We start from the raw sequence: 67,166 nt of genomic DNA on the forward strand, positions 1-67,166 counted from the left end.
CCGAAGCTCCGCGGCAGCCTCGGTCACCGCCGTGGCGGAGCAAGCGCGACCTGGCCTCGCGCGCACTGATCCTCCGACCCTGCGCACGCACCTTGCCGGGCCGCGCCGCCGCCGCCTAGCCTTGCTGCTCTGCTCCGTCGCCGCTGCCCGCTCCGCCCAGCAGCTACTGCCGCTACGCCGCTGAGCTCAGATCTAAGGGAGAAAAAGAAAAGTGGAAATGGAGGAGAGTAGAAGCTGAAAGGGTAGAGAAGCGGCGGACACTAGTCATTTGCGGCGGCTTGTGGGGTCCACCATGTGCGCTCGCATCGCCCGCACGGAGGGCAGCTAGCGGTCAACCGCAAAAGCAGCTTCGCGCAGCAGGTGCCAGTAACGGCCTGCCTATCTTTGTTGGTTGCTTTGCTTCTAACAGTGATGCAATTTGGGCTCCGTAGCGGCCCACCACTGCCCGATCCCAACAAAATGATGCTGCAGGCTTCTAGCAGCGATGCACGTTGGGCTCCGTAACGGGCTGCCAAGCCTGCCTGGTCGAGTGTTCCACGGCGCACGACCTGATGCAACGAAGCTGACGAACAAGCTATTTCAACGGACTTCCTCTCAAAAAAAAAAAAAACTATTTCAACGGACTAGGCGCTGTAGGCTGTAGCAAAGTACTAGCTCGATCGTGAAGTAAAAAGAAAAGAAAAGTAGCTCGATCGTGGCCAGCCAAGAAAGTCCATCGAAGCAACACGGATTCAACAAAAGCAGCTAATTCGCATCCTTGCACTCAATCCCGACGCGCTTTTAAAAATATCTTTGCAAGGACAGCAAAAGCACTAGAAAACACTAGGATGGGATTAGGAAGCAGCTATCGCCGGCGTTGCGTTACCAATTGACAAACCCAAACCAGAGGATACCGTGCCCGCGGGTTCAGTTGATACCGTGAGCTCGCCGGAGCAACTGGAGCAAGTGAAGCACTAGTACCCAAAACAGAGGCCAACCATACTGGACAAATTCACAGGCCATCGACCACGAAACTAGAGGGAAAACTGCAACTTCATTCAGATCCATTAACCCACGCTTCCACAGGCGCTCACTCAGTCACCTTATCCACTGCCACGCGATAGGGGCCCACGGGAATCTCGGCGACCAGTCACCGCGCGCCACGTCGGCCGTCCCGTCCCTGTACAAGAACCCATCATTGTAGGGGAAGCCCAACTTCCAGCAGGCGGCCCGTCCAAATTCCACGTCAACTCATCCATATCCGAAACGCGGCCCGATTCAGAGCGACGACAGACTGAATCCAACCAAGCCTCCTTCGCTGAATGCAGCAGCATATATGGTGTCGCCCTCAGAGTTGCGCACATATCCAGATCCAACACTTACTTGTCCCAGGGTAAATTAAATAAAAATGCACTATCATCACACAGACACCTCGAGTAATTCCTCGTCGATTTAGCTCACTGCAACCACAGCTGCTCAGACAACAGTCACCGTTGGTTACTCCAAGTATCAACCTGCGGTGAGCAGTCCAACTCCTAACCTTCTCAGCAGATGGTAATCCTACATGAGAATGAGATGCAGGGCCATCAAGTCAAAGTCCATCACTAGTACCTTGTCAGCAGTACCAGTCATTGGTGGACCAGGCCTTCCATGAAATCCTATCCACCTCGGCTCCCTGACAGTCCTTTTATAAACCCCACACTCCCCTGCAAGAATTTGCAGAAGAAAATACAGAAACCAGTGAGCCACCCACCAATAGTTTCCTTCCATCCATGGCATGCATCAACACCTTCCAGAGTTGCTCCATTGCCAGAGGGGCAAAGATCAACACAAGAGCTAGGGGCAGTGCTGGAAAAGGATCACCAACCTTTCAGTGCAGGGCGTCAACTTTCGTTGATGCCAGCCTCCGGCTTGAGCTCAACGAGAACCCTGAGGCAATCATCTCAGGTGAGTGGCCTGAGAACTTCTCCCTTCTCAGCTACGATGATCTCCGTGCCTACCTTCAGTCACAGGAGACTGTTCAAGAAGGAGATCAGGTACTTGAACTGGAATTCTTGATATTTTTATTGTTAGCTCTCCTGATCTCCTTCAGCTCTAGCTGAACTCTGATTTTTTTTTTTTTTTGTGTGTGTGAATACAGCACGTAGCTCTCTTGAGGGAGACCATGTCAACACCTGTGCTAGTGGCCACAGCAGAGCAGACGCTGGAGGAGGTTGAATGCCACTTTGAGGTCGTCTCAGGGCTTCCAGTAGTAGACAGCAGCCTAAGATGTGTTGGGGTGGTCGTCAAGAATGACCGGGCCAAAGCTTCTCATGGGGTCAGCTCTCCCTTCCCCTCATTCTCACTCTCTGCCTCTCTCTCTCTCTCTCTCACACACACACACAACTTGTGTGCAAGCGTGCACGTAACAAGTTGCTAGTTTCTTTCAAGGGTAAAGGAGAACATCAATCTTGTTTACTGATCTACTGCTGCTTGTAACAGCCAAAAACAAAGATTGAAGAAGTAATGACCTCTCCAGCCATCACACTATCATCAGATAAAACAGTGATGGGTAATCGTTGTTTCCATCTCACCTTTTTCATTTCATGTATGCTTCTAGTAAGTAAAATCTAAGAGTACATGTGTAATGTCTACAGATGCTGCGGTTCTTATGCTCAAGAAGAAGATTCACAGACTACCAATTGTAAATCAGGATAAGCAAGTGATAGGTAAGTATCAGAATGGCAAACAGTTAAGAGACAAAAAGGACATCATGTATATATACTTGATTTGTATTATTTAACATTGATGACTTTGCAAGCTTAATGGGGTTCTAAACACTATCAACAGGTATAGTTACCCGTGCTGATGTTCTTCGCGAGTTGGAAGGACTGCTGAAGATTTAGAAGGGCAGCATTCCATGCTCCGAAGTCATAACTTCTTGTAAATATGTCCATGGCGCATTTGAGTGGCAGCAAGCAGATCTATAATCTGCAGGTATGCGCTGTAGAATCGGCGGAAATAAGCCAGGAAGAGTTTGAGATCTTATCCTTGTAAAAGTAGCACGCCAGGAAACTTCTTCTCTGTGTTGTACTGCTTGCGCAACCAAATGTTGTAACAAGTCAAATATTTCCAGAGCAAATATAAATAGATATGCGTAAATAATATTTCAGAAGAAATATGCCAAAGAATGGAAGAAACATGAGAAAATGTGAACAAATGCACATGCTGAATCAAAATAATTTAGAGAAATAAGTAACCAAATTATAACTCTGCGGAGAACGCAAAGAACATACTCATTCTGTATGTCTGTGCAACTTGAAACTGCTAAATCAGGAGAGTTCCCTTTGATCTTCTCCCGAAGCAACAGTAGCAGCACTAACAACCATTGATGGAGTAGAACGTATGGATTCTTGCGAATCAGAAATGACTTTCATCCCCAGGTTTGGAATTACTGGTGGCTTTGTCCTCCGAGTAACAGTCATTTTCAACCCCGCAGTTGTGTGAATTGTTGCTCCAGTTGTCATGTCAACCTATCATATTGCTCATAAATAATGGGTATGGTTACTAATTATAACAAACCAGAAACTGGTAGAAGCATACCGGAGGTGCTCCTGGAGCCATCTGAAAGTCAAATCGCTTGACAAGCATTGCTGTTGCCACCACAGTCTGCATTGACCCAGTATGCCTATGTTTATTTTGAGTTCAAAATGTGCATGCTCTGCTGTGATCGTTTTGTTGCTAATGTAGTGAAATGAGATATTGGGCTTGTAAAAGCTTGAAATAAAAAAAAAGCAGGTATAAAATTCTAAAAAAGATACCTCAAAAGTGGCAAACATGTCACCAACACATTTCCTTGGTCCACCACCAAATGGTAAGTAACTGAAAATCCAAGAGATTGTGTGAATCCCACTGTGATTAAACAATTCTTCAGGCATTAATCAACATGGGGGTAGGCAACAAGTATAATAAGCCACGACCTTTTTGATGGAGAGAATAATTGCTCTATCCCTCCAACCCTAGAAGGGTGGGTATATATAATTACACATGGGCCTCTATACACATGGGCTCAATATACTCCAACACCCCCCCCCCCCCCCCGCAGTCTGAACTACCGGCGCAGCGGTGTTCAAGACTGGACAACAAGAAAACTAACACCCCCCGGCAGTCTGAACAACCGACGCAGCGGTGTTCAAGACTGGACAAGATGAGAGTACAAGAAGAGCACAAAAGGGCTAATACCCCCCCCCCCCCCCCCGCAGGCACAACTAGCCACCAGCTACGTTGAGGCTGGTTCGAAACTCCGAGAAGGTCGACGAGGGCAACCCCTTGGTGAAGATGTCAGCAAACTGGGAGGTAGTCGGGACATGGAGTACCCGAACATCGCCGATGGCGACTCTGTCGCGCACGAAGTGTAGGTCGATCTCCACGTGCTTCGTCCGCTGATGCTGGACGGGGTTGGTGGAGAGATACACGGCGCTGACGTTGTCGCAGTAGACGAGCGTGCTCTTGGCTAGCGGGCTGTGGAGCTCCGCCAAGAGCTGTCGTAGCCAGGACGCCTCCGCCACGCCGTTAGCGACAGCCCGGTACTCCGCCTCGGCACTGGAGCGGGAGACAACTAGCTGCCGCTTGGACGACCAGGAGACCAGGTTGCCGCCCAGGAAGACAGCGTAGCCGGAGGTAGAGCGACGAGTGTCCGGGCAGCCGGCCCAGTCAGCGTCGGTGTAGACCACCAGCTCAGCAGAGGACGAGCGGTGAAGTACCAAGCCGAGGTCAACAGTGCCACGGACGTACCGGAGGAGACGCTTCAGTGCAGCAAGGTGTGACTCCCGGGGATTTGGAGTGTAATGTTGTCAGGGTATGCGAGGGCTGGGGAAATTGACGTGGCTCAAAGGTTATTTGATGAGATGCCCAATAAGGATTTGGTTGCATGGACAGTTTTGATTGGTGTATATGTGCAGGCAGGTAGATATAATGAGGCACTTCGGTTGTTTGAGGAGATGGAAGCGACAGGACTTGAGGCTGATGAGGTGACAGTTGTCACAGTGCTTTCAGCTTGTCTCCAGCATGGTGCGATTGGTCTGGCAAAAAGGCTTCATCGTCATATGAACCAGAATGGACTGATTAGCAGAAATGCAAGAGTCGCCACCAGTTTCGTGCACATATATGCAAAGCATGGGTGCATACAGACAGCTATGGATGTGTTTCGTGGAGTTTGTGATGAATTCAAGACCGTCGAGTTGTTTAATGCTATGATACATGGACTTGCTCACCATGGTTATGGCGACAAAGCTATTTCACTTCTTGATGAAATGGAATCACTGGGGCTCCATCCTGATGAGACCACATTTGTGGGTGCCTTGTGTGCATGCAGTCGCAGTTGCTTGGTCATGCAAGGGCGTGAAATGTTCAATTCAATGTTGGACAAGTACGGTGTCAAACCAGATGCCAAGCATTATGCTTGCATGGTTGATCTCCTTGGAAGAGCTGGACAGCTTGACGATGCTTACAGATTTATCCAAAATATGCCTTGTGAAGCAAATCATGTGATATGGTCATCTCTTCTGACAGCTTGCAAGATCCATGGAAATAACAAGATTAGAAAGCTTGCGGAGAAGCAACTTCTCAAATTAGATACTACCTACAAGCCTGAAAAGCTAACTTTATCTGGTTTATTTTCTGATGAGAAGAGGAAAGAGGTAGCTGCAAGGGTGAGAAAGGTTATAAGGTGCAAATCTGAGCACAGGCAAACCCGCTAAAAATGGCATGGAATGGTAACGTTCATCTGATTACAATTATCGGTACTTCCCAGATCCAATCTCAGGCAAAGGTTATTCATTATTGTAATCCTTGCCATTACCAATCCCTTTGTATGTGTGGATATAGGTTAGGTTTGAAGACCCAAGACCCTAAGGTCGGTGTTCCCCAGGAAGAAGGCATAACTGTTCTCGAAGAGTAACTTGAGTAGGTACGAGATCAGAGGACACATTGAAATAATTGTTCTTCCTGTTGACCTTACCAAAGTTAGTTAATCAAAACCTGTAGCGTACTGTTGAGTGATACTGACGGAAAACCTAACTCCATTCAGAAACTCAGAGTAATATCTGAACAGTATGGAGTCAACGTTCTGTTAAACAACATGCAGAAAAATAAAAGCAGAAACAAGCTTAAAGTTGGTAATTGCATTGGTAAACTTCTTCCTTTTATCCCTTGATTGCATTTATAAATAGTACATCAGGAACAAATCCATACGATCAAATTAGCTAGTAGCTACAAAAATTCAAACCTAAATGGGTGCAATAGTTGTCATACTTCTTTGTTCCTATATGCATAAAGCTTTTTTTGGGTACTGTTGGCCATCCAAGTAAGATTACACATGAATATATGATTTGTGCTGATTTTTAATTGAAAGCTTTCCATCCATCCGTACAGGCTTTCAAAGAAGGTGATGGCCAACCACAAGGAAAGCTAACATTTTTGCTTATTTCTTCACCTCTTGCTCTCAGTATAACTTATGATCAGAGCCTTCCTGGATATGTGAACTATCAAGGCCAACTCAAGGTAGGGCATAAGTGATCATGGGAAAGGTATGCTCTCTTCAAGCATCTGATTATTTTGTGCAGTGCATTTATTTCTTCATATATTTGCTGAGTTGTTCTTATTCTGTAGCAGGAACAGTGCAAGGTTTATGGTTCGAAGACTTATGTTTTGAAGTTTGATATGCACTGCCAATGCAATGGTTGTATCAAGAAGATCAATGATGGGGTGAAGGAAATTAGCCTTTCAGAAGGTACACAAATTCTTCATTCTTTTTTTATGGTGACCTACTTGGCTGCCAAAAAAATGTTTTCCCTTTTGATTCCTTAATATGTAGTTCAGACTGAACGTAAAATCTGCTGTAGTTTCATCAAAATTGAAACCAACAGCAGCAACTGCAACAGCATGGTGCATGTCTTTCTTTTTTTTGACTGAATGTTAAGTTTACTTGAATTTATCCCTTCATTTAACCCTGTGCTGTAGAGGTGGAGAGGGCTGATCTTTTAATAGAGACAGGAGAGGTGACAGTTTCTGGGAGAATGGACCCGGAGAAACTCTGTTCTCTGTTGCATGGGGTGACAAAGAAGTATGTGGAAATAGTTACTCAAAGCACCCTATCTGAAGGACACACTGCATCATCTCAGGAAAACAAGAACGTATATGGTCAGGTACGAAGGTTTTCTGTTGGCGAAAATGGTAATATATCATACGATGCAACTAATTCGTAGTGCAGCAGATACTATAGATATATCTGATGTTAATAAAGTGCTGGTACTGTTGCATTGCACTTGTTCCTTCATTTTATATTTTATTTGATTGTTGTTCACAAGAAAATTGAATAGGCCATTCATGTTTCTAAATTGGACTGAAACACTGGATTATTTAGATAATAGATATAAGGTGCCAATGGTTCTGGTTTGTTTAATGAATGTTGTGGTTAAACGACATATCCAGGTTATTTTGATAACTTTGTCTCATTGCCTGCAAGAGAAGTGGTAGGTTGGTAGGCCACCTGCTACTGTATCCATATCAGACGAAGCATGAGCGGAATGAATTTGGCAACTGAACTGACGAATGAATCTTTCAGGCGCCTCCTGCCTTCCCCGTAACCCCGAGCGCCCCGCCGTTGCCGGAGGAGGCATGGAGCAGCGGGACGGTGCCTTCAGATCGATGCTGGTACCGGTGGTCGGCGCCCTCGAGCTCGTACGGCGTGTGGACTGCATCGGACATCGCCGCGACGCTGGCCATGTACGAGCTCTGAGCTGCATATCCGCACCTGCCCGCAGATGCCGTTGATGGACCAGTTGCTTGCTTGCTTGCTTCATAGACTGATGGGTTTGTGACTTTGAAAGATGTGGGATGGTTCTGTTTTGCTTCGTCGCAGCATCTGTAACTACTGTATAATCTAAATTTCTTTTAAGGGCTGTGTTTAGTTCCAAAACATCTCTCTCCAAACTTCACTATTCACCTATCACATCAAATCTCTTGTTTCATGCATGGAGTATTAAATGTAGATAAATAAAAAACTAATTGTATAGTTTTGATGTACACGACGAGACGAATCTTTTGAGCCTAGTTAGGTCATAGTAGGACAATAATTATCACAAATAAATAAAAAGTACTACAGTGTTCGATGTGATCCTTTTTACCACTATTTTACGGATCTAAACACAGCCAAGGATGAGTGAGCCTTAGTAGTAGTCTAATCGCTGACCAACAAGTCTTTTGCTTTGGATTGAGATGTACTGTCACGAGGTGACGCTAGGAAACAAGTGCTGTGAAATGACATGGAAGCTCGCTCTCCGGGTCTGGCGCGTCAAACACGCAATCTGTCTAGTTTCACCGTGTTCGGCTGGTGGATTGAGCCTCCAGTTCTATAGTGATTCTCTCTCACACTACTCTAGTTCCAGTCACCAGCTAAGTAACAGTGTTTTTCTCTCACACCACTCCAGCTCCAGCCTGCCGTGTAGTTCCAGTCACCAGCTAAGTAACAGTGTTTTTCTCTCACATCACTCCAGCTCCAGCCTGCCGAACACGGTGTTTGTAGTCTTCTCTTAGACAGTACACTGGCGATGATCTGATTGCAGCAGCTGGTGCTGGTCCAGTCCCGTCCTCCTGCCTGTCGTTGGCTGGGCACGCTGAATGAAGCTGTTTTAAAACAGTGGTGGTAGGTTGGAACTTGGAACATGCAGATGCAACTGGAATGGATCTCCACTCCACCTCGCGCCCCAACAATACTATACTGCACTGTATGTTTGCGACGATCGACCACGCGGTGCCATGGCCAATTGCAGTATGAAATGATTACTGTATTTAATATAACTAACATGTAAAATTTACTCTACATCTGATATGATTTGATAGCTTTCCGCAGCGATCGTATAAAATATATTTATATGCTAGCTGCTGCATGCTATATCAAATCAGATGTTCTGCAAGCTATAATCAGATGCACCGAAGATGTACTGAAGAGAGGAGAGAATCTTGCCCATGTTTGGTTAATTTCGCTAATTTTTTTTACGTGTATGCAGTACTAAATGAAGTTTATTTGCAAAATATTTTTACAGATAGATGCAACTTTGCGAGCTGAATCTAATGAACTTAATTAATACATAATTAGATACAGCAATGCTACAGTAATTATGCTTTAATTATTCTCCAATAATACGGTCAAAGATCTTATTAGCTACAGTGTTGTTATGATTGTTGTAATTATATTTTATTTATTATTTTTAGTGGTCAAAGTTGAAAAAAAAAATCGTCAAAACTTTCTCACCCCTAGCTGCGTTGAGGCGTCGGGAGGGAGGGGGAGGGTACCAGCAGCGTACGGAGCACAGAGGGTATCGGTGATTAAGGATTGATTCGGATGTCTATTCGAATGTCAGATTTTTTGTCATTTTTCTTTGATTATGGATAAATAAGATATAGAATTTACTATGTAAATTCATAGCTTTGTATTTAACATTGATCTTGTAAAAATTCATAAAAAATAAACCTCAAATTTATCATATATATTCTCAAATAATAGATATAAAAATTCGAATACGGATCGGATACGGATACGAATCTTTTTTCACCTTTTTAATTGTAGGGAGCAAATAATATATAAAAAAATTTATACAAAATTTTATTCTTATGTGTAATAATATGCTTGATAATATAAAAAAAAATTAGCATAAAATTTTAAGTATATCTATTTTAAAATATCAAATTTGTTCTAAGAATTCGGATGTTCAGATCCATCGTAATACTAGTAGCGGCGGTTGTTCCTTGTATGGCAAGATAGCCAGGTCTGCCCGAACGGTCATGGCCATCGCGTCAATCAAATCTAAATATCTAATCCGAGTGAAAGCGAGGCCGCGTCGCCCTCGCCGTCGCCGCCCTCCTCCTCCACTGCTGCTGCCCGTGGCCATCCCGTGTGGTGTGGGCGCCGCGCCGTTGACTGACCAAGACCAAAGACTCTTCCGCCCGTCCGTCCGACGCCGACGCGGCCGCTCGCTCCTCCTGCATGTGATGCGCCAACGAATCTTCCCGGAAGCCGGCCACGTGGCCCACGCGCCATCCTGTTCCGCCGCTTGCGCTTCCGGCCGCTCTATAAAATCCATCGCTCTCCTCACGCACCAAAGGCAAAAGCTCTCCCTCTCCCTCTCCGGGCCTGTCACCTCACCTCACCACTGAAGAAACCACCAGCAGCAGCAGCTCACACAAAGCTCAGCAGCTCCATCTCCCCTCGGCCTGCCTGTCCCTCCCTATCTGCGACTGCAATCATGGGCAAGAAGGGCGGCGGCGGCCACGCCGGGGACAAGGACGGCGTTGCCAAGCCCACGGCCTTCGTGCTCACCGTGTCCATGCACTGCCGCTGCAAAGGCTGCGACGACAAGATCCGCGCCGGCGTCAAGGACCTCACCCTCCACCACGGTACTTACACTAACACCACCAACTAAGCTGCAATGCAATCCTCATGCTCAACCCCCTTCCCTTCCTGTTTCTTCCTCCTCATGCTCATCGATCAGGCATCGAGGCGCTGGACCAGTCGGCGCTGTGGACCAAGGGCGAGCTGCGGGTGGTGTCCGCCGCGGACCCCGAGAAGCTCCGCCGCCGCCTGCACAAGGCCACCGGCAAGAACGTCGACCTCGCCATCCCCAAGCCGCAGCAGGCCGTCGACAAGAAGCAGGCCGCTGCCGACAAGGATACCGCTGCCGCAATGGAGGAGCTGCTCCGCCGCAGCCTGCAGCAGCAGCAGCAGGTGCTGCCCGGCGCCGCCGCCTGGGGCGCGCTCCAGCAGCCAGGGGGCTACGGCTACGGTGCCGCGGCGGCTCAGGCGTACCCGTGGGCCCTGCAGGTGCCACAGCCGGAGGCCTACCCGTCCTACCACCACTACCCGGCGGCGGCGGCCACCGGCGGCGCCTGGGGCGCGTACGCGTACCCCTCGGCGGCACATGGAGCCTACGGCGGCGGATGGCTCGGCCATGGCGCCTACTGATCGAGGCAGAGCAGCTGAGCCCCCGCAGAGAGAGTACTGAGATGAACCGGCTATCTTGCTAGCTAGCACTGCACTACTCGTGTGTTAGTAATGTACTACACTACTACTCCTAGTTACTACTTCCTTTCAAAATTCCAAAACTTTACAAAATTTCCTATCACATCGAATATTTCAACAAATATATGAAGTATTAAATGTAGCTAAACAAAATAACTAATTATACAATTTATCTATAATTTGCGAGACGAATCTTTTAAGCCTAGTTAATTTATGACAGAATAATAATTACTAAATTCAACATCCAAAACTTTACACATCTAAACAAGGCCTTAGTAAGCTTAGATTAGATCCATGGACGTACCTACCAGTTGTGATGGAGTTTGTCTGCGGTAGCTGCTTGTGGTTGTTTTCTGTTGGGTGATAAGTACTGTACGCTGGGCTCTCATGTCATTGCTGCTCTGTATGTAATATTTTGCACTTGATGAGTGGTGAAGTAAAAAAAGGTAGGAATTTGTTTGAACATGTCCACGTTAGTACTCCATTGTGGTGTGGCAGAGAAGAAACAGATGAAATGTTTTGAGAACAATGCATGCAAGTCGGGTAACCAGCAGCAGGTTGGTTGTTGGCTTGCGATTGCGATGCGTGCGACCAGGGCAGCCCCGCCTCGATGTGCAGTTTAATTAGGAGTATCTGATCTTTCTGCGCTCGAGTAGCAGCAAGTTTCGTTAGGAAGGCATGAATCTATAGCAAGTGGAAACGAGCTCACGACGGACGAAATGATCATCAGAATTCAGAACCCGGGGAGACGAAATGATCATCAGCAGATCGGTCTGGTCGTTCTTTCAAAAAAAAAAAAAGATTGGTCCAGTCGTTCAAACCAGAGACAGAAGATTGGACGACGCCGCTGCTGTGGAGGAGGGCGCAGTGCAGAGGGCAGGGCAGAGAGAGGCAGCAACCTGCCAGGACAATGCAGTGCTAGCTTCGCTTTGGCCATGTTTGGCTAACAATCACATCAAGATTTCACTAAAAGACGAATGCCCGCATGCAGTACTAAATGAAGTCTATTTGCAAAATCTTTTTAGGAATGAGTGTAAATTTTCGAGACGAATCTAATGAGCCAAGTCTCATCATGATTGGCTACAGTGATGCTACAGTAACCGTGCTTAAACATCCTCTAACCGTACGGTCAAAGGCCTCATTAGGTAGAGCAACTGCTACAGTACCATAGTTGTGGAGGTAATTTTGTAATTAGACTTTATTTACTACCCTTAATTAGTGGTCAAAGCATCGTTTCTCTCTCATCAAAATATTTTCACACCACAACCAAACATGGCCTTTGTTCTGCTCGTTTTTGGGGGGCGTTTAGTTCCCAAACAAAAAAAAAATTGGGTGTTACGTCAATGTTTGACCAAATGTCAGGAGGATTTTTCGAACACTAATTAAAAAATTAATTTCAGATCTCACTTAGAAACCGCGAGACGAATCTTTTGAGGTCTTTGACCGCATCATTAGCACATGTGGGTACTGTAGCATGTATGGCTAATCATACACTAATTAGGCTCAAAAGATTCGTCTCGTCGTGTACATCCAAACTGTGTAATTAGTTTTATTATTTAATTACATTTAGTGCTTCATACATGTGTTCAAAGGGGAGGTGAAAATTTTTGGTAACTAAACAGGAATCAATTAGGAATATTAGATATACGACTAATTATAAAACTAATTACATAAATACATGCTAATTCGCATGATGAATTCATTAAATCTAACTAGTTCATGATTTAAAAGGTGGTGCTACAGTGAATATATGATAATGATAGATTAATTAGATTTATTAGTTTTGGCTTGTGAATTAGTCTTCATTTATACAACTAGTTTTATAGTTTAGTTCTCCTAAACAGTAAATATAAAGGGAATCGCAGTCGCTCAGCACAGTGTGCTGTGTACGTGCAGCTCTGCGATTGACCTGTCTTGGGGTTGCCGGAGTTTACCTGCCGGTTCCTCCTTGTCTTCCTCCTGCCCTGCCCCGACATGTCGAGGAGGATTTTCGTCACCAGTCACCTCTCCTCCACCCTCTTCCTGCATTTGCATTTGCATTTGCATTTGCATTTGGTGCCACGGCTAGCCCCAGACCCTGCGAGAACATCTCTAGTGTTATCAACATCTCTTTTTTTGTCTTTTTACATAATTTTTTATTCAATTTGAAACTTTGCGTGATGGTAGACACTTGTGTTCTCTATCCATCTGTATTTTTAAATAAATTTTTGATCCACAAATTTTTAAAGTTGGTCGTCGCCGGCGGATGGAAGCCTTGGCCTTGAGTCCTCTCCTCCCTTCCTTGTTCGCATTCGGAGGTACAGGCATTGGCGCAGCAGCAGGCAGCAGGCCAGCAGGAGGGGAGGAAGCACGCACAAGAGCAGCTCCCTGGCCAGTGGCCACCAGCACCGCAGCAGCGCTTCTTTCTTGCTCGCCCTTCAAATCTCCCGTCCTTGCTCTCTTTGCGGACTGCAGACCCCGGTGCAAAGGCTGAAAGGCTGCTGCGATCTTTCTCACCCACCTTGCAATTGCATTGGGCTGCTGCAATTTGTTTTCTCAGCTCGTTTTCCAGCTCTCCTTGGATTTGTTCCATTTGTTTTTCTGACCATGTAGGAGTGAGTATATAGGGATCTTGTTTCAAAAAGATAAAAATACCATATTCACATATCAATGCTTAAAATAAGTTAATAATCCTTCCCTCATGGAAGTAGAGGAGGAATGGAGTGCTGGTTCCCCGGGCAAATCATCACCTGACACGTGCCCCCTTCTCGACTCAGCCGGATCCATGATGTGCTCTTGCTCGCGCTCCTCCTAAAACTAAAACCCTCCTCTCCTCTCCACACAGACACAGATCAGTAGTAAAGTAGATCACTCCAGCACGCGCAGCAGGCACCCACCGGAACCGACGCGAGGCGAGGCGATCCCTTGAGCGAGCCGCCATGGCCAAGGTCAGCCGCCGCCCATCCATCTATCCGCGATCCATCGGCGTTCCGATCCGATCCTGTTGACACTAGTCTATCTCGTGATATGATTTGTTAACCCCCGGCCCGCCCCTGTGTATAGTATATATTGGTGTTGATTGCATTGCAGAAGAAGAAGCGCAGTGGCGGCGCCCAGCAGCAGAAGCCGCCGGCGGAGGCCGCCTCGCCCGCTGCGGAGGAGGACGACGAGCAGCAGGCTGTCGCGGCCAACAACGACGCGTCCGACGAGGCGGCGGCGGCGGAGGACAACAAGAAAAAGGACAACGACAAGGACAAGGGGAAGCAGGACCATGACAACAAGGACAGCAAGGACAAGGGGAAGAAGCCGCCGCCGCCGCCGCCGCTCCCCGTGGTCACCGCGGTGCTCAAGGTTGACATGCACTGCGACGGCTGCGTCAAGCGCATCCGCGGCTCCGTCCACCGCTACCCAGGCAAGCCACGACCTTTAATTTCCTCTCCCTCCGAGTCTCTCTCCGAATAACCAACCAGGTAATCGATGCCGCCTCCCTTAAATCTCCAGCTACAGCTTCCGCTATCTCCGGCTATAACTGTTTGAGGAGATTTAGCTAAGTTTTTTCATGTACAATTTAATTTTTAGCTGCCACTATAGCCCGCTATAGCCTGTTTTTAAACAAACATAGCTAAATAGCTTAGCCCGCTATTTAAAACATTGCTCCCAGGTGTGGAGGGCGTGGCGATGGAGGTGGACAAGGGCACCATGACGGTGGTGGGCCGCTTCGACGCCAAGAAGCTGCGGGACCGCGTCGCCAACAAGACCATGAAGAAGGTCGACCTCGTCGGCAACAACAATGCCGCCAACAAGCAGGGCGGGGGCGGCGGCAACAACAACAACAAGGGGAGGCGGAGGCGGCGGCAACCAGCACAAGGGCGCCACCGAAGAGTACGGCAAGCCGGAGAAAGATCACGACGGCGACAAGGGGAAGAACAAGGATGACCATCACCACGAGGAGGAGAAGGGGAAGGACAACAAGGGCGGCGGCAATGGTGGTGGGGGAGGGAAGGGAAAGGGCGGCGGCGGCAAGGACAACAAGAAGCCCGCGGTGGTGCGTACTAATAATACTCTACCTATTTACACACGACTTGTCTGTTTTCAATTCATTCTCTGAATTCTGTGATTTGGATGATATATGAAGCCAAGCACACGGTTTTCTTATGAAATTGAACGTGGCGGACTAGCTAGCTAGTACAATTTGCATGATTGGCAATGTTGGTAGCATGCTATTGCTATCGATCAAATCAGTGAATTTTCTGTTGTGATCAGGTTCCTGCTTTGACGTACGCGCACTAGTACTACTGCGCTGCAGCTACACCACTTGCATTGTGTTTCACAGAGACAAAAAACGAAATGGGTGTTGTGTTGCGCTGCGCCTCATGAGTCATGAATCATGATCATATCATGCATGTTCTAGGGAATGATTTTGTGTGTTTTACTTCTGGCCTGCAGGGTTCTTCCATTATTAATTTACTCCTCCAACTGCTGCCATAATGCATGAGAATGCATTACTTGTTCAGTGTTAGCAGTAGAAGCAGCATTTCTTTTCTCTTTTGTTTTTCCCAGACTGAAGTGTTAAAAAAAAAACGCGGCCAGACTGAAGTGTTTAGTTGTGCTGGTCGAGTTGGGGTTTGATTTGACTGCATGATGACGATGCAGCCGGTGATCGGGACCGTGGTTCTCAAGATCGGCTCCACGGGGCTCCACTGCGAAGGCTGCATGAACCGCATCCGCAGCAAGCTCTTCAAGATCAAAGGTACATTAATAATTACATTGCATGCAGTCGCCGGATTAGTTGTTGTTTATCTATCCAAGTCGGATGCATCATCTTGAAATCATGGTGGATCATCACTGGCACTGCTGCCTTGAGACAATCGCGAACCGTATGCGATCGATGTGCATTATTAACCGTTTGCCCTCCATGGTGTGTTGTGTAGGCGTGGAGCAGGTGAAGATGGACATGGACATGGCCAAGAACCAGGTGACGGTGACGGGGACCATGGACGCCAAGGCCCTGCCGGAGAAGCTCCGCAAGAAGCTGCAGCGCCCTGTGGACGTGGTGCCGGCCAAGGAGGGCAAGGACAAGGACGGGAAGCAGCAGCAGGACGGCGGCAAGGACAACTGGTAGTGAGTGGTCTTGGAAGATACTGTAGTATCTTCTGCTTATCTGATCCTTTTGGGGGGAGCTGGTAGTGATTTGTTATTATGGACAAGGGAAAGAAAACTTTGTAGCCTGAAAAAATCTGGGTTTTGACATGATGATCTCGAGGCATTTTAGTTTGCATTGAATCTATCTGTATTGTGCACACCAATGCTGCATTGAAATAAAGTGCCAGGGTTTGAAGAGGTGGTGTTGCTTGTGCAAAGGAGGTTGTACCTGCGGGCTGCGGGTTGTGACAAAGGTGAGGTGCAGCAGCTGCTAGTCTGCTGCAAGCACCGAGGGGGTTGTGTTGTTTTGGTCAGGGCACTGTTTGGTGCACATGAGTTTGCACAGTGTGCGCGGTGTTGCAATTGGAGCGGAGAAAGGAGGAGGAAGAGTACTCCTAGAAAAGCAGCAGCTCTTTTGGGCAGGGCACTGTTTGGTTTGGTCTGTCCTCCACAATCACAGTGCACAGACAGCAAAGGCCCTGTTTAGTTCAAGCGCAAATTTTTTTTGCGTTGGAATCTTACTAATTTGTAGTACTAAATGAAGTCTATTTACAAAACTTTTTGCACAGATGAGTTGTAAATCGCGAGACGAATCTAATGATGCTAATTAATCCATAATTAGCGGATGGTTACTGTAGTATCATTGTTGCAAATCATGGATTAAGTAGGCTCATTAGATTCGTCTCGCGATTTACAGCCCATCTATGCAAAAAGTTTTATAAATAGACTTTATTTAGTATTCCATACATGTGTCAAAACATTCGATACGACGGTTTTTTTGTGTTTACAAAATTTATAGGGTGAGAACTAAACAGGGCCAAAGGGAGAAGCAGCAAGCTGAAAAAGAGAGGGGGGCAGAGGCCAGAGCTGCTGCCGCTGCTGGAAAATTAGAATCCTGCAGGCGTAGGAGCAGCAGCAGCCCAGACGAGATAGAGAGAGAGAGGAAGGCTGCCGCGCCAAGACGAGAGACTGCCTGCTTTCTGGCCACATAAAAGCAGCATCCCACACCAGTTTACCACTTTGGAAATGGGTATTTTTGGCCGGGTAGGACTGGCCGTTTCCAACGAGATTTGACTGAAAAAAAACGACTTTAGTTGTGTTGTGCTACCCAGTCGTCACTGACCTCGCAGGCACATAGATGACCATTACTTAATTTTTTTTTTTGTTGGAAAACTATGACCATTACTTCATAGCTGTGTGTTTCATGAAAATTAAAGGCCGGCCTTTTGTTTTCATGAGAGGAGGGGATACTATTTGTTAGCACGAACCACTACCGCTAATACTTGGAGGTGGAGTGAGACAAAAAGGAGGTGAGTAAAACTGGCTGTCCTTCACAATTTTGCCTTGCCATGAAAAACAGCCATTTTTGCGTCTTGGGTTCACAATTTGCAGCGGTAGCACCGGGCCGTTTGCTTACCAAAAGAAAACAGTAGTAGAAGAAGATTGGTCCAGGCCTTTGTTGTCTTTTATTATTTTGCATCATGGATCTTGGTCTAGTCCAATGGGCTGGGTTGTGGAAAGTAGGCCGCTTATGGGCCTCCAAAGTTGTGCAAGTTGTTAGGCTTTCCGGCCTGTTACCGCGGACGGATCGTCTAGTTTTCCTTGTGCATAGGAGTATGCATGCAGTTGTGTTTGCCATTTTCCTTTATCATTATATAAGAAGTTATATAACGTGGCCACGTGGGATGAGCAGTCTGGAGCCGTACAACACAAGACAAGACAAGACGAGAGCAGCATGAGGGGCCGGGTGCGTATGTACGGTGGAAGTGGAACTGCAGCGTCATCCACCCCCTATATTCGATTCCATGGACATGTTTGGATGATTCATGGTAAATTTACCTCAAAATAAATGTTTTATGCCTATCATTTACCTCTAATAGTTTTACCCTATAAAGGTGTTTGGATTAGGGGTAAATATGGTTGGAAAAATGTGTTTGGATGATAGTTTTACCTCTATTTGACACCCAAAGAGGGGTAAAGAAAATTTGGAGGTAAAACATTTGCCTCAACTCTTTTTACCCTCATGTTTGGATATTAAAAATAAAAAGTACCTCCTTTTACCCCTTTTACTCTATTTACCCCTCCATCCAAACAGGGCCCATATCCATTCTCCATCCGCGCCCTGAGACGGTCAGAGGTCATCGCTCGATAGCCGGACAGCGAAAGACCCGCATGATGACCTATCTATCAAGGTGCGGAAGCCTCTCAGAACCATCGATGATGATATATAACTCGAGAGGCGTGTGGATATATAAGAAGCTGATGAATACTTCCAAGTCACATGCGCGTGGATACCAAGCTCATGAATATATACCTTCCAAGTCACATCACATGAAAAGTGTGATTTTATAATACTGGTCAATTATATTTAATTTGTACACTCCAACCACCGAAAATGCCCATTAATTAGCTCGGAATATCATCCGAATGTTATGGGCAGGTAGAGGCATTTTCGGGTTAATACAACAGAGGAGGGGTTGCCCTTCTCACTGTACAAGTTGATTTTTTTTTTTTGGAATATGTTGCACTTTTACTTCCTGTAACTTTTGTGTTTTCAATCCACCTTCCCATCTGTTCAGGTTTCGCAATTTGGATCCCAACAACACTCGGCCGTGAAGTTGTCCATGAAGAAGTTGATGTCGTCGGCAATCGAGCCCGCCGTCTCGGGGTAGGAGTCGACAGGAGATGACGCGATGAGGATGCGGATCGAGAGGAGGTGATGACCCGGCAGATCCTCGTACTCGGTGAAGTTGGTGCTGGATGAAGAGGCATAGGTGGCAGCGTTGCGCATCCTGAAGGGAAAGGGCGACGGCGCAGTTGCGCCCTCCCTGGGAGGCACTGGGGCTGCAGTCGATGATGGTGCTGGCGCAGATGGCGCCGGAGCACGTGATGACGAAGTGGCGGTTCCGTCGGCCGCGACGCTGAGCTGCGACATGCCAACCTCAACCCACATGGGGGAGCTGAGGCGTGCCGCCCTGCGCCGCTCCATGCGCGCTTGTCGCGAGCACTGGCCCGAGCGCCTGTTGCGCCGGGCTGGTGAAGTTGGAGTGTCGGGGCGAGAGGAGCTCTATGAGGTAACCGCTGCCGGTTGCCCTGAACTCAAGACTCCCGAACCGAATCTCGTATCCTGCTGGGAGCGGATCCGAGACGCCCATGAGAAATGGGTTGGATCTGCTCGCCATCCCTGGAGATCAAATGGGAACAAAAGAGAAATGCCACGCAGCGCTCCCCTACCTGGCGCGCCAACTGTCGGTGTCCTGACCCGGTGGTCCGGACCCAACTAGTGATGATGTTGCGTGTTCCTCGTCCCAGATGGTTGATGCAAAAGGCAACACAGTTACGCACGAGTTTATCCTAGTTCCGGCCGTGGGGCCGTATGTCCAGCAAAGGGGTGTGCGAGAGCACTGTACTGTCTTGCACCGGGGGTGCCTGTAGTAGGGGGTACAAGCGAGGCGAGAGAGGGAGGGAAGCTCCCAGGTCTCTGCTAGAGGAGGACTTGATTGAGGCGAGTGTCAATATCAGGGCTCTGAAGAGCGTATGTGCTCTGTGATTAGTGCTGAGTGTTCTACCGGATTGATCCCCCCAAGATAAAGCCCGCTTCCTCCTTTTATAGACACAAGGAGGGGCGGTGTACATGCACATGAGATCGTGGAAGTCATCGTCTTCTCCCCGAATCCCGCGGGTGCAGTGGTCGAGCACTGTAGAAAGTACACTGTGGGGTATGGCGCCTGGCGTGGCAGTCATCCTGGGCGTCGTCCTTGGCCTTGCGGAGATCGCGCTGGCGTCCTTGTAGCTCTAGCGGGCGGCGTGGTTATTGCTGCAGGGGGTACCGGCCTCCAGACGTGGCGCGGCGACATTCCGAGGGTCCTGCAGGCCAGGCCCCTGTGCTGGTCAAGGTCGGAGCCGCTTCTGAGGGTCGTACCCATGCCGTTCGAGGGCTCTGTGGAGGGGAAAGTATGAAGGAGGTATGGGGAGTTGGCAGTACAGTGGCTGGAGCAGTGCCGAGCACGTCTTGCACTGCGTCGCAGGTTCCCACGGTGTCGCCACAGCGTCCGGAATGGCGGAGCAGTGACCGGAGTTGGAGGACGGGACTCTGGTCACAGCCACTGCGCGGAGTGGCTGCCTGACGCAGTCCGACCTGGATGTTGCGGAGGAGTGGTTGGAATTTAATGCATCCGTACGGCGGGCGGGTGAGCGGAAGGGCCGTTTGTTCTTCCTATCGAGGGGTGACCTCGAGCGAGGCGGAGACGATCCGTTCCCCCGAGGGTAGGCCTCCCACCCTCGAGCGAGGCAGAGACGCGGTCGAGGGTCTTGTCGGGGAGACCTCGAGCGAGGCGGAGATCGCCCCGCGGGTTCGAGGGTGCTTGGATGGGCGCACTGTGTACATGGGCCGCGTATTGGGCTTCTTTGAGTCCTTTCCTTTCTTTCAGATTGGAAGGAGCCTTTAGGTCTTCATGGGCCCGGTTGCCTAATATGTGTTTGTATTTTTAGGACGATTTTAGTCCCCTGGTTAGGGTGCCCCTAATCATGGTACCTGACAGTAAGCAATGATTTTTTGGTCCGTCATTTGAAATTCTGATCCGAACATGGACAAATCAATCGGAATCCTCATTGAAATTGGACAAATCAATCGGAATCCGAACAATCAATGCCTCGGTGGTCATGACATAAAGTTGATGGCCTAATATATGTTCAGGCAAATTTTATATTATCCGTGGCAGTGCACGAGCATCTTGCTCGTTATCACAAAAGTCCGATTTTTACCTCAAACTATAAAACCGGATAACAAGAGCCATCCAACTGTCGAAACCAGACAAATTTGGCCTTTAGGGTGGTTTCAAATGTGATTTTTTATTTTAACTAGATTAAAAAAATCAAACCTAATTCATTTTAAATTAGAAAAATATGAGACGATTACCAATTTTTTTCTAAAAATGTAACCAATTTATTATCAATCTATTTGGATCTTATTTATTAAAAAATAATAGACATAAATACAGGCAAACAAATATTAGTAACATGAAAAAATTAGATCCGAATAGCTGAAAAATAGAGTACCACTAGACAGGTTATGTTTTTAGAAAAAAATTGGTACTAGTTTCATATTGTTTCTTACTTCGAATGAATTACTTAAGATCTCTTAGTTTAAATTTGAATATTTTTAATTTTCCCAATATGAAAAACCACCCTAAAAGCCAAACTTGACCAGTTTCGATAGTTGAATGATCTTTGTTATCCTATTTTGTAGCTGAAAGTTGAAAATTAATCTTTTCTAATGATTCAAGGATATAAACTGAACTTTTCCCTAATAATAATATGAAACATTGCAGACCTGCTGCATCAGTAGTCATATATACATGCACGCAGCAGCATGTACCGGGCTACTCATATTTATGCGCACAAATTAAACGCGGCTAGCTAGGTAGATGCATGGGACATAGTACTACTGGCCGGCCGGTACTGAAACAATTCAATTGTTGCAGTGATTTTATACTGCAGCAATTGTTGCAGTGATTTTATAATGCAGCACGCACTACATATCTACGTCTACTTCTTTTTTTTCAAATCATTAGTCGTTTTGTCTTTTCTAGATACATTATTTTTATTATGCATCTAGACATGATATACATCTAGATGCACATCGATATGCAAAGTTCGGGGCATACAAAGATTTGTGTGTGTGTGTTGGGGGTGGGGGGGGGGGGGGTCACAGCATTATCCTATTAGATTCAGCAGGTTATATATCACTCACTATCTATTTATATGATCATGCATCAGGTAATTAAGTAGGTGGACCATCACAGGACTGTGGCAATCCAATTTGCAAGCTTTACAGATATATACAGATCGATCATGGATGCATACAGTGTGAACTGAAACTATTAAAGATGTACATATCCGACCCAGTATAAAGGGAGAACACAAACACACAAAGACCTGCAGTTTGCAGCCTGCAGAAAGGCAAAAGTAATAGGTAAGGTGAGTTGAAATTTTTCACCTTTAGTTTGCATTGTTGGTCCAGTAAGCAGTAGTACGTTGTACCAGCACCCCCAGCGTCTGCAAGGTTTGTCCCTCACCTTGCAGCAGCGGCTCTGGTGTGTGCATTATGTGTATATTGGTCCCCTTCCTTTGGCACAATAATAGCAATGTACTGCGTACGTACCACCACCTTGCCTGACTCTGCATCCCGTCGAGATGGACCGATATGATCGATCCATGCATCGTCTATGCAATGCAATGCAATGGTCCACTCCAACAAGTTGAAGCAGCAGCTAGCTAGCATGCATCTCTCTATTCTCTATCCAGGCCCAGGCACAGGCACAGGCACAGGCACTGCTCATTTCTTCATCGATCATGTACATCATCATCAACTGCCACTGCTGTTGCTGAATCATATGCCCCTTCTTGCTTCCCGGCCGGCCGGCCGGTATATGTTGTGTGTATTCTCTTCTTCCTCATGATATCATGGCTGCTGCTGCGTGCATGCAGTTTTGGTAGTCGCAGTGGACCACCCTTGAGATTTCACATACAACCAACCACTGCATGACGAACTCATCAACACCACATATATTTATCAGAGGAGATTTTAAATAAAATACACACACACACACCCCACAAGATATACCTTCCATCTTAAATTTCGATCACACACAAATCTTGGAGAATTAAACTTATTGGATGGTCATCAGTGCACTATTATTGTTATATACTCATATTTAATTCAGCATGCATCTATTACCAGGAACGACGATTAAGCTTACGATCGATGACTACACATATTAAGAAAAAATAAAGCAGGCTACACACAGGCTCTGATGAGGGAGATAAGATGCCTGCACTTTGGTTGCAAGCATCAGAGAAACAAATAAGGGCGCAAGCATATGCTGTCTATACATATATAACTAGCTACTCAAACAAAGAGTATGCCTGCAGTCTTTGTTGGATGGCACCCGGCTTTATATAGGAAATAAATGGATAGGAGTGCGTACAAATATAATGTCTAAGGTAGCAGCAGAGAGTGCAGATACAACAAGAGAATATATGCAGTTAGCTAGGGTGACACACAACATCTCAACTAATGATGATTGGGAATATTTTGTAGATCAGCATATCTGTACTACGTCAATCAGAGATGATGATGATGCCGACGCGAGTGCAGTGTTGGCACACATTGGGTTTGCATTGGGACAAGAAGAAATAAAGTATATAGATGACAGAGAATGATTAAGGAAACAAAACTCTCTGAATACATATACATATATATAGTAATTAATTAGCTTGATAGATTATTAATTAATGTTTGATGACTGTCTCTAGCTACCACTAGGATGCATGTGTGCTGTGGTCAATCTTATATATATACCAGTATTAGCTAGTACTGGATTAATCTTGAGGGAGGATATATGGATAACCAAAGATGTACCAAATGAAATAAAGTTACTCCTAGGTTACATGCATGGATTATACTATATATATGCGCAAATTAACTAGAACCTTTAAGCTCGGTGTAAGCTTAATGATGTCCAGACACATATTCTTCGATCCAAACAAAGGAAATTATCTTCAAAATCAGCAAATGTGCACATGATGCTGCTTTCTGCCGTGCAAATCAAAGCAGGGAAGAATTTAACCTGCAATAATTAATTAATAAACTCATAATACACCATAAAATCATGGTTCCACTGGAAACGAATTGAACCACACAAAACCAACCAAGCGAGTCTCGCCTTCCGCTGCATGCAGCGCCTACCTTGAGAATGAGTGTCTGACGATGCCATCAATTGAAATGGAGTGAGTGAGGAAAGGGCAAATCGATCACAAGCAGACATCTGCTGCGGCGCGGCGGCACTTCTTCTTTTCGGGCCCAACATCATCAGGCAAATAAACACTTCGTCCTCTCCATGATGGAGACTAGCTAGGAAGATTCTGCAGACAAGTTTTGCTTTAATTTGCAAGACCGATGAAAACAAATTAATTAAATGTATGAAAAAAAGAGAGAGATCAGAGGAATATATAATTAACTCAACTCAAGTGAAAAATATTATGCAAGATATGTATAGCAACTGAAAGAAAGAAAGAAAGAAAGAAAGAAAGAAAGAAAGAAAGAAAGAAAGAAAGAAGGAAATACTCGTCGTCCCCAATTGCTGCACCGTACCGGATCCGCCTCTCACCCTAGCTAGCTTCAAGGTGATGAGTGAGTGTCTGCTGATGCAGCATCATCAAGATTCTCATCTCGATCAACAGGTATGCAGCATGAATATAGCAAGTGCGAACCATAGCGCAGCATAACTGAAGATGAGTTTGACGATGTGAATCTTGATGGTGCTGCACCTGCAAGCACCGACTGTTTGCTAGCTAGCTTCTTCTATCTTCGTTCCAAGATAAGGTGATGGATCCGGCAGGAAGCTAATTAAGGTGTTCACAGATATGATGGGGAGATCTGTGCGTGCATGCTTGCTTCTGACTAATAATATCTGAATAATCCCGTCAAATAAGCTGGGAAGATCAGAGAGGGAAAGAAAGACCCCACATCTATATATATATAGACGAGAAGGAGGAGCTAGCTAGCTGCTAGTAGAGAGCTTTGAATCAAGAAGAACGAAGAAGAAGAACGCATCAAATTAGACTTAGACACCGGCCGGCCTTCATTCTGAGGAAGGAAAGGATATGTATATATCAAAAGATCAAAATAAAGGGAAGAGCGAGATATATATAGAGAGAACAGAGAATCGAAGAATCAAGAACCGGCCGGACCGCACGATCGATCTGTTTATCTTTCCACGCGCGCGCCGACCACACGTGTAGTGTACTCCACCACAGTAGTCGCCGCCGCCGGACAAATTAAAGAAGGGGGTCGATGGAGATGTGCGTGAGATCGAGGATCGATCTACACTCGCTCGCGTGTATATATATATATATCGAGAGAGAAAGTAGCAGCATATAGCAGGCGAATTGAATCGAACAAGGTGATAAGGTGCCGGGGCATTTGGTTGCACAAGCTAATTAATGGAGGTGATGAGATCGAGCTGGGAAGGGTGCGGGCTGCGCTGGCTACATGGATCGATCTAGGCAAGCAAGAGAGCTAGGTATATATAAGGCCGGCCGGCCGCCGCCGGGGCGGCCCCGCTGGCCGGTTAGAATGAAGGAGCAGATCGATGAGGACTGGGCCGGCCGAGGAGCCTGCAGCCAGAGCAAAACCCTAGATAGGATGATAGTATGATGAGTGGGAGGCTACTGGATCTTGCTTGCTTGCTGCTGGTTTTCCTCGTTGCAGGCGCCAGCTAGCTAGGAAAGCTCTCGCTCCATACATGGAGCTGAGGAGCGAGGTGAAGGACGGACTAATGGAGAAGAGGAGAGAGAGAGAGGCTAATGATAAGGTTTAGTTAGAGTCACTGAAAGGCCGGTGGATGGACTACTGGTACTAGTACTCGCGCATTAGATTAATAAAACTGAAAAAGAAAAACGAGTGGGGATGGATCGGAGGAGCAGTCGCTGATTGCTCCATATATCTCCATCTCCCTCTTCTCTAGCTCTCTCATCATAATATAAAAATAAAGAAGAAGAAGAAGACGTGCGAAAATTAATAAAAATGAAAAAAGAGAGTTGCTGGTAGAGGCGAGACCAATATGCAGACAATGCAAGCCAGCGTCGTTGGATTGCTGACATGTATGCAGCGCTTTTGCGTCCGATTGGCCGCCCGGTTGTTTTGGCAGGCAGCCCCAGGGCAGGGCAGGGCGGGGCTGGGCCGGGGCCCGGGGGACACCGACCGCCCCCACCCCCCACATGTATCTATCCATGACAGCGAGCGCCACCAACAATGCAACCTTAATTATGCTATCGAAGAACTTTCTCCGACCACCAATAGCATATCGCCATCTACAGCCAGGGCACACCAACCATAAACTACAACTACGTACCTAGCTAGCCACTGTTTCTTTCAAGAGTTATACTAGTATATATAAATTTCTCACTAGCCAATGCTGCTCCTGCGCGTGGCCTACACACACCACAGCTATTTCCTGTCATCACAATTAGGGGTGGAAATGGGAAAGAAACACGATATATATAGCTAGCGAGTTTTAAAAAGTTATATGTAAAAATAACATCTTTCGTAAGTACTGTTGCTGGATTGTTGTTTTTCTGCTGTTCTATTATCCAATCTGGATTTTCATCTCCTTTTTAATATAATCGGCAGCTCTATTCGTTCCAAAAAAAAAACTCTTGCAGTGTCAAGCTTGTGTTATCAATCTAATATAAGAGTTCATGTGTTTGTAGTCAAAGCTAAAAATATGGAAGAAAGTAATTAATGATATAATGCAATATATATTTTTGTCTGAATATATTTTTGTTTTGAAATCTAAAAAAAGAATATGTATATATATATTTTTGAAGAAATTTCCTAACTAGGGCAATGCAATAGAGGAAGCAGTAGTACATATATATGTGCTCCTGGTCCCTATAAAGTATAAATGACTTTGTTCTGATGCATGCACCAACTTGTGTGGTTGGATTAAAGTTGAGTGGAAATGCATATATATTTGGGGCCGGGAACTGCAGGAGGCCGGTGGGCATGCAGGCAACAATTTACAATTCTGCCTGAGCCTGAGCCTGAGCCTGACGGCTAGGCCGGCCGCCAGCAGCATACTGACCTGCAACACACAGAGGCCGTGTTTAGATGCCGTAATAAAGGCAAAATGTAAAATTTTTGTAAATCGCTTGTATGGTATACTAAATGTAGTCGAAAAATAAATCGCATTATAAAAATGGACTGTAAATCGCAAGACGAATCTAATGAGCCTAATTAGGACGTGACTGGACACTAAACTGCTACATTAATGCTACAGTAAACATGCTCTAATGATAGATTAGTTAGGCTCATTAGATTTGTCTCGTAGTTTATAAACGAGATCTATAATTAATTTTGTGATTAGTATACATTTAATACTTCAAATATTGAAGATTCTTAAAAAAACACAAAAATGCAAAATACAAAGTGATCTAAACACAGCCAGACGCACAAAGCTGCTGCCACCGGCGGGTCAGTCCATGTCTAAAGTTAGACAAGGTCCACACCACAAATCAAAACTTGTCACTCACGACGTGATCCCTGGTGTGACAAGGATGTGTGTGGGTGTCTGTGTCTCACCTAGCTCTATGCTAGCTGCATATATAGCACAGTACCATGAATTTATTTAGATGCATGTATGCATGCATAATTTGATCGACTAGCTAGCTAGCTGCTAGGTCTTGTGATTAGTTAAATTGTCAAAAATGCCTTTTAATTTCGTAGGAAGAAAATGGTATAGTTTAATTTTGTCAAGAAAACTACTGAAAACAGTTATCTCAAAGCTATAACAATGGATAGATCAAGATCCCAAAAATGCCTTCTCTGATACAGATGCAAAACCCTCCAAAAAAACGAACAGAGAATGAAGGTAATAAGTGAAGCAGAAGGAGAAGAAGAAAAAAAAAGAAGGATGGGAACGACGACGACTTCCCTGAGCAGTGAGCAGTGAACAGTGAGCTGCAGGAGGACACGGCATGGCATCCACCATTGGTGCGTTGCTGCTGCAGTCTGAGCTGTTTGTTTGGTGGCACTGTACTGCATGCTGCCATGGCCACCATCCATGGTCCCCCGCGAGAACATGCATGCCGGCCGATCGACCTCTTCTGTTCTACCACACTGCACCACTGCTAGCTGACTTAGCTTTCAATAATATAACATTTACCTCCAGCAGAGAACGAAGAAGAGCTGATGTGTCTAATTAAACCACTCTCAAATCCAAATTTCTTTCTATTACTGCATTCTTCATTATTCATGCATTGTCAGACCGTGATGATCATCATCAGGTTATTCAGATGCATGATGCATTATTATTCTGAATTCACCCGGCCGGTCATCTCCTGTCGGCAGTACGCATAGATATATAGATCGATCAGGGTCCGGCTGGCATCTCGAAGCACGCGGCACAGGCTGTCACATTATGTGCGTGATGATTGATTAGTCAGTAGTTAACCAGGATACTTAGGATTACTGAATAGTTAATACTGACCGAGCCAGGTGGCCTGGCCCATCTATCTATCTATGTATATATAGTATCTGCGTGCGGATGTGAAGTTTATTAACTGTGGTAAGCAGCCGCTGCTGGTTTTGATGTCGACATCTCCACACTCCCTAAGTCAAACTAAGCTTCTTACTCTCTGTCAGTCGTTGATCCATCACTACTACGTACTATATACTTACTTGAGATTCGTCAGATCCAATTAATAAATATTCCATGCATGCATGCGCCTACTGCCAATAACATACATATATATCAGAAACTGATGATACTGCTAGCCCAGCCAGAATGTTATTGCTTGCATTGCCGCCTCCAATCCATTATCAGTGATAAATGTCGTCATGTGCCTGATGAGTACCCATCTTATCATGCAAATCTCCTCCTACTGCTTAGCACTAGCTAGTGTTGCGAAAGGTTGGGCAGCCGAGTTGGCTAGCCCAGCCCGGTAGCGTCGCTCCCACGAGGTCGTGAGTTCGAATCCCAGCTGGGACGAATTTCCCCTCGTGGGTAAAAAAATCCCCTCGCTGTTTTTCCGCAAGGCTTGGCCCTCTCGGGCATGGGCCAGGGTTCGGGGGTTTTTCCGCGGCTGGGTGAAGCCGTAGTCGCTTCCTCTTAAAGAAAAACAGTGGGGTCCGTTCACCCCTGGCCGCGTTTTTTTTAGCACTAGCTAGTGTTAATTCTGAGCAGACGTCCATATATCATACACTGTACGAGGGATCGCTATATATCACTACTAGTGGTAGTGGCGGATCTTAGGGGCCTAGGGCTGCCACCTCAATCAGAACAAGGGAAGAAGGAGGAGAAAGTGAATGGACAAGAAGAAGAGAAGAGAAAGGAGGTGAGCGAAGAGGAAGAAGAAGGTTTAATTTCAACCGCTACTATGGCTGTGAGCTGGATCCGCCCACATGACCAGTGGTGATTAACTATTCACTGACTTCACCTATATATACTAACTCACATCTCATCTAGCAAGCATTTCCTTCATGAATTATTAAAAAATATTAATGTTGAGAATATATAGGATGCATGGTTCTTTATGAATATTTTATTAATGAACATTAACCTATTATGATTATTATTGAAGCAATCAAGTGTCCTCACCATGCATTTATCATCAGCTCAAGATCGATGCACCCAAGTTTTCCCCCCTCAAAGGAAAAGCTGCATGTCATCACATATAAGGCGACAAATGGACTGACACAAAGATCTATAATTTGAATATGCAAAAGGATGTATGGAGTGTTCCTCCCTAATTTGTGCCGAACGAATATGGCTTGATTCCTTTACCGTGCTAATAAATCATCATGACGTTCGTTCGATCACTACTGATTGATGATTAGTTTAGTTTGTTAATGATCCCATGAAAAAAATACATTATGATGATTTAAGTACACACAGGCATCAAGCCTGCCTCCCCTCCCGAAAGATTCCTCGTCTCGATCTCAGGCAGGTCCCTTCTAAATATTGTGCAATTTATTCGCCTTTTGGGGGCTTCTAATAAGTTTCAGTTCCTGTAGTATATTCCTATACAGTCTGGCCCAGGTAAACTAAAATGCGTGGTCCATTTCTTTTGTTTTATATTTTGGTGTGTTCCATTTACTTGATATTTTTAAAATGTTCACAGCTTAGTTTACGACCAGTAAACTAAAGCATTGTTGATCCAGCTGCGCCATGGCAGGTCCATATATTGGTTTCTAGTCGACCGTCACCAGCAATATTTTATCAGTGATGGCCTTCCTTGCAATTGAAAGGTTAAACACCTACTAAACAATTAATGGGACTGGAGTGTTGCGTACGCATGACGTGTGTCAGGTTGTTTGGTTTTATCTCTAAACTTACCTTTTTTTTCATAGTTGTAACATCCCTCACTCTAATTCAGAAAATTCCATTCGGAACGGAATTTCCGTTTGACTCAAAGTGCATTTGATATTTTCATCATCATGAGTTAGAGGGAGAGGCCGGGATGTTATAATTAAATAAAAATGGAACTTGTTTTTTGTGATATGACCTTGATACTTAAATAACTTAAATTGCATGGGTGATATAGTTTATTTATAATTTGATTTGCTTAATTTCATTTCAGCTTATAATTTTATATTATTTCAACACATTGATCTTATCCTTGTGAAAGAAAGAAAGGGGAGAGCCACCTGAAAGATGCTTTGCATTATTCTAAAATGCAGATGCTCTTTGATCTTCTAATAAGCATAGTCAATTGCCTAGACACATAGACAAAGGAATAAAGGGGCATGTACTACTCATCAGTTATTAGCTTTAGCCGAAGCTAGCAATGCAAAAAAAAAAAAAAACAGGCATGTTCTTGCTAAGCAAAAGAAGTGGGGGTGCTTCCAAACAGGAGTAGCAAAGTTGTTAGGGCACTATCGAACACAACGCGTAGGATTTGTTGCACCAAAAGCAACAATATACATATAATTATTATTAGCTAATAAGCACCACCGGGTCAAGTCATTGGAGAGAGTAGGAGAAGAAAAAACCTTAAAAGTTGCGAACCCTAATCAAGGACCCTGGATTCTAGTATGGAGTTTAGAGCTAAAGAAATCATCGGTCATAACGCCCACCCACTGGAATCACCATCACCATACTCCAGAGTGTTTTGTTTATTATATTGCAACAAAACAAAAGACAGTAGTACGAGGAGGATGAGTTGTTGTATGGAAAGCTTTGCATTGTGTCACACCCGGTTTTAAAGACAAAACTGAATGCATAGCTATATGTATGCTAGGATCAAGTTTCATACATATAGAGACATTATAAGTGAATAATCAGTAACAGTATCACGTAAAAGAGAATTACAACAAATAGAAGATTATCAGAGTTATACAGCTTATCCTGGAAACGAAGGCTCCAAACTTCACAGGCAATCGACTGGGGGTTGCGTACGCCTAAAACTCAGCATCATCTTCAAAATCTTTATACACCTTCTCCTTCTGAGCAGCAGTAAGCAAGGGTGAGTACACTTATGGTTGGTACTCAGCAAGGCCACAAGAAATAACCAGAATGTGATTTATATCCATCTTTAAGTTTATTAATCATGTGAGGGTCCAAGCCGCTCTTGACCGTGAGCACGGCTAATATATTAGTTTTACACTCTGCAGAGGTTATACACTTTCACCACAATTCGCGTAAAAATTCCGAAGAACTTTGAACCCAACCACGCATATGTGTTGATCAGGCACAATACCACACTTCCGAGGTGTGATTGCATAGGGACGCTACGAGGCCTTTACAAAGAATCCCTATATGTATGTGTTGGTCCCTGCCGTTGCGGTCCCTCAGAAGACGCAGCTTCCTTCACCCGCTCCACAACACAAACTCATAACTACCAAGCGAAACATCCCCAACACAACATATAGTTCATCTAATTACTTAGTCAAGACCAGAGCCATATAGTATTGTGGTTGTACGGTTTTCTTCGGTGGTTCTCCATGTTCTAATTAAATCATCATAATACTCTTGTAAATAAGCATAGACAGAAAGATGGTTAGGGTCACTTGCCTTTCTCCAACGAAAAGCTACTCTTACTGCTCTTCAGCTTTTGCTCACTTGGAACTCTTGATCTTCAATCTTCGAACAACAATCCTTCTACTCGGAGCAATCAACGAGCAACCATACAAAGCAAACAAAAAGATACAACTAAGAACAATACACCAAACAAGATAAAAGCTTTAAAAGAACGCACTAAAGGATAGGGCTCGCTACTACGGTTACGAGAGCGCAAGAAGCGCGAAAAACGGAACTAAAACGACGATTCTATGAGATAAATGATGCTTCAGGGATCTAGTCGCGATTAACTAAAAGGTTAAGGACTAACAGAAAAGATTCGTAAGACACAACAAAGTGTGCTCACAGAGGATAAAAAGGTCATAAAGCTATCGCACACATTGCAAGGATCACGTGAGCGCGAGAATCGATGAAAACGGAGTTAAAACAAAAAAGTTATGGCTAAAACAAGGTTCTAGGGACTTGTTTGCGATAGATTTAAACTTCTAGGGGCTAGCTCTAAAGAAACCAAGGACTAAAACAAAATTAAACCTAAACTACAGGGGCTAGCATGCAAAACTCTATCTCCTGGACGGCGGGTTCTATTTCAGAAAAGGTCAGGGTCTAAAACATAAATAAAAGGGCTCTTTTGTAAATACTTTTGAACTACGCTGGACTGCAGGTTGATTCTAAGAAAACTCAGGGTCTCTTTTGCAAAAAGGCCAGGGATGGCTCAGATCCGGCTCGGGTTTAACAGATCTGATCCGTTGGATCTAGATCTAACGGCGCAGAGGCGTCTTAGGTGGCTCGGCTCGGCTCGGAAACGGCTCAGGCGGGCGGTAGCTCGGCTGAAGACAGGCACGCAGCTCAGCGGCTCGGGCGGGGCGGCTCCGCGACTTTGGCGGTAGCGCTTGCGCCGGCGGCGAGGTGTGCGCGGCGGCGGGCGGCGGCACAGTCACCGGAAAACCGCGAAAATGCGATTCCGGCCGCGGTTTCTCCTGGGATCTGGCCTGGGAGCTAGCTGGGGAGACGACGAACCCGACTGCGGGGTTCGCGCGGGGCATAGGCGGCCACAACGAGCTTGCGACGGCGAGCGGCGGCGCGCAGATTCTGGCGAGGCTGCGCGGATGAGAGAGAGGGGTAGGGAGAAAGGATGGGTCAGCGAGCGTCCCCTCTACCTCGCGGAGCTCCTGGGCATCGAACTCGTCAAGGAGAGGCGGCGGAGCGGCGGGTCGGCGTCGAGCCCGAGCTCGGCGGCTCCAATGGCGGCGGCGCGGCTAGGGTTAAACGAGAAAAGGCGGCAGCACGAGTAGGGGGTTCAAGGGGGACCAGGCGGCTTCTATTTATAGGGCGCAAGGTCCCCTCGGTGTGCGCGCCATGGCGCGGGCGAGACGGGGCGCAGCCGGACTCTGCGAGAGTCCGAGCTCGGGACCCCGACAGGTGGGGCCCGCCTGTCGGCGGCGGAGAGGGGAGAGGGAGGGGGCGTCGGGCTGGGCTTCGCGGGAGAGGAAGGTGGGCCGGCAGAGGAGTTTTGGGCCGCGGGAGAAAGGAAAAAGAAGGAGAGAGGAAGATGGGCTGGGCCAAAAGGATATAGGGAAAAGAGAGAGAGGTTACTTTTTTTTTTCAACAAAAGATTCAAACAATTCAATTCAAATTTAAATTCAAGAGAATTCTAATTCAAATTGGACAACAAACAATAAAACAATGCATTTCAGCATGAATGCAACACAAACAAAACAACCTCATTTAATTTAGAAGACAACCAATTATTATTTTTTTGTACAAAATTCCCTGAAAAGAAAATAAATGTTGGCAAACTTTTAAAAATTATGAAAAATTTGTTGTTTTATTTTTAATTTTAATCACATCCTGAAATCCAAAAATTTCAGGGTGTGACACATTGGGTGCTGATTGTGAGCCATGGCGTGGTTGGTTGAGTACAGATGCATGATTGCATATATTGCATCTTCACTCCTCTCTAGCTAGCTGCCTATTCCACCCACACAAAGGGTAAAGACTAGGAGAGCATTTCAGCATAGGACGGCCTATATCTGGGACGACCTCCTCCCACATGATGAGTGGCTAATTAACCATGCAAGAGATGGTTTTATTTCCATCTTTTTTACATTTTAACGTGGAATGGTATAATTAAGGGAATAAATTATGGACATTTCTGTAATAGTTAAAGGGTAAAATAAAAAGGACTAAATTTCTAGATCAAGTTGTACAAAGATATTAACTGACAATCGCCCACAGGATCTGCTAACTGCTACAAAAGATGCAGTCAGGGTCACATGACTTTGAACATGGACATGTCGAATGATGCCTATGAGTTAACGGTCGTACAAAGATATTAATCAACAATTGCCCATGGATGTGCTAACTACTATAAAGGCTGGGGTCAGGGTACTCTGACCTGAACAAACACGTAGGATGAGGTGTTTATTAGTTGGATCGGTCGTACAAAGATATTAACCGACAATCACCCACAGAGTGTACTGACCGCTACATATACTGGGGTCAGGTTTATGTGGCTTTGAATATTTACACGTAGGATGATGTGTTTGCCAGTCGGGTTGTTGATGGGCGACCCGTGAGTTAGCAGATAAAGTTGCCATGTTCTATTTAGCAGTGTTCTTGGTACATGTATTAGGTGGCTTTTCTTTTCTTCTTTTGCCATAGTGAATGACGTGGCTATTACTAGAACAACGTAAACGGTCGGTTAGAGGATGCACAAGCTCCATTTTGAATGTAAGAAATATCAACGATGCACAAGCTCCTATAACACAGAGAATGCTGTTGTCAACTGATCTTCCGTCCTCTCCGAATACTACATATAAAAGCAGTGAAAATAATCGAAGTTGTAGTCATCATTAAATGATTTTCAAGCAGGGAGAGGGGCGAAAGGATGAAGAAAAACCAATGGAGCATTGCCTTGAGGAAAGGCAAGTTGGATGCCGTGGTGGCGGCCCCGGGTGCTTGCCTCTGATGTGGGCAACAACCTAGTACCGCCCCCATTGAGCCCAATGCAGGTGGGTCCCAGCAGCCCAATCTTTCACGAGTCACCACCACTCGTTTTCGCTGCAGCGTGGGCCCATCCCTCAGGTACTGAGCCAATGAGAGTGAGACCATGGCTTTCCCGGTCCACCATTTTCTTTCTCTCTTTCCTACTGGCTAATCAAAAGCGTACTGCTATGGCCCCCTGCACTCTCTTTCATCTAGTCCTCTCTGAAAACAACGCTGTTTTTCTTTTGTGGCGATTTCTCCTCCCTAGCTGCTGTTTTTCCTCAGCTTGCTTGTCACCCATTTTAACAAAAAAACAGCAGAGAACAATAATCCATGATTTTTTTATATAATTTCCAACTATATAACTCACATATACCCTCCACTACCGCTACCATGTTTTTCTTACATATTTTTTCTCAAGTATTATATTTACAAAAGGGTGGGAGCAGCGGTACCAGCCTCAGAGTAATTTCTGATGTCTCTCCTAATCCGTGATGGACGGGCTATGGACTGTAGCGCGTACGAATGTGTCTCCTGCATCTCGTGTAGTACACTGTTGAGCCTGTCATCCTTGTCCATGGACCATGGCCAGTGAGAGCAATGTTTTAAATAGAGGTATGTGTAGGATTTAGTGGTGAGATCCTCAAACCGCTATTAGCATCGCTATAGCCTACTATTTTACATTATATTGCAGTTGTCATAGCGGCATCTAGCTCAGCGAACATTGCTAATGAAACAAGATCCCTCAATGCAAAGTTCCATTTTACGATTTCATAGACTAGCCATAGCATTTATTATGATGTAAGCGATTGGGCGCAATTATAAATGAAACTCTGTAGCCCTCCATGCAAGTTTCAACAAATTTCATAGTCTTGGAAATAGTGTATACACATTTTCATCCCGATGGAACTCCCCCCACCCCCCTCTCTCTTTTCATAATTATGTTATAGTATCATCACGAAATGCTGACATGTCGCTGTATTCGATGCACATGAAACCTCTATGAAACTTGCACTGGGATTAGCCTTGCTTTTTACTGCCGCCCGCTCCGCTAGCTCTAGATGTAATTAATAAGCTAATTAATTAATTACAGTAGTGATGACTGACGTGATATATATACAATTGTACATGGACCTGCTGGCCCTATATTTGGTGCGGGTTGTGGAAAAGCACTGTTCTCCCACGTCGACATACATACAGTACTCCTGTTGAGTTCAGCCCAGCAATAATGATGACCGGCGAGCTAGCTATCATTTGTATTGTAGTGTTGGTTGCCTAGCCACAGGGTACGTTTTGTTAGCTGCAGTGCCGTGAGTGGCATGGCCTACTAGTACGGCACACGTACACGTACTAGTACGTAAGTGCGCTACCAGTGGCGGATCAAGAATCTTAATACAGGGAGAGGCTAATTTTCCCTTCTTCTGCTTCCCTCCTCATTTTTTCTTCTTCTTCCTCACTTTTTCTTCTTCTTCCTCCTCTTCATTCATTGTTGAAAATTCTCGGGGGGGTTTCGGGGGGCTCCATTGTATCCATGGGGTAGGGGGGCTCTACGTTGGATCCGCCCCTGTGCGCTACCTATGCAGACACATGAACTGACAGGGGTACCATACTACCATGTACCATCATGCATATGTACTGTACCATGGATCAGATCCTCAGATGCATGATTGGGGATGTGTGTGTGTAATTATATATATGTAAATATATAAACCATGTATAATAAGTAAAAAGGAGTAATTACCATCGACCGGCCCCACTTGTTACATAGTACTGTGAAGCAGCTAGTAGCTAGCACAACTCATGTTGAAGCTTGAAGATGAACAAGTGGTCATCATGTATGAAAATAGGGCATTAATTGGTCGCATTATTTATCACAGTTGAACAAGGCGAAGAGTGCAGCCAGCTGCAAGTAGTATGTAGTGAAGCAGCCTTAGGTTCCAAAACCAAGCTAATCCATAGTTTAGTCCGGTCTATATCGTGTTTTAAGGACATATCTAGATGACCTGTTATTAGCTAGTTGGTCGGCTGCTAAGAGAGGGACAGCACTAGTCGTATATTACCGGATCGAGGAGAGGACCACTGCACTGCACTGCTAGCTAGTTGATCATTTCAAACACTCAAGACGTACTACTAGCTTAATTTTGCTCTTTCCAATACACGCTAACTGCTAACAGAATCTAAGCGCGACTAGGTTTTCGTGCTGTCCTAGTACGTCTAAGAAAATGATTTCATCTTTTTTCCTCTTTCTTTTGCACAACTAGCTAGTACAACAGCATTCCTGAATTTTGTTTGGATTCTGAATTTCTCTAATCTAATCGTACTACAACAGCCTGCCTATAATAATCTAATCTAATCTAATCTAACCACCGTGCGTATTAGGGCCCATTACATTACTCACTACACACTCGAGGCCCAACTCCAGCCCATCGTGCATTAGCATTACAGCCCAGGTGGCCCAGGGCAACCTCTAACGGAGACGGAGAGCGAGATCGGGAGGGGCCCCAGAAAAGAAAGCAACGGCGAGCGCGCCGGCACCGGAGTCTGGCGACATGGCGCGGAGGAGGGGCGGCCCCGCGGCGGCGGCTGCGACGGCGGTCGCCTCGCCGGCCGTTGTCGGGACGGTCGCCCTCATGGCGCTCGTGTACTACTCCACGCTCTTCGTCTTTCTGGACCACTGGCTCGGCCTCGGCACGCCGGCCGGCGCCGCCCACGCGGCCGCCGTTTCGCTCGCCGTCGTCGCCTGCTTCTTCGCCTTTGCGTGCGCCGCGGCTGCCGACCCGGGCTCCGTTCCCGCCTCCTTCGCACCCGACGCCGAAGCCGCGCAGGGACAGGTCGGACAGCCGAGATCTTGGATTTCCTTGTTTTCCTTGTTGTCTTGGATTTACTTCTCTTTCTTGCCAACCTTGAGGGGCCAGGCTATCACTAGGTTTATTGCTATAAACTGGTGGTTGTTCTATTGGAAGTGTAAATTGACATAAAATGCACCTTCCACGCTAGTTCAGCTACAATCCATAACTCATTACACAAGCTTGATCGTTTTCAGAGATGAACCAGTCACCATGAACTAAATGAGATGGTTGTGCATACACCAGATAATCACACGTTTTCCTTCATTCCTTCATGTCACTTTGCTCGATCACTACTCTTTAGTGCTTTCTTTCGCACGCTGATTATGTATTTGGTTGCAGCGGGGGTTGGAATCAAGGTATTGCGATAAATGTTGCATGTTCAAGCCTCCTCGATCCCACCATTGCAGGGTCTGCAAAAGGTGTGTTCTCAAAATGGTAGGTGCGCACCATCTTTGTCACTACTGATGCTCTGTCTTCCATACACTGCTGCAACCAAAAGTCCTGTGTAATGCTGTTGATGGCAGGATCATCACTGTGTCTGGATCAATAACTGCGTGGGATATGCTAACTACAAAGCCTTCATCATCTGTGTCCTAAATGCAACTATCGGGTCTCTTTATTCATTTGTAAGTGACTATATGCTGCAGCAAACTATCGGGTGCATCTTCATCAATTTCACAATTGTGTCAAAATATTTTGCAGGTGATATTTCTGTGTGATCTCTTTCTGAAAGAGCATGAGTTTGATGTTCTTTATGTCAAGATAGTATATGTAAGTGCCTGGCCTTTATTCTGAGCTAGGAGCTCTCACTATGCTATCAAAAAAGCCTCTTTCTTGCTAAATATTCAATCAATTATTGGCTGTGAGCCTGTGATGCCACTATTCTTCCAATTTGTACCATTATTCACCAATTCAGGGTTTGCTTGGTTGGTTGCCAGAAAGATTAGTTTTTGTGTATTGTATCATGATCATCTGCAATGCGGATTTTGTATGCCCACGCTGATATGATTTGTACAATATTTAGATAGTGCCCAGTACTTTCGTTTACACTATCAAAGGATCAACTAGGATATAGGGTATAGCAGACACCAGTAATGTACTCTTTCACATGTTGATATATTTTGACTTGCCAGGATCTGAGGGAAATGATCACGAACAATTGTTAACTAGTAATATCGCATGACAAAATTGACCCTTTTCTTGTAAAATTCTTGTGAGCTGTCAGCCGTTTGTCATGGATTTCAACTCAACTGAGATTGGTGTAAGTGTTAGCTGCAGAGAAGTAAAAACTGGATTCTGGTAATTTTTTAAAGTTGCATAATAGATAGAAACATTCCAACCTTGCAAAATAATCTTTTGGGCTGTAGAAGTCATTCTCTATTTAGTTTTGTGTTGTGTCTTTACTTCTTTTAATATAAGCACAAGACTATGATCAATTTAAAATTGAATACTGAAAAATGCAGATCTTGGCTGGTGTCCTGTTATTCTTCTTAAGCTTGACAATAGGTTCTCTATTATGCTGGCACATCTATCTTTTGTGTCATAACATGACAACCATAGAGGTAAGCTACTATTTGGAATTCCAAACTTATCGTCTACTACATAGTTTCGTTGCACCATATTTATTATTTTCAGCTCCTTTGCATCAGTACCGGGAGGCAGTAAGAGCGAAGTGGCTTGCAAAGAAGAGCGGGCAGAAATATCGCCACCAATTCGATCTTGGCATGAGGAAGAACATTCAAATGGTACTTTTACATTAAAAAAAATTGTGTACCACATCCAAAACTAATCCTTACAAGATCAGGGTTTCAATTTTCGGTGTTAAAGATTTACATATCAGTTACCCTGTTTTTGTTTAGCACTCAATTTGACTAAATTGTTGGTCGATTTGATCTGTAACAGATCCTGGGTCCAAACATTCTTTGCTGGCTTTGCCCTACTGCGACAGGGCATTTGAAGGATGGCACCGAGTTCCAAATCACAAACAACTGACGGGATGCATCATCAGCATTGCCAGTCGCCTCATACTGCCATGTAGATTTACAAGTTAGTTTATTTTGTTACCAAATGGCTCATAGTCCTTTGTCTTTGTTGCTAGCCAGGGCATCTGTAGAAATCTTCAGATTTCCCCCATATTGTAACAGCATGTAAAGTTTCCTCCCCGCCGTCCCATCTCCATGTATCTTCGACTGTTTGTTCAATTTTATTGTGTATGTGTAGACATGTTTTGAGTTTGATCAGATGTACTGAAACACTGGATGTGTAGTTACTTTGAGGGTGCTACAAATTCTCCCCAAATTGTGTGGGATATGTTCATATGAACATAGTGTATGAGTAGATTGTGAAGTTAATCGTAGTTTGTGAAGTTAATCCCCAAATTGTCTGGTAGTACTGGCCCCACATGCAGTGACACGAGTCGGCGATGGAAAGAAAGGAACGGCAGCTTCTTCATACTCGTACAAGAGCAACAGGTCAAAACGAAACGAAAGCCGGCAATGGCGACCACCCCAGCCCACGCCGCCGCCGGTGAAGCGGTGATGTCCTACGGCCGAGTTGGGGCCCGTAGGATCCCACCTCGTCTTGGCTTCCTCTCCAAACCGTCCTCCCGGTGGGCCGCGATCTCGGTGGCTCCGGCCCCTCGCCACGCGGCTCCGGCGGCAGCCGCGGCCAAGGAGCGGGTCGCGGAGGAGGAGGAGGGGCCGGCGTGGGTGGAGCTGGAGCCCATCGCGAGCGAGCAGCAGCTGGACCGGGCCCTCGCGGTGGCGCAGCAGCTCGACCTCCCCATCGTCCTGCTCTGGTAAAACCACTTTCTCGGATTGGATCGTCTAGGCTGCCGCTGTTAATTTCTCCGATAAAGCGATCGTTTCTGTATGGTTGCGGGGTTAGCAGGTCGTGTTTGTCGGATCAGGCGGCCATTGCTGGAGCTCAAATTGAGCATCTTGGGTGAACAGAAAAGAGACCTTTTGCCCATTTGTTCGTATGTTCAGTCACTTGGGGGTAGCCGTGAAATTTATGTATTTGACTTGGTTTGATGTCATTCTGGTTGGACGGATTATTTGCATCGTCATATAGCAATGATCAATGGCAGTGGCCTTTTCGTGAATCTACCTTTTGTCTTTTCCTGATTTTCTGTTCCATCTACCTGTGTCTATATATTGACAGTAAAACTGCTATTTATATGATTATATCAAAGCAGAAACCTAAATGTTGAACCGAACTTCATTTTGTGTCTATTGCGTGCACGTGTTGCAGCCATTGTTATGCTCTCCTGGTTCTGGTGTATGGTTCAGTGATCAACAGGTTGCTTACAGCTTACCTGTATTCTCCTTACCATATGAATAACAGTGCCATTGATCATTTTCTTTTTTGTCTACTTAACTCATATATGTGGATTTTGCAAGGAAAGTACTTCCACTATAGACATTTTGTGTAGAAAAAAATTGCAACTATTATTTTCTTCATCTATTTCAACCATAGGTTGTCTATGCAATAAAACCTACATCATATGATAAATATGCTACCAATGTCAAATTTATTTTGAGTAGAGTTTTCCAAAGAATCTATCGGACCATGCCTGAATTTAAACTTTTGCGATATGTAGGATGGCAAGTTGGTGCAGAAAATGTATATATTTGAAGCCTAAGCTTGAGAAGTTGGCTGCAGAATACCATCCAAGGTTAGAGAGGTTTCTCCCTAGATTGACAATGAACTACGCTGCTGGTATTTTTGACAATCGATGATCTTAATAAGCAGAATCCGGTTCTACTGTGTCGATGTCAATGCGGTTCCACAAAAGCTTGTGAACCGTGCTGGAGTAACAGTAAGTCTACCCTTGCAGTATTGATAAATATATCTGAAAACATATTTACGTCCAATTATGCTAAGATCAAAGTTTTTTTTATCTTTTTTGTTATTTATGTGAAGCTTCTAGAATCCTTTCGCGTCTTCTTTCCTGTTGTGCTGGAACCTGGCAACCTCTCCTTTATTGGCCCTGGAAACTTTGTTGTCAGTTGCCGGCTTCATGCAACTTGCATCCAAATGTTTCCTAGACCTATCCTTTAGCTTTGGTATTAGAGTACAATATCAAATATCCTCCTATGATGCATTTGGCCTCACTATTACCTTGTCTGCAGCAATTACTTATATATACACAACTGACAAATTAGATCCCTTGTATATCTGTTAAATTAATACATACGCTAATGCCTGCTTTTGTCCAACTTGTGTGATCTGTACCGCGGAGCTTGAGCAGAAGATGCCTTCTATACAGGTACAACTCGGGCTTGTTGCCTTCTTCATGGTTTCCATCTTGCTATTGTCTATCCTGAGGACGGTTCTTTGTCCTGTGCAGCTGTGGATTGACTCCCAGAAACAGGACGAGGTGATTGGCGGACACAAATCATGGCTGGTAATTGACGACGTCAGGAGGATGATCGAGCGGGAGGAATGATCCAGTGTGTCATTTAGCGCAACAGTTGTGTGTCAATGCTCCTCAACAAAAAAAAAAGTGTGCCAAAGAAGATAATCAGTATTACCACTTGCTCAAAGGTTGAGCAACATGTGAGTCTCTGTATCGACGTATTAGGATCCCACGGTCAGAGATGACATGAAATACGATTCATTGTGCATAAACACTCAGTTCAGCACATTCTGGTGTTGGAATCAGAAGAATGATGGAATCCAGCTACCTGGAGTGGCCTGACATTCCTGTGATGTCCTTGATGTATCCATGTGTGGGTATTAACTAGAACTTGCTGTATCAACAATAATTCAATACGGAAATACTTATTGCCTACGTACTGACTGTCCTTGATATTGGCCATCGAGTCGAGGACTCCTCAGCAACACATGTTGAAGTGGTGTACTGGTGTGTTTTCAGTGCCTGCTGTCTACTCTAAACTATTCATCAATTGTGACAGACTTGAATACAGATGCAGCACAGTGACTACAATTTGTTTTTTCAGGCTTTCCCAAAGTATGCTAGTGCTGATCACAAATACCAGTACTCCATGTAGCTAGTATGCATGTTGGTCTTGAATTATCATCAAAAGACAAGTTTGAAACGAGCTTATTTAATTGGGAAGTGGCAGCAGGTTCCCCTGTTTGCTTGATTACTATTTTCAATACCAGATGGGTGCCCGAGATGAGGATATACTTTTTTCTCAACCACAAACAATACCCTAATGCCTTTCTTGCGCCATGTTTTCTTAGCACGATCGCAACCTCACCATTTTCTTGTGTCTAGCATTATTATTATTATTATTATTATTATTATTATTATTATTATTATTATTATTATTATTATTATTATTTCTATTAACAACACCAATAGGCAGCCACTTGCTCTCTTCATTGTCAAGCACAAGCAGGCTATTATCCTCGTTTGACTTGCCCGTCAATCGGAGTAGCTTGGGCGCTCTACCCTGACCCCACAGCCGCAGAGCGCGGGCCCACTTGTCAGTCCCAGACTGAGAGAAGAAATAATCAACGCAGCAACTTTCCATCTGCTAACATGGTACCATGGTTTACAATTCCGCTCGGAAACCGCCGGGAACCGGATTTTTTTCCCGTTCCCAGAACTGGGCGGGAGCTGGTTCCCGGCGGGTTTTCGGGGAAACCCGTTTCAAAATTTTGAAATTCAAATTTTTTTATAAAAAATTAGAAAAAAAATGATAAAAAACTACACTTCCTTATGAGTTCACTGGTATAGTTCTTGACGAAATTTAAGGTTGTTTTATTGGGCAAATGATCGATTTGGGTTTGGACCCTTTAACGAACCCGAACCCTATAACTGATACCCCATCCCTATCCACATTTCACTCCCAGGTGGCCTGAAGCCAGTTGACGAGCCGCCCGTGTCCTGAAGCCAGTTGACGAGGCGCACGACAGCCAGAAGCACTTTCCCCAAGCGCTTGCTTCCTTCCCTGTGCGCGGGAGAGGAATCCCGCCGCCTGTGCGCGGAATCCCGGCAGCGAAACGCAGTTTCTCGCCGAGAGGAGGCGGATCCCGAGCTCCACCGGCCGGCTGCGAGCGTCCCGTAGCGAGATCCGGATTTCCCGAGCGGATTTCAGTGGATCCCGAGCGGAAAGCGCGAACAACGACGCGGGAAGGGTGAGGACTCTGGTTCTTTTACGATTCAAGGTGTCGATCTGCTAAGCAGTGGTTGTTTGATGGTTGTATTAGTTATAGGCAGTGCTAGAGGACTATACATTATCTTGCAAAATGTTAGGTGCATAATGATGGTTACATGCATGTAATCCTATTTCTATGCCACGTGACTTGACTTTGCTAAATGACTTGTATTTATAAGACGCTATATGTGTAAAACTTATGCTGTGACATGTCTATATATGTGTGTGACATGTATATATGTATCTCTAAGCCTCCTGTAGTTATTGCTTTACAATGCAGAGTTGCATATATATTGACTTTGTTTTTGTTTTGCACCCTTCTAGGTGAATGGCGGGGCGAGCGGACCAAGTGTGGGAGCATGGAGAGAAGATAGGCTCCGGCTGGAAGTGCAAGTATTGCCGTGAGGCAAAGGCTGGTGGAGGGGCAACAAGGCTAAAGGAGCATTTGGCCCACCGAGGTAACGATGTGAAGGACTGTCCTTCAGTCCCTAAAGAGGTGAAGGCTTTCTTTGCCCGTGAACTTGACAAGATAAAGGAGAGAAAGAGGGAAAGGGAGCGACAAAGTCATAGAAGCACAGCGGCAGCTAGAACTCAGTACGTTGACCTAGAAAATGAGGACGATGATCCTGAATTACAAGCTGTCATCCATCAATCAAGGGAGGAGTATGAGTTCAGAGAAAGAGCTGGTGCACGATACGAGAGGGGTGGTGGCTCTGGATCGGGCCAAGCGGGACCGCTCCCTAGGATGTTAAGAAGGAGTCAGACACAAGTGCCAGAGCGGGTAAAGGACTACCATCTTGCTTCTAGCTCTGGACCGCGCCAACAAAGGATAGATACGGGTCCTTGGACCAGCAAGGGGAGGAATGCAAAGCAAATTCTTGGGAGGGCATGGGCGAAGGCATGCCATGCCATTGGTATACCTGGTAGGAAAGTAGATGACCCGTACTTTAGGGCGGCCATCATAGAGACGCAGAAACAAGGTATGTTGTGTGTGGATATGTGTGGATATACATGTCATATGATACAACAGTCGTGTTTCTATGGTACTTAGTTGTTGTCAATTTCTTGCTTTATAATAGGTACAGGGATCGCAATACCAATTGGAAGGGACATTGATGGAAAGTACTTGCAAGAAAATGTGAACGAGATTAAAAAAGAGATGGAGAAGTGGAGGCGATTTTGGCCTGAGTATGGTGTCACCATCATGTGCGATTCGTGGACGGGCCCTACTCGCAAGAGTGTCATCAACTTCTTGCTTTATTGCAATGGGACTATGTATTTTTGGAAGTCTATTGATGCGACTGGAGTATCACAGGACCATCAATTCATACTGAAGGTATGTGGCTGGTGTGGAGTATTCATTTTTCTTAGTTTTCTTAAGCTGCACTCCATGAGTATGAGTTATTTAGAAACAAGGCTGGTCAGTTCTCAGGGGACCTTGCTAGGAGAATGGCGGTTGATCGAAGCACATCACCATCTAGCTGGTGGTCCATGTTTGGCTCAGATACGCCAAACCTTCAAAGAGCGGCAACACGGCTTCTCTCCCAATGTGTATCATCCAGTGGCTGTGAACGAAATTGGAGTACGTTTGCATTCATCCACACAAAGCTTCGTAACAGACTCAGCTATAGCAAGCTACATGATTTAGTGTTTGTAAACTACAATCTCCGACTCCGTATCCAACGTGCATCAGCCACCGTAGAGCCAAGTGAATATGATCCTGCTAGCAGTTTCATGGACCTCTCATTGTATAGGCAACATAGCGCTATTTGGGAGTGGATGGAGAAAGGGAGATCCAATGGACCACCCACTCTGGATGAGGATTCTGATTATAGTGACTCTCCAATCCGTAGTCAGATGTTCACCTCCCTAGCGCGTGATGGTGATGAATCACCATTGGATGTTACTGGTTGGGCGGAGAAGAATATAGGCGACACCCATCTTGGAAAGAGAGTCTAAAGTTGGCCCGGCTCAAAAACAAAGAAAAAAAGGTAGAAGAAATGACGAAGAGGAAGAGGAAGAAATTAGAAGTGAGGACACTACGCCTGAGCCTACGGGTGATGACTACAATGAAAATGACAATGATGACGACGATGACGACGACACCGATGATGGTGGCAGTGGTGGTGGTGAGACAGCCGGAGGGACTAGTGCGGTTGGAGGGAGCAGCGGTGGCCATTCAGGTGGAAGGCCTATTAGATTTACTGGAGAGAGTCATTTCACACATGCCACACAGGATGAAGACCATGGAGCACCCACTTCACAGAGACAGACTAGAAGCTACCGAAGACAATCCACACCCCATGAATATGATAGCTCTAGCTCTCTTAGCTCCACCAGTAGCTACCCTGCCGTACCATCATACCCATATCCATACCCACAGCCATACCCATACCCACAGTCGTATCCATACCCTCCACCAGATCCATACGCACAACCTTATGACCCTCGGCTGCACTCATTGCATATCATGTATGACTATCTGTCTGGGGCACATCATGAGTACAAGGAAGCTGAATGAACTATTTCAATTCGTGTGATGTCATGGTATGAATCTTGTATGGACAAATAAATATTAGAACTTGTATGCCATATTTCTATCCATGGACTTGTATTGTAATATGTACTAAACATATTGTATGGAATGCACTTCGGACTTCTATTAATATGGTCGATTTGGTTTGACCAATTGCTTTAGGTACCATGCAATTTGGACTACGCATTTTATTGTTTTCTTAGGTGATATGCATGTGTTTTATATCTTTGATGCAATGCTTTGCTTTTTATGTATGGAATATATTTATGTGTACATGTTACGTGGAGATACTGCCACAATTTATCGTCATCCACTGTGCAATCTAATTTTCCAGTGGTAAACACGGTTTCCCGTCTGATTTGCTCCGGTTTCCGACCGGGAAACTCTGGTAACCGGTTTTTGAATTTGAAGGTGCATCCCGTCCGGTATCCAGCGGTTTCCGACGGAAACCGGCTAATTTCCCGTTCCCGGATGCCTCCGGGATAGTGTCTCCCGGCGGTAAGTTAAACCCTGCATGGTACCCTAGAACGAACTACCGTTCTGTATTCACTCCACTCCTGATTTCCTGAAGGAAAAAGCAAGGAACACATGAGCAAGAGGAGATAAAATCTCTTCCTTTTCCTTTTTCCTTTAAAAAGAAGAAAAGATAAATCCGTTTCAAATCAAACAAACTGAAAGACAGATACGGCGTGGTCTGTTGTGATCTGTACATTCCTCGTCGATTTCAATTTCTCTCTATCTGGATTTGTACTGCCACGTCATATCTCAACTGATCGATCGAGATCCGCGCTGGCCCTGATCGGACGGCTGTGGAGGACCCGAGAGGCGGCCTACCGGTTTCCAGCAAGAAAAGGCCAGACGTCGCTTTCTGTTTCCGCCTCCGCTCGCCTCCTTTCCCATTCGTCTCGTCCTGAGCTGCGCCTCTCTCCTCTCTCCGGCGCAGCAGCCGCCTTCCTCAAATTCCCCAATCCCCAAACCCTAAATAAATCCCCTCCCGTCAGGGCAATCGCCTCCCGAAATCCACGGCTGAATCCAGCAGTCTTCTTTCGCGGGGGGCGCGAGGCGGTGGCCCGTTGGATGGGGCGGCGGCCGGCGCTTTCGGTTCCGTAGTGGATTGAAGGCGCTTCCGGGGGTCCACCGCCTGCCTCTTTGATGCTGCTGCCGCGGCCCTTCTAGAGGTGAGATTCTGATCGGGTTCGCGTAGGTTCTCGATCGATTGATTGCCCGGGTACGTACGACAGACGATGTTTTATCTTCTTCTTTGGTGTTGTTTGCCTGTCTTAGTTGAGACAGTTGGGCTAGGGAATGTTTCATTGTTTTCATCCCGCGGATTAGGATATATTCCCCCCCTCAAGTTCTCATCGGGATGTAGTCTCATAGTTAGGTTTTCAGTGACTCCTAGTGTCTGTTTCTTCATTCTGAGGCAACTTGATGCGCCAGCTTCCCACTTCCCTTAAAGGTTTGATTTTTCTTGATACAAATAATGGCAAAAACCTACAACTGATGAAACGATTTCTTTTGTTTTGTATTCCACTCTGCTCTTGAAAGATGCGTCCAATTCTACTTGCAATTGAATTCTTGAAAAACCTCAGATTACTACCTAACTGTATACAAGCTTGGGCACAGCAGTACTGATCATTGCCTGCTTGCTGTAGGCTTTCACTGAAGGAAGCAGAAGGCACAACAAAGGCAGGCGCTGTGGCGATGGCTCCGTCTCCAGCTGCAGCTGCTGGCCCCACCTTCGAAGACCTTGAACGTGACTTGCAGGCAGTTCTGATGGACCAGAACCATACATCATCTGCCGATGACCTCAGCATATTCCGCAGTGGCAGCGCTCCCCCCACTGTCGAGGGCTCTCGCACCGCCATTGGTGCGCTCTTCTCTGGTCCACCACTTCATGTCAACAATCTTGGTGGCGGCAGTAGTAGCGGTACTGGTGTTGACATGCTCACTGAGGAAGAGATACGTTCACACCCAGCATATCTGTCGTACTACTATTCTAATGAGCACCTCAACCCAAGGCTTCCACCACCAGTGGTGTCTAAAGAGGACTGGCGTGCGGCACAGCGGTTCCAGGTTGTGTCTGGAGGTATTGGGGATAGAAGGAGGCGGCCCTCAGAGGTTGGGGGTGGAAACTCGCTGTTCTCAGTGCAGCCAGGGGCACGTGAGGGTGGTGGAGAGAAGGTGTTGCTGAATGATAGAATTGGTAGAGGTGAAAGGAATGGGCTTGCACGACAGCAGTCATCGGAGTGGCTCGGGAGGGGCGCCGATGGGCTCATTGGCTTGTCAGATGTCAATGGCCTTGGGTCTCGGCGCAAGAGCTTTGCTGATGCATTGCAGGTTTGGAAGATATTTCATCATTGACTTTGATTTTAAATATTCTTATTGAATGCTCAAATTTTGTATAAGCAAACTTTTTTTGTTTACTGACTACGTAGTGCATCTCTTTTGATCTATTGGTGGAATGCTATATGAAACTAGTGGATTATTTATATTGCCTTCAAACCGTACGTTTAGTAACATTAAAATCAACAAGAGTTACGTTTACTGCTGAACTGGGTGGATGCCATATGAAACTTCTTGCACAGATACTGATAGGCTGCTACTGCAATGCATCACCGCTATATCTATTAGTGTGTCTGGCATTATGTTTCTCTTTTTTGTTTTCCAATTCTCATCTGCAATTGTTTCAATGACAGGAAAATATTAGCCGTCCTGCTGCTATGGCTGGTCATCTTTCACGGTCCAATAGCCGCAATGCTCTTGAGAGCCCAAATCCAATCAGGTCATCTGATTCACCTAAACCACAACTGCAGAACAGATCAGAGTCCATGAATGGCCTGCGATCTGGATCCACTTCACCCAGTTTGGTCAGGGTCCAAAGTCTTGGTTCGTCAATGTCTCATACCTTTGCTTCTGCAGTAGGCTCCTCTGTCTCAAGAAGCACCACCCCAGACCCCCAGCTGATCCGGAGAACTCCTAGCCCCTGCCTTCCTCCAGTTGGAGTTCGAATGGGGAGTTCTGATAAAAAGGTTGAAGCTATAGCAGCTGCTTCAGTTAATCATGATGGTGCTGACATTGCGGCAACTCTGTCTAGCTTAAGCCTCTCTGGAAATAAGATGTCAAATGTGGAAACTGAAGCTCAGAATCATGTTTACCAGAACTTTGGTGATCAGACAGATGTACTGTTCAATGTACCGAAGGAACATATGCAATTTTCACAGCAAAATTTAGCTCAGAGTACTGATGAAGACTCGTTTAATGCCCCTGAATATGCAGTTTTTCCAAATGGGGGGAGTAACTTCAGTAATTTGCATGTTAGTAAGCTGGCGTCTCATAGCAATAGCAAGTTCTCTATGCAATCACCACACGGTAATGCCAACAAGAAAGGATCTTTGGTGAGCTCAGCTGGATCAATTTCTCACTACCAGAACCTGAATGGTGATAACCCTGGCATTGATGTATCTGGACGGCATATGAAGACTCATGCAGGCAGTTTTAATTCGTCCATGCTAAACAGTCAACTGACTCCTGGTACACTTAATCCCTTTCCCCATCTCTTCCTCTATGCATGTCTGTCTGTCTTTCATTCACTCACCTTTTGGACTGTGTTTTCATGTCCAGATGCGGACTATGGCAACATTCTTTCGAACCATGGGGGATCCAGTTTTCAGGGCCAACCGACGGAGACAATGTATGCACAATATTTGCAGGCAAACCCTGACTCCCCCCTTGGTGCAACTGCAAGCATGAGTCCTTTCCAAGGGAGGGGTTTTACTAGCACAGGTCACCTGGATAGTCCTGGATACCAAAAAGCATACCTTGGGTCATTATTTGCCCAGCAAAAGCTTCAGTATGGAATGCCATACCTTACCAAATCTGGTGGTCTTAATCCAAATATTTATGGCAATGATCCTGCATTTGGCATGGGAATGACTTATCTAACAAGTCCTCCATCTAGTCCGTATATCTCGTCTCATCAAGGCCATGCCAGGCAAGGAGAGCGACTAACCCGAATTCCATCTGTGGTGAGGAACACTGCTGGAGGATCCATGGGATCATGGAATTCAGAAAATGGTCTGATAGATAATGGTTACGGGTCCTCCCTGCTGGAGGAATTCAAAACCAACAAAACCAGATCTTTTGAGCTGTTAGATATTGTAGGCCATGTGGTCGAATTCAGGTAATATTCCTTGGAATTCCAACAGATTCAAGTTGCTTTGTTTTCCATGAAGCTAATATGGTTCTGTTTCTCTCTCAATATCTCACCCTTCAGTTCTGATCAGTATGGGAGTCGCTTTATACAGCAGAAACTGGAAACTGCTTCTATTGAAGAGAAGAACCTGATTTTCCCTGTGATCCTTCCCCAGGCACGTACTTTGATGACTGATGTTTTCGGAAATTATGTTATACAGAAGGTGAGCAAACCTCATTTGCAACAAACAAGTTTGATTTGATTTTTTTAAATTTGCGGTAAAATTGAGATCTTAGTTTTTACTTGGCGACTGCTTGAGCTTGGCAGTTCTTTGAATATGGAACTGAAACACAAACGAAGCAACTGGCAAGCCTACTCAAGGGCTATGTGTTACAGCTGAGTCTTCAAATGTATGGCTGCCGAGTGATTCAGAAGGTTTGTATATTCTACAAGCAAATTGTTTTCTCCGTATTAGTTTAAATCACACTCATGTAGTGATCCATAATTTCTGTGGATGCTTAGTAGTGTATTATTTTTGTAGGCTTTGGAAGTTGTTGAAGTGGAACAACAAACACAAATGGCTCTGGAGCTTGATGGATCTATCATGAGATGTGTTCGTGATCAGAATGGCAACCATGTTATCCAAAAATGTATAGAATGCATCCCTCAGGAGAGGATACGCTTTATTATTTCAGCCTTCTATGGACATGTGGTGGAGCTTTCCATGCATCCCTATGGTTGCCGTGTTATTCAGGTTACATCATCCTTCCTCTGGTTTTACCATCTTTTTTTTTTAAAAAAAATATTTTGCTAAATGTATTCTTGGATATCACCAGAGAGTCTTGGAGCACTGTGATGATGAAAGCACACAAAATGCCATGATGGAAGAGGTTATGCAGTCTGTGGTTACTTTAACTGAGGACCAGTATGGCAATTATGTAATCCAGGTAACTTTTTAATCATTTCCTTGTCTTTTTCTGATGTACTGAGTTATAACTTCACTTTCACCTGTACAAAACTACAAAGCGATGCACACTATACTGAATTGTTCATCTGTCAATCAGTCATCCATTGTAGCTATATATCTTGTTCATATAAGCTTTACTATCCCACAGCAAGTGTTTTTAGGACTTGTTTATTGTGACCGACACACCTAATGTTCTGTCTGTGCTTTCGCGTCATTACCATGAGCCAATTTTTCTTGCATGGTGTTGAGGTGATGTTCAGCGTTATCATCCCAAAATATGATATTTTGAAAAGGCTTTGTTGTTGTTTAATGTATGATATTTGACTTTCAATATGTTTCCTTTTTATTTAAAATGTCATATTATCTTGTGGTTTCTGTATTGACCTGCCATTGCCTTCAGGTTATGTTTATTCATCCCATTTTCAGAAATAGCTTTATATAATCCTGTTCCTTGTTTTGCAGCATGTTCTGCAGCATGGGAAACCAGAAGAGCGTTCTACTATAATTACACAACTTGCTGGTCAGATAGTGAAGATGAGCCAGCAGAAGTTTGCTTCCAATGTTGTTGAGAAATGTCTTACTTTTGGTACTCCTGAGCAACGCCAGATTCTGATCAATGAGATGCTTGGCACAACTGATGAAAATGTGCCATTACAGGTTTGTTTTCAACAATCTGTTCGAGCTTGCAAGTTCTTTAGTGCAAAGCACTTTTGGTATAGCAAAGGTAGAAGAACAATAGCAAAAAGTTTGGTAATAATTTTGAACTCTTGATGCGGTTTAGATGCTGAATTGTGATAGCGTATAAGTAGCGGAAGGCAATTCTTATTTTCTTTTTGCTGAGTAACTTAAGTTCTGTGGCAATACCATGGTCTGCTGTTGCAGGGTTGAATTTCTTGCATTCTCACAACACTTGTCATGTGAACTTATGTTTCCCAGGCAATGATGAAAGATCAGTTTGGAAACTATGTGGTGCAGAAGGTTCTAGAGATCTGTGATGACCAGAACCGTGAATTGATTCTTTCCCGTATCAAGGTACACTTGAATGCACTGAAAAGATACACCTATGGAAAACATATTGTTGCGCGTGTTGAGAAGCTCATTGCTGCAGGAGGTAAATAGATCCTGAGACCAAAAGCTATATTATACTGATGAAATTATCATCCTTTTTGTTTGATCTTTCTTTGTCAGTTACTAAAGCATTTGCATATTGCTTGTGTTGTTATCATCATTTAGAACGGCGTGTTGGCGCTCCATCTTGCTGAGATGGCAATGGTTAGTTGACAGAATAACACCTGTACAGACAGACAGACAGACAGACAGATAGCGAGGCCTAGCTTTTTACCATTACCCCAGTAGTCAGTCATGTTGAGTGAGTACAACCGGAGAAGTTAAAAAAGGCTCCAAAAGCCTTTGCTGTAAATAAAGGAGAGCCTCTGGAAATAAATAAGAAATCAGAAGAAGAGATTTTGCTTGTCCTTGAGAAATCAAGCTGTATATTTGTATGGTTTATTTTCCCCTATTGAAGCAGCAGGATAAAGAAGTGCAAAATACTGTTGAAGAAGCAAAGCAATTACCAGAAAGAAAAAGGTTTAGGATGATAGATGATGGGAATCAAGGACAGCTGTAGAATATCCTTTTTTTCCTTGGATTTGACCTGTCAGTGTATAAGTTCATGGTGATGTTTAAATCTCTGTAAAGCCTGCCTTTAATTTACTGACATTTTGCTGAAATCAAATGCATGTTTCTCTGTCAAATGCCAGCACCTGAGCAACCCTTGAAAGATCGGCATGTTTCTCAACGTTTGCACAATTCTTACCAAATGTTGTAGTCAACTTTTTGTCGAAGATGAATATAATGGCGTAATCTTCTTGCTATAAAAATTCTAAGCTCAGTCTAGTCCATCTTGTTCTTGTAATCTTCTTGCTATAAAAGTTCTAAGCTCACTCAGGTTAATACTGGAGTAGGCTGATTTGGAACTTTTGAACATGCTTATGGCTCTATTTTGTATGGGTTAAAATAGAGGGGCCAAAGGCCAAAGCTCAACCTGAACTTTAACCATTAATTTACCATATTTGTGCAATTGGTTCAGCAATTCGCCAATATTTAGATCTTGCTAATTAGTCTAGGGTTAAAGTTTGGTCTCGGAATAACAGAATTCTTTTCTTCAAAAAAAAATAACGGAATTCAAACAGAGCCTATATTTCCCGATTCCCAGTATGATTGGCCACGCTCGAAACTCAAGATACCACCGATTCTAGGCCAAAGGGGTGAACTTTATTAATAGCCGGAACGTTATTTTCTTCAAGGGATACAATACATACATGCCTGCCCGGAATATTATTCCCAAAGATACAGATATAACATGTTTGAATGCCTGGACAAAGCATCAGGTCCTATCTCTTTACAGCCAGGTGACGGCACTTTGGACAGGTCCAAGCTACAAGCTACAAGCCACTAGTCTACACTCTACACCGCTCGAACATCACCTGGTGCGCCGGTGACCGGTTTATCTGGTTTTCCCCTCAACCAAGCTGGGCCAGTGGCGCTATGACGCGCACGGCATTCTGGTGCTGGCTACCTCCTTGGACATTTTTAGGAACAGGTCCAGGTTGTGGTGGTACAGTCCTTCCATGCCATCATCTTCGCCTGTTTCTCTTCCACGGATGATGCCCTCCGGGGCTAGTGAGTTCTTGGTGCTCACCGCTTGCTCGTCATCGGACCAGTCACCATTATCCATCACATCCCGCATGGCTAGATCCTCATATTCCTCATCTGATTTGGTAGAGTGCTCGTCCACAGAGCCTGCGTCTATCTGCAAGGATTCAGGGTACATGAGAACATTCAGCGCATTTGACTTCAAAGTGTTTGGTGTGTGGAACAACCAGAAGCAAAACACCAATGGAAATTGTTGACATTGAAAGAGGGGTATTACCACCTCTTGGTTGTCTCTTTCTTCATCGGTTAGATCTTCGTCAGTTTCACCATCACGAGGGTCATCAGCTTCTTCTTCTTCTTCGCTGCCATAGACCGAGTACTCCTCCATAAGCTGATAAAGTTAAAGTACTGTTAGATTGCAAATGCTGCATATGGCATAGTAATTTCGCACGCGAACAATCTGAAGTTTTCTGAAATACATATGGCAGTATCAAGAGGCCTCTAGAAATTGCACAGGATGCTATAACATTTCAAAAAAAAAACTCGAGGTTTGAAATGTTACTCAAATCACAATCCTGGTAGACAAAAACATACCTCCTTAGAAGTGGAATCTGACATCTTCGGCGAACTGCAGCATGATGAAAAATTTCTACCACCATTCTCCATGCAATCAACCCTCAGGTCTTCTACACTTCCAGTATGGCTGGTTCCACCTGTGTCACTCATCCAGGCACTGATCCCAAAAGGACCAAAGTGGAGATTGACTGCCTCCGCCTTCCCAATTTGTGAGGGATCCAATTTAGTGTTTTCAGCAGACTTCTTGCTGTTTGTAATATCATTGAGATCCCCATTGCCATCACTTGTACCTACATGCCAAGCTTTGGTGACTGAACCGTCAGTGTTCAGGAGAGCCATCAGATTCCTTGAGGACCCCTTCCTTTGGATCAACTGGAACATGCCCTTAGAACCCAAGGTGTTAGCTGCACGTTGATTCCTGTATTCCTCATCCACCACAGCAACAGTGTTTGTGTTGAGGTCATAGAGTTGCTCCCCAGCTTCTCGTCGGCGAAGAGAGCTGAAAACTGTGGCATGTATAGCTGCCACACTCTGGTCAACATTGGTGTTGTTAATCTTTGGTACAAGATGCTTGTCAGCTCGGTTGCATAGGTATTCCTGGATAGCTCTGATATTTCGGATGTATTTGATATATCTGTTCTTTGCTGGGTCTAGAGTCATGTACTTTGCACGTACAGCAAATCGTTCCATGTGTTTCTCCTCATTTGTAATGTATATCATAAATGGTATTATGGAAGGATGTTTCTTCATTAGCCCCATCTGTTGGATAACATAAGAGGAACAGCTTAATCAGGGGACATGAGATATAACTAAGTAACGCAAACTAGCATAAATGAAAACAGTGTTATGAGATATCCTTTTTATTGATTCTTGACTAATACGTGCCACAAAATTAAGGCTTAGATGGACTCCTTCAACAATCACAGATTCTTTTTGCTCTTCCCAGGATGTAATTAATCTGTCCAGGCTGTCGATCACCATCTCGCTTTGTGCCTTGTAGCCTTCTACTGCCATTTGCTTGTTGCCAATCAATTCAGTTCTAGGTGGTAACTCTGAGTTTCCATGATGAGATTTGCCATCTGAAGTGATATCTTTGCCTCCACCGATATTAGGATGAGAAACAATTGTTGGTTTATTTGCCTTACGCTTTGCCTTTGCCTGAGCAACCGCAATAGGATCTAAATAGTCGCCTGCATGGTAGGTTGAGGCATAGAGAAGAGGATTTTGTTTTTCATCTGCAAAGCCTCTCATCATATGTCGTATGGAATCAGTAGAAACTACTGTCGTGATACCCAATCTACTACCCTGGGAAACAAAAACAGCTCGTATTAGGCACTCAACAATTGTCATTGTCACTGTTTGTTTCTTTGAGTTTGATAAAATTTTCTTGAAGTAATTAAACAGTAAGTCAAACTAGAAACTAGAAAGAATTAGATGCTTCTAAGTTGGTTGTATTATGGGCACTTGTTACTAAAATGAACAGACTTGTAGCAAATTTCTGGATTGCTGATATGGTTCAATGATTGCTAATCCAAAAAAATGGACAACTGCTCTAGGCGATAAACATACCAGCAAAGATGATAGAGTGGATTTGCCACATCCGCTTGTTCCACACAAGAGTATTGTCACGGATTCCTTTCTCTCTTTAATTCTGATTTGAACAGTGGGAGGAAGGAAAAGAAAAAAAAATGATATCAATTACTTTCAGGTTGCTTTTGAGTGGCTGTGCTGTGATGAAACATTGATGGGTAAAATACATAAATACATCCATCATGTTACGACAAATAATTTCACTTAAAAGAAAGCATGTCAAACATGCATGAAAATAGATATGATGGACATGTGCATTAGATGAGAAGATATATATATATATATATATATATATATATATAACTTAAATTCATGTGAACTCAGAACTATAGCGCAATGAAGTTAGTTTACCTGCAAGCGAGAAGGAAGTCAGCTTTCTGGTTGGGTCCGACATACTTGTACAAAGAGAGGGCATCGCATACAACACTTACAAACTGCTTCCTTGAAATAACAATAGTTGTCTGGTTTTTGTATAATTCAAATGGTATGGTACTGCTACTTCTCTCCAGAGTTTTTTGAGTATCTGTACCATCTCCAAGAGCAGGATAATTTTCTTGTTTGGTTACCCCATCTAACTTTGACGCTGTCAAGAATTCACCCTTCATCACATTGAATACTCTCTTGCTAATCTGATGGTGCCAATAAGAATGAAAAAAAGTTTCTTATCAATGCAGGTCTAGTCAATGCTTCACACAGTCTGCAGAGCAGTAGGTATCAACAAGTAATTGCTTTTACACATAACCAAATTGGACCGTCAGAGGAACAAATCAGAGTAAAATAAGGCACGTCAAGTGGGAACCTGATACCCGTTCAAGTCAATTGCCAGATACTGTCTAGAACCGTGTACCCATCAAACAAGCTAGGGTCCGAAAGCAAAAGGATCGTGCATCATGCAAAGGCCAAACAAATCGCGTCTACATCACACAACATGGTGTTGTCTTTATCGATCAAACATAATAATAAATTACGAGAAAGCAATAGTAATCCACACCACCTGAACAAAGAGGCAACAGTTGCATGACAGTTTATCTGCGATAACGACCCCACAAGCAAAGTAGTATCACTTAAGGATAAATTCTGTTCGCAACAACAACAAGAACTCGGAAGGAAAGGTGGATTTTTCGGATTCCAAAAATGCAAAATTGGAGGCACTTGAAGCGTTGGCGAGCTCAAGCCTGACAAGGGCCCATCTTCCCTTACAACGACGAAAAGGAGAAGGCATGAGGGGATGGGGATTTTGGATTGAGCCGAGAACAAATCTGCGCATCAGCAGGAGACTTAAAGATGTCACCTTTTCATGTCAAAATCGCTGATCATAAGCCACACATACCAGCACAATAATAGACATGCAACAAAAGGAGGGTAGCAAGCTTTCGATGCAGGGATCTGCCGCAGAAGAGGGTGAAGCCAAGGCGATTAGCACGCCAAGCAAAGTAAACTTAGGAACAAGCAAGCACTGCAGAGGTTGGGATCAAGATGACACGCAAGACGGCAAGAGCAGGGAGGCGAGAATAGAGGGGGAGAGGAAGAGGCACCTTGAAGGCATGGCGAGGCTTGCATCCCATGAGATGCAGCGTGCTCTGTAGCACGGGGCGCGTGTACCGGAACGCCCGGCGGCCCTCGCCGTCGGCGACGGCAATGTAGAGCAGCTTCGGCGCCGGCGCCGGCGCCGGCGGTGGCGCCTCCTCCGCCATGTCCCCTAGCTGCAACGGAGGGACCGGGAAGCCGGATCAAGAAACGGTGACCGGATCAGGGGAGCGGCGGCGGGCGGGCGGGCGGGCGCGGCACTGGGATACCTGGAGGTGGGGAGGCGCGGGGGTGGGTTTTGAGGCGCATTGCGGCGGCGGGGCCATGGCGGTGCGATTGGGGGGCGGCGGGCGGCAGGTGTCACGACGTCCACGCCGCGTCCGCGCATGGCGTCCACATGGCCGCCCGCCTTGTTCGCTTCTTCCCCCCTGCCTTCCTCCCGCTCGGCCTTGGCCGCCTCGGTGTCCCTCTCTCGGAGACTCGGCCGGCCGGCCTGCCTGCCTGCCCCAGTGGGTGCCTCTCCTCTCCCTCTCTCTCTCTCCTAGTCCTTGCCTTCTTGGGATGCGAATTTCCCCCAGTTAGTTTCGAGGGTTCTTCGGATTTCTTCCCGCTTCTACGGTGGCTTTGTCACGCGAAATGCTTGGCTCCTCTTTACCCTTATATATATACTCTATCTAGGGATTAGGCTAGCAATAAGGCATGTGATTGATTATACTAGTTGCTGCTAAACGCAACTGGGATGAGATGAGATATATCCGGTCCTACAAAATCCATATTCCATTATATACTTTAATTAATTTTTAACAATGTTAGATTAGACGCGCGCGGCGTGCACTAGAATTTAGATTGGGATGCCTAGGTTATTACTCCAAGTGACTAAATTATACTACTCGGGAAATAAAAATACTCCCTCCGTTTTTAAATATATATGATATTTGGGACAAACAAATTAGTTCATTTTTGAACTAAATAGATTGTCCTAAGCGACATATATTTAAAAACAGAGGTAGTAGATGTTTAACATCATCGTGCATACAACAAAGCATCAAACAAAGGTTAACTACTGGATCGGATCGGAGTAGTTTCTTAGATCTTTCATCTCTGGCTCTACTGTACTGCAATTCTGAAAAAAACTTGTTGTCCTCTGGCTAAATTCCCAAGGCGCTAGCTGCATAGAATTGTACAGTAGTATGTATGTTGCTGGTAACTTGTTCCCCGAAGTCAACGATCCAGAGCTAGCTTAGGGGTACAAGAAGATGGAGCATAGGCTTGGGATGAGGCGAATGCAGCTGCACAACGTGAAGACCACCCTTGTGGCCTAGCTTGTCGTATTGTTTAATGTAAAACGATAGGGACAAGACAAGGTCCTTTCTCTACTAGAAATTAACAACACGGTTAAGATAAAAAAAACTATACGAACACGGTTTTGTAGTTTAATCCTTAGCTGCTAAGCATGCGCAAACTAGTACAATATTTGCTTGCAGTAGCATCTTAGGGTATTTATTTCCTGCTTTATTGGAATACCATCTTAGCGAAATCATTAATTTTAATTAATTTACACCTCATGATGTATTCCTTGTAAACACAAAACCGAACACACAGACATTTCTACGCGCCACTAGCCGGCCGGTAAGTAACATAACATTATGTAGGTTGTCCCGGTCGCTATATTGCAACTAAACCATGAGATCGAGTACATAATAAAGCTGGATGATACATCCAGGGTTTTTTTTACCGACCGGTATAATGAAACCGGCGCCGTCCGATTTCGGTAAACCGGACCGGTTTGACCAGTAACTGGAAAAAACCGGCCAAATTCAAATAAAAAATAATAGTTCAACCGGTTAGCCCGGTAAACCGGTCCGGTTTGAGTGGGAACCGGAGAGTTGAACAAAAAACCCGATGGAAAACCCACTTTAGTTCAAAATGTGAATGTTCGTATAACATGTTTTAGCCTAAATGAATCCTTCAACCCTCTTTTGTACTACTTTTACATTAATATAATGTATAACATGTTTTACATTGTATTTGTATACTTTTGTATGCACGTTTTTTTTGTTTAACTTCAAATGCCCGCAAAGTATACTAAATAAACAAATATTTGAAAAAAATTGACATCATTAGATTCGTCGCAACTTGAAGTATTTTTAGGAATTTTTTATTTTTTTGAATTCAAATTTGAATTTTGAATTTGGACCGGTTTCCAACCGGCCGGTACCGGAACCAGTCCGAACCGGTTACACCGGTAACCGCGGTTTCCGGACCGTTTTCGGTCGGGATAAAAAACCCTGAATACATCATGCATCGTCATCGTCAATATATACTAGGTTTGCATGGACCGTCCCTGTTTTTTCTAGTCTACTACTACTCTTTTTTTCTTTTTTGCAGTGGACACAAGACAAGGTATCGCCCAGGTTTGTGCATTGAGTAGCGTTCCCTAGCAAACAAGTTATTAATAAATAAAAATAATAAAGGATGAGAAGAAAAGGGGATCCATGGGGGAATGTCAATATGGGATAGATCATACCAAATGGGTGGGACAAGCGAAGCAACCGACGGCGTGCCAAATAAAACCAACGGTCGCCGCGTGAGCTGAGGCCAGTTCTTCCTCTTCCGTCCCGGCGCGGCGCCGGCGTCTCAATCTCTAGTGCCGGTGATCGTTTCTCTCCCCAGTTCACACCATTACTTAGCTTCCTTCTATTAATCAGAATCTGGCCTTTGAATTTTTTCTTAAAAAAATAAAAGAAAAGCACTACCGCATTATTATTATTATTATTATTATTATTATTATTATTATTATTATTTACTAATCGCTCTGGCCTTTGAATTTTGGCAATGGATCGGATGGAAACAGCAGGAATAAGTGAATAGCACTAGCTAGCTAGCGGTATAAAATAAAGTCAATTGATGCTAGTGCAGCGACGGCCCTCCATCGCCCAACATTGTGGAAACCAAAGGAAAGGAAAAGCAAATAAAAGAAAAAGAAAGCCAGCGCGTGGGCCAATAGCAAAGCATTGATGCGCTTGCAATTGCAGTCACTAGCTGCTACTGACGAACGGCCGGCTTTAATTTCCTTGAGAATTTCGTTATTCGGTTCATACACAGCAAGCGAGCGAGCGAGGGAGCGGTATCATCTCTCTCGGCATAGCATCGCCCATATATGGTTAATTCGAATTTAAAGGAAAATATTGGTCAGATTAGCGCCAGACAGGAGAGGAGGCCAGGAGGGGATCCTAGCTTTATCTTTCTTTCTTCCTTCTGTACTATACTGATTCTTTCTTGCTACTTGCTAGGGATATGATACATTTTTCTCCTTTCTTGCACTACTAGCACGCAATTGTCGGAGTCTGTCCTTGTTTAATTTTCTTCCTACCAAACCGAACATAGTACGCCCAAGCCCTCCGATACAAATTACAGACTACTTTAGGGCTCCTTTACTTTTTTCCAGTCAAGTCATAAGTCCCGGCACACCGCATGTTTACACATAAACTTATTTTATAAAATTAATTTCATAAGTCGTGACTTAATCACGAGATGAATCTATTAAGCCTAATTAGTCCATAATTTGACCACTAATTGCTATTGTAACCACTTATTAATTGTGCATTAATTATACTTAATAGATTCATCTAGAGTCCTAATTGCAACCAATGCAATTAGTTTTATATTAAAATAATATTTGAATATTCGAATTGACATTCAAATATTCGATGTGACAGCAACTTAAAAACCAAACGAGACCTACTTGTTTGCGTGCCTGCTGGCTTAATTTGCTCCAAAGTCGTCGAGTCAGAGTGATACTCAAGCAACGTGGACCTCTTTCAATTGCTAGCTTTCTGCGATAGTACGAGCAAACCTCCGTTCCTCCCTGCTTCATCCTTCTCCCTAGCTAATACTAGGAATGAATACTCATGCATTCAACAAGTGATGCTTGAAATTGTCTTAATAAGCAGCCATTCCAAATTTTGCTTAAATACAAGATTATTAGATTTGAAGTCTTGGACATGCATTATTCAAAAAAAAGAAAATCTTAGTAGGCTTATCACAAAAGATACTCCATTAATAAAATATATTTTTCCTATTTTTTTTATAAAGTAGTACTCCGTAAGAAAATATGCCAATCAAAGTGGAGTATATTCAAGCCCTAAGGAAAAAGGAAAGGATGGACCATATTCATACGAAAATGATAAAATTTCGTTGAACATGTATGGGAGAAGCAACGGATTCTAAAGATTGATTGGGGTTTATGGCCAAGTATGTCGTAATAATGAAGTATGGATGTGCGATTTTTCAAAATTGTCGAGTGCCTTTTGATCGGAGATGCGTCATCATCTTACCAATACAGCGACGGGCGTGTAGTACACAGCCTAGAAGGAAGAGAAGGAGAAGGAGAAGGAGGAGAAGGAGAAGGAAGGTCGGTGCCGTGTGGTCGGTGCAGCCTGCTGCTGCTGACCCTCACCGGCTGGCTGACCGCTTCCAACTTCTAACCCGCCAAAATAATTAGTTAACCTGCTGCGTGTACGCGAGGCACGTGGACCACTTCCATTTCGCCGTGCAACACCAATCGGTCAACCCATTTATTTTTTTTCTTTCTTTTCTTTTTGGAGAGAGAGAAGAGAGATAGAGACAGGCCATGGTCGTGGTGGTGGACCGAAAGGAAAAATGGTGGAGGATAGAATCGAATATAGGACCGAATTTGAGTGGGCCTTCCATTTTTTCTAAGTGGGAGCCCATTTGTGAAATGACTCATCATGGGCCATTGGCCAGTAGCATTATGGGCCTATTCTAAGACGAGAATCCCTACTTCATCCAATCCTACTCCGCTATGTGCTTTTCTACTCCAGTCCACGCTAGGATCTGATCAGGTAGCTCAGCCTGCAACTGGGTCATCTCAATTCTTGCCCATTTTATTATCACCATAATCGTTTCCCAGTAATTCTAGCCTTATTGCGGCAAAATTTGTAGATACAAACAATAATACAAGAGTTTAGTTGGCATGCACTGGCCTCAGCTCCAACTATGTACCAGAGGACAGTCCTCATCTCATGCTTATTTCATTTCATCCCATCCCATGTATCTATATCGGGTCTGCTCTGGCCTGCTCTGCTCTGCTCTGCTCTGTATATGAATTTAATCATAACGCCGCTCCTTGTATCATTTGGATGACGGCCCCTCCATAGCTCTCCCAGGACCACCACCTGATCCTCAATGATGATGAGCTCCACCGTGCCGGCATCCGTCCCAGTCCCAGAGAGATGAAGATGATGGGGCTGATCCTTCTGCCATCCGCCATCAATGGTGGTGGTGCTGAGAGAAAGGCCACCATCTCCTCCTCTTTGTTGTCTGCGACCTCGGCGCATCTGTAGCGTTTACAGACCACAAAGCCCATCTTTAGCAACAGACAACAGAGTTGGTTTGGAGTTGTGGATGATTATATTATTATGTTGAGACAAAAGACTAGCGACGGCATATGGTTGCATACGTTGGCGACGATGACCTGGCATGCAAATAGCACGGCTACTCACCATTCCGGGGGTATATGGAGTTGTAGTGCACCTCGGCCCAGAAGCTCAACAGTACCACTGCAACCACAGCCAGAGGGTAAATTCAGATGTCTGATACCACAACCAGGCAAACATTGGAAAACGAATCAGTCTTGGTCCGGTGGCCTTTGAGCACAGCAGGGATCAACTGCATACAGCATACCTTTGTTGGACTTCTGAACCTTAGGCTGGATCTCGATGTAGCAGGTATCCTTGAACGATGTCATCACAAAAATTTTTACTCCATACTGCAACCAGATTTTGTCTTATATTACATTAGGATCACTAAAAGAATAGCATTCTTGTCAGATCCTATACACAACAAGATATAACAGGAACAACAACTGGAAGATCGATTGTATAAAGGCTAACCTTGTCAGCAGCAGCCTGTAATGTCACGTGGTCACCCCATTCACCGTTTCTGTTATTTTATGCAGTAAAATGGATGTTAGACGACCATCCACATGCACTTAATCTGTACTCATTCTAAAAATTGTTCGGCATGGTGTGTGCAACTGACCGTGCAACTTTCTCCAAGTAATCATCATATGTCATGGGAACATATCCATCATAGGCATCACGGTTAGTTTTAAGCTGGAAAGGATGGTTTTATCAGAGAACAGAACAGATGAAAGAATGTGCTTGCTGCTAGGGATTACGAAGCAAAAATTTATAGGTTAAATACCTGGCTAATTATCTGCTCTCTCACAAACTCATGGTGATCTGGAGTTTGGTACAGTTGATCGGATAGTGCTCGGAACTGTGGAATTTGGGGTGTGCAATTAGAATCAATTGATTGTGAATGTGATGCATGAAGGTTATAATAGGAATCGCCAAAGGTGGAGAAGGAAAGAAAAAAAAATGACAATTCAGGTGAGAATAAATGACACTACCTGACAGTTGCCATCTCCTTTCACCTTGTGTTCAACCAGCTCATACAACTTCAACCTAAAAGATGACAAATGAAAATGAACTCCAGCAGGACACAATTTACATGAAAAAGGAACAGAATTAAAAATATCATTATATGCAAGTAATCTGGTCCTGAAAATGTGAAGATTGAAAAGCATTCCATGACACCAGCAAGCATACATAATAGTAGTAATTCACTGAAAACTGAAACTAGAGGACAGACCTCTCTGTCAGCCTTTCATGGTCCATAGTGGCTTCATCGACTGATGGAATTTCTCCATTAATTTTAGGGACATGCTGGACAAAGCAGAGACAGAGTATTGGACCACAGTTGGAAATGGAGTCAGAGACACAGAAAATATATGTATAATAAAAACAGATGCAGCACAGCCACTCACAGCAGGTTAATTTGGAAGTGAAACTGAGAGTAGCACTACAAATCATACTAAGAGAAGTCAAAACCTATAGCTTTGTTCACAAAATTCTACCAATAAAAATTGGCTAACACAATATCGCATCAGCCTAGGATAACTTTTCCAAGACACGCATTAAGACCAAATAACATGCAAAGTTAATTGGCCTTTCAGTTATTTAAAGACTTTTATAGGAATTTGCCGTCACATCATAATTAAAGGCAATTGGCATTTAAGGTTAGTGGTCCAACCGTGAAAGTGATATTCATGTTCTTTTTTGCCCCCAATGAGATTTTAGCAGTAGAACAAACGAATGCAGGCATTTTTGCTGATGATCTTGGTAAGCTTGCTTAGAAGCAAAACTTTCATTCTTCTGGTAGTTGAGGAGGCAGATTTATATATTATGCAAATGAAGCTATTTCTTAACCTGACTTCAAAGGATCAGTAGACTCACGGGGACTGGGACCATGGGGTAAAACCTCTTCCCTACTTCCTCCTCCATCTCAAAATAACCGTCACTGCCGGGGCCTGGAGAGGAACTAGACGGTTCTATGTATACTGTATCGTGCTCATGATCATCGGCACTACCTGCAACGTACAAAGAACATTAGGGGAAAAAAATGCAAAAGTGGTGTTTTGGAGGAGAAATTCAAGTCAGATTATGGGTATTTTCAGCACCGGGATGGTAGATGCCTACTGATGGGTTGTACAAATCATACGTGAGTAGAGAGGAATGCAACTGAGTCTCATTTGGATGTGCTGCTGCAGCCAAAAAATACACGCATGAGGAATGATGTCTTCTTCTTCCATGGTTTATATCCACCAAACGAAAATGGAAAATAAAAAATCTGATGGTATTCCACAATACTGACTACCCCTACCATAATGGAGGTCACAACAGTTACCATCGCAGTAACCGGGAGGAGGACCATAGTACCCGGCAGAAGGAGCAAAAGGATCGCGAAAAAGATCGTATCCCCAGGGCAAATTCTGATCTTTCTCACACATGCTCATCCGCTTGAGCCCAAGTTGTCCGTGGGAGCGGAGCGCTTCGCTAGCAAAGAGATTCAGGGGTTTCAGTACCATGGCAACAACACAAACAAATAAAAAGGAAAGAACACAACAGCTAAACTTTGCTGGGTTGCATAGTAGCCAGGGGCGGACACAGCTAAGTTTTGCAAACGAAATCGAAGTTAGTAGGTAGCATATTTAAACTGGATCAGATCCGAATACAGAAATAGTTTTGTTAGGGATTGGGGTGCTCCGTCTCGCACAGCAGAAGGAAAGAGAAGGGGCGGGCATACGCATACCTGGTGGAGGCTCGTCGCCGGCAGAGGGCTGGGCGAAGACGTGACGAATGGGCCAGTCGTCGCCGCCAGGGAAGGAAGAGCAAGGGAGGAGAGAGTCGGAGACAAGGGGAAGGGGGAAGGAAACAGAGATGAGGCCGAGGCCCTGAGCCCTGAGCTGTCAATGAGCCGAGCTCCGGCGAGCCCGCCAACTGAAGCTGGAGTTGGATAGCATCCCGAGCAGAGGTCGATCTGAGCCGGCGGGCGGCGATACTCCGGCGCCGGAATTGGATGGGATCGCCGAGGAATGGGTGAGGAGGAGCCGGAGGAGAAGAGGAAGAGAGGTATATATGGGTATTCCTTTTATTTATTTTTTGTGCTAGCACGAGGCTTGCGTTCACTGTGGGGGTGGCCTTTTTCGAATAGGGTCCTGCCCTTTTCGGCTAATTATGATTACGGCCTGCTGCTTTGAGCATTTCGTGTGGCTTACGTGCACCCTTGGACATGGGCTTGGAGTGAGAAAGGTGATCTTCTCATCTTGTGGCGGCGCGAGGACGCCTCTTCAAATCTTATGCTGATTTTTGTGTGGTTTTGTTGTCTTTTTATTTGTGTTTGATGAAGAACAGGGTCTGCTAGAAGCCATGCTAAAGCATGCACGCTGAATTGAATTTTTAGTAAACTAGTGATTGATTGTATATATTGTTGGATGGATTTGGTAACTCAACCAAAACAGAAAAGGAGGCATGTTTCCATAGACCTCTTGTACGTCGCGTTAGGATGAGGAAACACGCATTGGATCAACTGTCCTTTTAATTTGGTCAAACATGTTGTGCCTTGAGTAGACAAAGAGGACTAAAGAAGGGATGCAAGTACCTCTCAAGGCTTTGCGTATGTTTGTTTGACGACCCACTATGAGTTTTTCCTATTCAGTTTTCGTATTCATTCAAACTTGAAAAACTATACACAATATGAAAGGTATAACATCTATTATCTTAATACAATAGTGTTAAAAGAAGCCACCATGTTCGTCGAGAGGGTTTAGAAATTCTCACATTAATCTAAAAAAGAGAAAAATTTGCACCGTTGGATTTTATGAAAATCCAACGGTCTAGATTTACTCAATAATCCTCCAATATATTGATTTGTTATAGCAAATAGCAATAGTATAGAAGTACAACTCTAATAGATATATATGGAAATAGTTAATAGAATCGTGAAAGGATTAAGATTAATTATTTTATGCTTTTAGCTAGATCTTTAC

General features: G+C 44.7%; 9 protein-coding genes and 4 long non-coding RNA genes across 35 annotated transcripts; 8 read left to right on the forward strand and 5 right to left on the reverse strand.

Moving 5' to 3' along the window:
- Positions 1-1,293: 1,293 nt before the first annotated feature.
- LOC120646659 lies at positions 1,294-1,704 on the reverse strand. The gene is made up of 2 exons (XR_005664533.1): positions 1,591-1,704; positions 1,294-1,493 (listed from the first exon to the last, which is right to left on the reverse strand). It is a non-coding gene; the product is annotated as an uncharacterized LOC120646659 (long non-coding RNA).
- LOC120646632 (uncharacterized protein YtoI-like) lies at positions 1,552-3,137 on the forward strand. The gene is made up of 5 exons (XM_039923081.1): positions 1,552-2,015; positions 2,120-2,296; positions 2,461-2,530; positions 2,616-2,687; positions 2,809-3,137. Exons 1-5 carry the CDS (start codon positions 1,752-1,754, stop codon positions 2,862-2,864), a joined length of 639 nt encoding a protein of 212 aa, XP_039779015.1. The 5' UTR covers positions 1,552-1,751; the 3' UTR covers positions 2,865-3,137.
- LOC120646648 lies at positions 2,646-3,943 on the reverse strand. Its single transcript, XR_005664532.1, has 4 exons — positions 3,780-3,943; positions 3,562-3,627; positions 3,255-3,491; positions 2,646-3,051 (listed from the first exon to the last, which is right to left on the reverse strand). It is a non-coding gene; the product is annotated as an uncharacterized LOC120646648 (long non-coding RNA).
- Positions 3,944-4,797: 854 nt separating this feature from the next.
- LOC120646669 lies at positions 4,798-7,936 on the forward strand. 9 transcript variants are annotated; one of them, XM_039923101.1, is made up of 5 exons: positions 4,798-5,926; positions 6,391-6,545; positions 6,628-6,748; positions 6,979-7,163; positions 7,583-7,936. In XM_039923101.1, the coding sequence occupies exons 2-5, from the start codon at positions 6,537-6,539 to the stop codon at positions 7,754-7,756; spliced, it is 489 nt and encodes a 162-aa protein (XP_039779035.1). In that variant the 5' UTR covers positions 4,798-5,926; positions 6,391-6,536; the 3' UTR covers positions 7,757-7,936. The 9 variants fall into 9 exon arrangements, 5 of the variants coding, with proteins under 5 accessions (XP_039779035.1, XP_039779060.1, XP_039779043.1 ...); XM_039923126.1 differs by having other exon boundaries at positions 6,631-6,748; XM_039923109.1 differs by having other exon boundaries at positions 6,465-6,545.
- A 2,190-nt stretch (positions 7,937-10,126) lies between these two features.
- On the forward strand, positions 10,127-11,500 carry LOC120646707. The gene is made up of 2 exons (XM_039923147.1): positions 10,127-10,413; positions 10,509-11,500. The coding sequence occupies exons 1-2, from the start codon at positions 10,263-10,265 to the stop codon at positions 10,976-10,978; spliced, it is 621 nt and encodes a 206-aa protein (XP_039779081.1). The 5' UTR covers positions 10,127-10,262; the 3' UTR covers positions 10,979-11,500.
- A 2,453-nt stretch (positions 11,501-13,953) lies between these two features.
- Positions 13,954-16,307, forward strand: LOC120656574 (heavy metal-associated isoprenylated plant protein 3-like). The gene is made up of 5 exons (XM_039934701.1): positions 13,954-13,962; positions 14,078-14,426; positions 14,676-14,947; positions 15,644-15,764; positions 15,946-16,307. The coding sequence occupies exons 1-5, from the start codon at positions 13,954-13,956 to the stop codon at positions 16,134-16,136; spliced, it is 942 nt and encodes a 313-aa protein (XP_039790635.1). The 3' UTR covers positions 16,137-16,307.
- Positions 16,308-21,938: 5,631 nt separating this feature from the next.
- Positions 21,939-25,649, reverse strand: LOC120646714. The gene is made up of 2 exons (XR_005664548.1): positions 23,907-25,649; positions 21,939-23,787 (listed from the first exon to the last, which is right to left on the reverse strand). It is a non-coding gene; the product is annotated as an uncharacterized LOC120646714 (long non-coding RNA).
- Positions 25,650-28,891: 3,242 nt separating this feature from the next.
- Positions 28,892-29,540, forward strand: LOC120658047. Its single transcript, XR_005668490.1, has 2 exons — positions 28,892-29,133; positions 29,337-29,540. It is a non-coding gene; the product is annotated as an uncharacterized LOC120658047 (long non-coding RNA).
- A 7,679-nt stretch (positions 29,541-37,219) lies between these two features.
- Positions 37,220-39,911, forward strand: LOC120646721 (probable protein S-acyltransferase 15). Its single transcript, XM_039923163.1, has 7 exons — positions 37,220-37,556; positions 37,914-38,009; positions 38,099-38,200; positions 38,277-38,345; positions 39,038-39,136; positions 39,224-39,319; positions 39,477-39,911. Exons 1-7 carry the CDS (start codon positions 37,275-37,277, stop codon positions 39,564-39,566), a joined length of 834 nt encoding a protein of 277 aa, XP_039779097.1. The 5' UTR covers positions 37,220-37,274; the 3' UTR covers positions 39,567-39,911.
- Positions 39,912-39,921: 10 nt separating this feature from the next.
- LOC120646730 (thioredoxin-like 3-2, chloroplastic) lies at positions 39,922-42,369 on the forward strand. The gene is made up of 5 exons (XM_039923175.1): positions 39,922-40,371; positions 41,176-41,250; positions 41,328-41,394; positions 41,827-41,844; positions 41,926-42,369. The coding sequence occupies exons 1-5, from the start codon at positions 40,070-40,072 to the stop codon at positions 42,022-42,024; spliced, it is 561 nt and encodes a 186-aa protein (XP_039779109.1). The 5' UTR covers positions 39,922-40,069; the 3' UTR covers positions 42,025-42,369.
- Positions 42,370-47,117: 4,748 nt separating this feature from the next.
- LOC120646737 (pumilio homolog 1-like) lies at positions 47,118-53,162 on the forward strand. 2 transcript variants are annotated; one of them, XM_039923195.1, is made up of 11 exons: positions 47,118-47,419; positions 47,897-48,581; positions 48,941-49,775; positions 49,866-50,424; positions 50,518-50,659; positions 50,764-50,871; positions 50,978-51,190; positions 51,273-51,383; positions 51,866-52,060; positions 52,340-52,514; positions 52,637-53,162. In XM_039923195.1, exons 2-11 carry the CDS (start codon positions 47,946-47,948, stop codon positions 52,663-52,665), a joined length of 3,003 nt encoding a protein of 1,000 aa, XP_039779129.1. In that variant the 5' UTR covers positions 47,118-47,419; positions 47,897-47,945; the 3' UTR covers positions 52,666-53,162. The 2 variants fall into 2 exon arrangements, with proteins under 2 accessions (XP_039779129.1, XP_039779122.1); XM_039923188.1 differs by having other exon boundaries at positions 48,941-50,424.
- Positions 53,163-53,655: 493 nt separating this feature from the next.
- On the reverse strand, positions 53,656-58,375 carry LOC120646751 (P-loop NTPase domain-containing protein LPA1-like). Of its 2 annotated transcripts, none has more exons than XM_039923205.1 (8): positions 58,021-58,375; positions 57,760-57,927; positions 56,576-56,853; positions 56,204-56,285; positions 55,520-55,939; positions 54,653-55,393; positions 54,336-54,449; positions 53,656-54,215 (listed from the first exon to the last, which is right to left on the reverse strand). In XM_039923205.1, the coding sequence occupies exons 1-8, from the start codon at positions 58,075-58,077 to the stop codon at positions 53,949-53,951; spliced, it is 2,127 nt and encodes a 708-aa protein (XP_039779139.1). In that variant the 5' UTR covers positions 58,078-58,375; the 3' UTR covers positions 53,656-53,948. The 2 variants fall into 2 exon arrangements, with proteins under 2 accessions (XP_039779139.1, XP_039779146.1); XM_039923212.1 differs by having other exon boundaries at positions 53,672-54,215; positions 54,339-54,449; positions 58,021-58,348.
- A 4,258-nt stretch (positions 58,376-62,633) lies between these two features.
- LOC120646766 (OVARIAN TUMOR DOMAIN-containing deubiquitinating enzyme 9-like) lies at positions 62,634-66,267 on the reverse strand. 13 transcript variants are annotated; one of them, XM_039923251.1, is made up of 12 exons: positions 65,930-66,267; positions 65,525-65,668; positions 65,298-65,381; positions 65,074-65,207; positions 64,430-64,503; positions 64,188-64,242; positions 63,980-64,054; positions 63,815-63,888; positions 63,667-63,715; positions 63,458-63,542; positions 63,277-63,333; positions 62,634-63,111 (listed from the first exon to the last, which is right to left on the reverse strand). In XM_039923251.1, exons 2-12 carry the CDS (start codon positions 65,631-65,633, stop codon positions 63,044-63,046), a joined length of 864 nt encoding a protein of 287 aa, XP_039779185.1. In that variant the 5' UTR covers positions 65,634-65,668; positions 65,930-66,267; the 3' UTR covers positions 62,634-63,043. The 13 variants fall into 13 exon arrangements, with proteins under 13 accessions (XP_039779185.1, XP_039779173.1, XP_039779158.1 ...); XM_039923239.1 differs by having other exon boundaries at positions 65,298-65,378; positions 65,501-65,668; XM_039923224.1 differs by having other exon boundaries at positions 65,501-65,668.
- Between the last annotated feature and the right edge of the window lie 899 nt (positions 66,268-67,166).

This window comes from Panicum virgatum, chromosome 1K (assembly GCF_016808335.1).
Source record: "Panicum virgatum strain AP13 chromosome 1K, P.virgatum_v5, whole genome shotgun sequence".
Lineage (NCBI taxonomy): Eukaryota > Viridiplantae > Streptophyta > Magnoliopsida > Poales > Poaceae > Panicum > Panicum virgatum.

Coding starts and splice junctions, on each gene's coding strand:
- LOC120646632 (XM_039923081.1), top strand. CDS start 1,752: ATGGCATGCATCAACACCTTCCAGAGTTGCTCCATTGCCAGAGGGGCA. Junction 2,016..2,119: donor CTGTTCAAGAAGGAGATCAG/GTACTTGAACTG, acceptor GTGTGAATACAG/CACGTAGCTCTCTTGAGGGA. Junction 2,297..2,460: donor GGGCCAAAGCTTCTCATGGG/GTCAGCTCTCCC, acceptor TGCTTGTAACAG/CCAAAAACAAAGATTGAAGA.
- LOC120646669 (XM_039923101.1), top strand. Junction 6,749..6,978: donor GGAAATTAGCCTTTCAGAAG/GTACACAAATTC, acceptor CCTGTGCTGTAG/AGGTGGAGAGGGCTGATCTT. Junction 7,164..7,582: donor ACAAGAACGTATATGGTCAG/GTACGAAGGTTT, acceptor TGAATCTTTCAG/GCGCCTCCTGCCTTCCCCGT.
- LOC120646707 (XM_039923147.1), top strand. CDS start 10,263: ATGGGCAAGAAGGGCGGCGGCGGCCACGCCGGGGACAAGGACGGCGTT. Junction 10,414..10,508: donor GGACCTCACCCTCCACCACG/GTACTTACACTA, acceptor CTCATCGATCAG/GCATCGAGGCGCTGGACCAG.
- LOC120656574 (XM_039934701.1), top strand. Junction 14,948..15,643: donor GACAAGGGGAAGAACAAGGA/TGACCATCACCA, acceptor GTTGGGGTTTGA/TTTGACTGCATGATGACGAT. Junction 15,765..15,945: donor CAAGCTCTTCAAGATCAAAG/GTACATTAATAA, acceptor TGTGTTGTGTAG/GCGTGGAGCAGGTGAAGATG.
- LOC120646721 (XM_039923163.1), top strand. CDS start 37,275: ATGGCGCGGAGGAGGGGCGGCCCCGCGGCGGCGGCTGCGACGGCGGTC. Junction 38,201..38,276: donor TCGGGTCTCTTTATTCATTT/GTAAGTGACTAT, acceptor AATATTTTGCAG/GTGATATTTCTGTGTGATCT. Junction 38,346..39,037: donor TTTATGTCAAGATAGTATAT/GTAAGTGCCTGG, acceptor TGAAAAATGCAG/ATCTTGGCTGGTGTCCTGTT.
- LOC120646730 (XM_039923175.1), top strand. CDS start 40,070: ATGGCGACCACCCCAGCCCACGCCGCCGCCGGTGAAGCGGTGATGTCC. Junction 40,372..41,175: donor CTCCCCATCGTCCTGCTCTG/GTAAAACCACTT, acceptor TGCGATATGTAG/GATGGCAAGTTGGTGCAGAA. Junction 41,251..41,327: donor GCTGCAGAATACCATCCAAG/GTTAGAGAGGTT, acceptor CTTAATAAGCAG/AATCCGGTTCTACTGTGTCG.
- LOC120646737 (XM_039923188.1), top strand. CDS start 47,946: ATGGCTCCGTCTCCAGCTGCAGCTGCTGGCCCCACCTTCGAAGACCTT. Junction 50,425..50,517: donor GGCCATGTGGTCGAATTCAG/GTAATATTCCTT, acceptor CTCACCCTTCAG/TTCTGATCAGTATGGGAGTC. Junction 51,191..51,272: donor ATGGTTGCCGTGTTATTCAG/GTTACATCATCC, acceptor GGATATCACCAG/AGAGTCTTGGAGCACTGTGA.
- LOC120646751 (XM_039923205.1), bottom strand. CDS start 58,077: ATGGCCCCGCCGCCGCAATGCGCCTCAAAACCCACCCCCGCGCCTCCC. Junction 56,286..56,575: donor GACTTCCTTCTCGCTTGCAG/GTAAACTAACTT, acceptor TGTTCAAATCAG/AATTAAAGAGAGAAAGGAAT. Junction 54,450..54,652: donor CAGATTCCACTTCTAAGGAG/GTATGTTTTTGT, acceptor TAACTTTATCAG/CTTATGGAGGAGTACTCGGT.
- LOC120646766 (XM_039923224.1), bottom strand. CDS start 65,633: ATGAGCATGTGTGAGAAAGATCAGAATTTGCCCTGGGGATACGATCTT. Junction 63,716..63,814: donor TACTTGGAGAAAGTTGCACG/GTCAGTTGCACA, acceptor ATAAAATAACAG/AAACGGTGAATGGGGTGACC. Junction 63,112..63,276: donor CTCCATATACCCCCGGAATG/GTGAGTAGCCGT, acceptor TAAACGCTACAG/ATGCGCCGAGGTCGCAGACA.